This window comes from Dreissena polymorpha, chromosome 6, assembly GCF_020536995.1.
Source record: "Dreissena polymorpha isolate Duluth1 chromosome 6, UMN_Dpol_1.0, whole genome shotgun sequence".
Taxonomy (NCBI): Eukaryota; Metazoa; Mollusca; class Bivalvia; order Myida; family Dreissenidae; genus Dreissena; species Dreissena polymorpha.
In genome coordinates this window covers 51,373,186-51,445,274 of record NC_068360.1, presented here as the reverse complement: position 1 = coordinate 51,445,274, position 72,089 = coordinate 51,373,186, and the positions used below count along the sequence as shown (strand labels likewise).

The following is a 72,089-nucleotide window of genomic DNA, read 5'->3' as shown; positions in this document are numbered from 1 at the left end:
GTTCCTGGATGAGTGATTTAGAAATATAAATAGTGTTTCTTTAATTGGGCGTAGCTCTTTTACATCGCGTTTAACGTAGATGACTTGCGACAATTTATGCAGCAGGAGCATTGAACACTAATTGAATACGGAAAACACGTGGTGATTAGTATTAATATAAGACACGCATAATCGAGCTAGCAGTTACACAGTTTTTGTTTTATACGCGAAAAAAGACTTTAATGCTATTGGGTTGTTGTTGTCGTTTTGCAAAAAGGGTCCTTAAATATGTTTACATGTTAAATGCATCAAGATACTAAAGTGCCTACATTTACATGCTGAAAATGTGTTTGTTAAGTATCAATCATCTAGCAAAACTACTATAGATTTACGTGTTACACAGTTTTACAGTCCTTTTTTGCTAAATATGGGCCATAACTGTGCATACGTAAACATGATCCAAAATATCCATGCTGGTTAATATATGTTTATACAGTTTCATCGCTCAAGCAGCATTACGTATCGTACTACGAGTGACACAAGTTAAAACTGTATTTTAACTGAAAATGTGTCATCTCTGGTTATGTTGAACAAGAAATACATTTGAAAAAAGATATTTTGCGTATATCTTGATTTCACAAATTTATGTTTAAACTGTACGTTTCTAAATAATTAAATTGATGACAAAGATGTAATTTTCGTTTTTTTCAGTTGTAATTTGCATTCATCACATACAAATAAACTGGTATATTTCATTTCGGTTTATAAATGAAAACAATCTAGCCATGATGCTTAAGATTGAAAATTGAAATCAAGCTGTCTTACTAATTGCAAACGGGCAAATGTACGCAATCCTGATATGGATATTGCCTATGAACGGGTTGATCTTAAACGCAATACTCGATATTAGTACGATGCAAACGCGCAATCACGATGATAGTACCTTGATAACGAAAACGCGAAATTTCGTGATATTGCGTTTTCATAATCGAACTGTCGCGTTATCAACATCATTATGACGTGTTATCGCCATCGTACTGTCGCCTTCCGGTGTGGATGGTTACAATAACAGCATCGTCGCACTATCGAGTATTCCGTATAAAACCAATCCATTCATAGGGGATGACAATAAGTTGAATCTGTACAAATGTCGGTTGCCTATGCTGACTTTCAGGGACGATTTCCAGAAAGACTGAAATTGTCTTTACAAATTCAATAAACTCAAATGTACTCATAACGCTTTGATTTGAATTAACGTCTTCAAAGAAGCCATCACTTTATATAGTGCACAAGGCGTTATTACGCCTTTTTAAAGCGTTTGAACGCCTTTGATATTGGCGTTATTACGCCTTTTTGAGCGTTTATACGCTTTTAGTTTGCGTTATTACGCCTTTTTAGCATTTGTACGCCTTTCAGTTTGGCGTTATTACGCCCTTTTAAGCGTTTGTACGCTTTTAGTTTGCGTTATTATGCCTTTTTAGCGTTTGTACGCCTTTTAGGTTGACGTTATGCCTTTTTTAAGCGTTTGTACGCCTTTTTCTTTACCTTATTACGCCCTTTTTAGCGTATGCACGCCTTTAAGTTTGGCGTTATTACGACATTTTTAGCGTTTGTACGCCTTTAAGTTTGCGTTATTACGCCTTTTGTAGATTTTGTACGCATTTATTTCGAACTAGTATGCCTTTATTTCGCGTTATTACACGTTTATTAACGTTATAATGCGTTTGTTTTCGATATTACGTGTTTATTTGCATAGAAACGCCTTTTTTTGCGTTAATACATGTTTGCACTCTTTTATTTAAAGTTTAAGTGGTTTTTATAGGCTTTCGTAGAAAAGAGCAATTGTCAGTGCTAGATAAAGTCCACAAGCATGAACAGCAATTCAGTCAATTCTGATAGTTTCCCGATCAGGAAATTTGGTTTCTAATTCGGGAAACCACTGACATTAACATTTTTACGTAGATCATACAAAGTTCGCAACTTTATTGAAAGAAAACCATGGACTTAAACAAAATGTTCACGGTAAAAAATTACACATGTATTTCCTCTACAGAAAGGCGTTGTTAAAAACAGATTTTTTTGTATCTTAAAGTTTCCCTTAGCCCATTTTCTGAACCCACCATAAAATTGCTGTTTTATTTTCCGATCGGGAATAAAAATGCAAATTTTGTCTATGAGTTTCCCGATCAGGAAACCAATATTGGGATTCCCCTAGTTTCCCGAACGGGAAGTTTCTTCCATTGTATTGGGTATTCGAACTTAAATGAATATCGATCCAAGTAATAATACCAAGCTAGGTATTGGGAATTCGAATATTAAGGTATCCCAGGCCCTGTCCTGTCTGTTCCGACAAAGCCTGTCCAACATATTTTTTCCCTTCCCTTGCGTGACCTTCCATGTCGTTGTCTGTCCCAAGCTTTCCCTTACCTGCTAATCTCGCCCAGCATGCCGTGATATGCTTTGTTCTTATCTAACTGCCGTGCCTTGACCAGCCCAGCCAAGACAAGTATTTCACTGTTTTGCAAAATCAGACAAACTCTCTAAATGAGAACTTTGGACCTTTATCAGATGTAAAAGGTTTAGGAGAATCTACTCTGCTTAAGGTAGCGCACGCGTATTGGGAACCTTTCCAAATATAATATAATGTATAATTTTCTTAATCAGCATCATTTCACTGAACTACATGCAAATGTGTAGGTAGGCTTTGCATGCTTTAAAAAATATACTGATTTTTTTCAAAACCACCCCACGCTCGGCTTTTGTCCTGTTTATTTGAACCGCTGGGGTATATGAACGTTCCATAATTCATCTAGATTTCCAAATATGGGTATGCAGTAGGCGTGCAAAGATGCAGTAAAGGTGTTTAAAGTTTAAACAAGATAAAATAAGTATTCTACGGAGTAACCTACGAAGTAAATTCGCTAAAATTTACTCAACGTATAATGATTTAATATCAAACTATAATGTTTCTTTAAAATGGCATCTAACTAATTGAATTTCCCACCCATCATTTTATGGAGATGTTTTGATGTTCGCAAATTAAAATATCTTTAAGAAAATGTTTATATTAAACTTTTCAATTTAATTAACTCATTTTTATCAAACGGATGTGATGTGAACGTACTTTTAAACACATGCTTGTTGGGTTTTGATTCACTATATATTTCTTCTCTTAAAATTTTGGAATTATTAATGGAATTACCATTTTATATGTTTGATTCTTAAATATTCAATCACCTAAGAGTGTACATTAGTGGGACACATCTGCATTGCAGTAAATATACACTATCTGAATGTAATGTATATTCATGAGTACTATATGCATTCACATAAAAATACGGCGGTACAATACCAATTATTTTGATCACAGTAGAGCATTCAGACGTGTTAATCTATCAGTATGCATTCGTTTGGAATTCATATTTTAACTTGATCTTTTCTATTTGCTAATATGTTAATGCGTTTTTGTTGTTGTCCATTTTAATGAAAGAATAGGCATTCAATATTATATATTGTTGTCTGATACACCAATAGATCCCTTTCACGTACAAATTGGTTGGAAAATGGAACATTTGTAGAGTTGTTTTTTTATGCCTCAACAATAAAGTTACCTGAATTAATGTAGAAAAGAAAAAGTATTTATGTAAAATGTAGAAATCTTTAAAGAGCAATTACTCAAACATAAATCATTTCCCCGGAGCTACATGTAGAAATGCGCATCATATATTGTACTTAAGGCTGTTTATAGTTCCATAAAAACCGTTAAGTTGTTTCTCAGAACTGGCGAGGAATGTTTATGTATATTGCAGAAATATTCAAAGTACATATGTCAGATGGATATAATTGACCCGGAACGATAATACTTAATCCGCATCTCCTCTTGGTAATTCACGATGTTTTATAGTTGAATACAACGGATTCAATAGTTTCTGGAATTGATTAGGGACGGACGAACAGACGAAATGGCGAGGAAACGGATGGTCAAACCAGTGACTTGATGCGTCCTCTTAAAAAGCATAAACTCACACATTTGAAATTATATTTTTAGCATGTATTCGCATTACGAAACTATTATTATTATTATTAACATATTATATCAATATTTGTTTTCAAAGGACATTGTGTAAACAATTCCAGCATAAGGGAGCATTTCATACACCGTTTTAGTTAGCACCATACCTTTTAGCTTATATCTCATGTTTGTTTTCTTCTTTGTTCTGGTGAAGTTGTTGTTGCATCAATGTCACTAGGGTATTAACTTCAAACTATCCGGACGCATTTTATTTTGATCATCATACGCATTTTATTTTTCTCGTAAAATACAATGTATGATATATGGTCTATGACATAAGCATAAACTACATAATGACGCTTTAAAACAAAGATACCGGTAACACTAAAATAGCTCATGAACATTTCGCACATGTAAAACGAATTCAAAAGCTTAAATAGATCTATGTTTTATCGAAACAGTGGCCGTTTAATTTTATTTTGTATAAATTTTTGGCGTTGTGTTTGTTTGTCATTTGTACGCATTTCGGTGAGTTTGGGAAATAACGTCCGTCGTTTTCTGAAGAAAATGTTGACGAATAAGCCACACATCCCAACTTTTTTAACAATGAATAATATGATATTTCTAATGTTTAATATGCACCATCTTTCATATTTGTTGCCACGTTTTAATAAAAATGCCGAACAGTCGAAGTGCTGACAATAGTTGTTATTCGGAACTCTCATGTCTGGGTTTTTCCGATGTTTGAGCACACGCGTTAGGTACAAACAAAAGCTGACTAGCATATTTTAAAAGAGAGTGAATCAATAATTTCTCTTATCGCTGATAGTCAACACCACTTTTCTGCTCAAACGTTCGTTATAGTTGATAAAAAATACCATGATTTAATCATTTTTTCTTTAAATGAACTAATCTCGATCGTGTTTAATTTTATTAGATTTGTTATGTGTAATTATCAATGATAATAATAATATTATATAACAACAAAATACTTGAATTTTGACATTTCCTAAAAGAAACACTACTGTCGTTTAAATACGTATTATCCACTACTGAATGGGAAGCAAATCGGATATCGACGTTACTGGTCATTACTGTATTAATGACAATGTTTGTACCTCCCGTGCGCTCAGAAATCGGAAAAACCCACAGCGTGCGAGTTCCGAATTAAATCTTTTTACATGCAGTAAATACAATGTTTTTATTTGAATACCTTTGTGATTGTAGATCTTTCATTTGGATAACATTGATTGAAATTAGAAGACTGGAATACTAGTTCAGACATTTAGACATAATACTGGTTTGATTACGTGTTTAATGCATATTTGTGAATATCCCGGAGAGAAGCGTAGAAGTCTACTAATAAGGAAAAAACAAACACTTAATACTATGAACAATAAATCATATTATCAATATCCTATTTATATAAAATAATTTACAATAAAACCTAGAAATACCACCTATACAAGGTAAACTGATTGTCTCAATGCTTTATACTCGAGAAAATTCTACCTAATGCTGGAAATTAACACATGCGCAAACTATAATGGAACTAGTTTCGTGAATTGAATATATGCCTACCATGTGTGTTTAAAATCCTTTACAGATTAATAAAGCGTTAGAAATTATTGCCAATTTAAGCATGTTGCAGTATTTTTGTGTCAAATTGTGCATTGTCTTAGAGTGTATATTTGTGGAAAACATGATCATTGAAAGCAATAGTTTGTATTACCTGCTTTGATTTTTTCTTAATTTTAATGTTTATTTATGAATACTATAAATTATGCATTTTGTACAACAATACGGCGATACCATACACATTATTTAGGACACAGTTACACATTTAGACGTTCTAATCTTTAAAAATTCATACGTTTGAAATAACTACAGTACAACCTGTGTTAGTAGCCACCTCTGTTTTCAAACACTTGTCATAAGCAAGCACAATTTTGATTTCCAAAATGACCTTATATAGTGCAAATGCACCTCTATTAAGCAGCCACCTGCACTAATTGGTCAGATCTGCTGCTTCCCATAGATGGCTGCTTAATACAGGTTCAACGGTTTTTGTAATTTTACTTCATTATTTGTTGATATGTCGATATTTATATTGTCTTCTATTTATGAAATGTAAGGGGGTGAAACTCAAGCTGCCTGGCAGTATAGCACTCTAATAATCCAAAACTCATAAGAATGAACATTAAATCGATTACATATGGTTTATAATGAGATTCTTTTTCGGCGGCAAAAGAAAGATGCGTTCTCATATTTCGACATAATGCTATTTCTTTAACAAATAAAAACATCAAATGTAAGAGAAGATGCTTAAACTGTCATAATATTGCCCTTCATATAATAAAGTGACAGTGCAGCATATTCGTTTTAATGAATCCAGAACACAACAATTATGAAATTGCATAAAATAATCAAGGGAGAAACATTCATCATCACTATAAAGTATTAAATAGTACCAATTATATCATTTTCGCGCAATCAATCTGAAATTGGATCAACAATAAGACTAAACCGGTTGTGGTTATTTTATTATGGCGTTGTCGTATTTATATTGTTTAAATTTGAATAAAATAACTTTACCATTGAGAACAGTAATGCATGAATTTTTACTCAAAAGCAACATTAAGGTGCTATGATTGCTAACATTCACTGCGTAGCGGTTTCCGGTTTAGAAAAGAAAACTCTGTGTTTTTGGACAAGTCGAAATTTTGAAATGTATTTCTTAAGCCTAAATCAACTAACCAACGTTATATAAACTGCACTATCAAAGGCGGCGTTCGAAAAACAATCTTTATAGGGTCAAACCCACAACATATATTATTAGTTTTGGAGAATAAATTCCACATATTTTAAATTTCGCCCTAAGCCTGGATTTTATAACCATATACATATTTATTTAAAAAAAAATCATGAAAAATTCATTTAACATTTGAAAACGTCTTCAAATGTATTTAAATATTTGCTAGGTCGAACTGTATCAACGTACAAAGTTTCAAACCGTAATCGTCGACAGATAATTAATAATTAATTACGAGAATTAAGTAGCCTTCGCCATAATGGTCGAGGTCGACTTAACTCTGCAAAACTGGATTTCGGCTTCGCCCAACGGTCGCGATAGTATTTATATATATATATATATATATATATATATATATATATATATATATATATATATATATATATATATATGTATATATATATATATATATATAGGGGCCAATGGGTAAGTGCACAAATGACATCGACGACGTCATTGGCAAATCGTCATTTTCATTACGTCATAATTTCCTGCGAAAAATTGATTTGCATTTGTGAGGGAGATATTTGTGTACATGTGTGTTTGATTTCGTTTGAAAGTTAAAAACTTATGGAATGTATGCCGAACTTGAGGTTAGAGCCTTTACACTATTTAGATTTATTTATATTATGTTTTCGCACAATCGTCACTGACTATACTTCTTTGAACATTATTTATTTAAACCTGATTGAGAAATACGTCATGTATTGTTTTTCACTGGATCAGCGAATGAAAGAAACTTTGGTTGGTCGTAGAAAAGTGTCAGAGAATAACTAGACTATTACGATATTATGAAAACATTATTTATTGTGTAATATGTGTTGTTGTTTGAAAATTGTATACATAAGTTTTTCTCATATTTAAAGCATCTTTTAATGTGTGTTTACAATAATATTAAAATAGCGCATGACTACTCCTAGCCATAATAATTAAAATCTTAAGTTAAAGTAGCAATAATGGACAGATTAATGAGCTGTTAGTTTATGTTTTTTTATTATTTCTGTGTGGCTATTCAAAATGATAGTTTTGCAACATACCGTATGGATATATTTAGATAGTATGTACTACATCATAACTCTACACAGTGTGAATAGCGCAGTCGGTATTGAAGTAGGCTCAATACTTTTTTGATTGATCTAAGCATTGGTTCGAATCGTGGAGTTCTTACATTATTTGTGTTAGTATGTGCATGATATAGAATTCAATTATTATTAAATTGCCACTTCATTGTTGCTTTAAATATATACTGATAAATTTATATATAAATTATCAATTGATTAACGCGTATTTAAATATTTCATAACACTTTTTTATTTTGTAAAAAAAATAATTTAAGACTTATTATTATGTTTTAGGTCACGCGCGTTGTCACGTAGACAGCGGGTTTGCCTGTGTTAAAAAGGCTTACAGACGAAGCGACGTAGAGACAATGGGCGAGTTGGCAGCGGTTGTGGACGGATCGAGTAGCACTAACGCTGCATTTCGTTACCCAGCGTTGTGCTGGCGTAACTGGAAGTTGTTCATAGGCGAACACTTCAATGCGCTACCTGGCATATGGTAAGTAGCAATTATTACCTTATAGAAAATGTAATGGTATATTATACGCAAATAGTTTAGTAACAATCCTACTGATTTGGGCAAAATACAAATAATAAAGTATATTATAAAATGTGTCCTTCCGCTGCAGGAAAAATCAGTTTCGAATGTCGTCTGTCTACCCCGGCTTTGTCATGGCGAACACATGCATCGACGGTGAAGAAACATCTTTGTGTTTATTGAAGAACACAGGTTTCCTCTTCACTAATACCGACCGTCCAGTGCAGCTGCTCGCTCCTGGATTATCTGCAGCAAGGCGCGACTTCTTTCGTGATAACGTGCGACCTCTATTGTCATCTCGGGGTCAGGAAGGCTTCGCGTGCCGTGTTAGACAAAATGTGACATTTTTACTGTTCTAACTGTGCTAGGGGTTTATTTAACCAGTAATTGATAATGTATTATGGATTATGTATGTGTTTTGTATAACAAAAATATATAAACATTCCGATTTCATTTAAATTATCAAACAAACTACGTACGGTATTTATGTTCGTGAAGCAAAAACATAAATTAATATTTACACATTACATGTATATGATAAGACCAAACAGTAATACATTTACGACATCGGTATCATCAAGAACCTTGAAATTTTAAATAATTATGACGTACATTTCCAAATTAAATATGTACAAAGTGAGTTCGAAAATAAAATGACATATATATGACGCGGCGTCAAAATTACGACGTAATGACGCTCACTTAAGCGTCACATGGGTTAACGAAAATGTAAATTAGTTAAGGTTATCGTTAGAAAAGTTTCACATTTAATACATATATGGAATCGAAAAAGAACGTAGATACCGAAAATGAAAAAAAGTAAAAATCGCAAATTTTGTCATTTGTGCTGGTTTTCTCATGGCGCGATACATATATATATATATATTTATATATATATATATATATATATATATATATATATATATATATATATATATATATATATATATATATATATATATATATATATTTGTATATAATTACAAACAAATAGGTAAGCCAACTTCTAGAACTATACGTATACCCTTCTTATCAAAATGTTGTTTGATGTACGTCGTGATGCCGATACGATTGTGAGACTTGTCAAAGGAAACCGGTCCCTAAAACAGTAGAATTCTGATGCTATTTATAGGTGAACCATAAAAACCATTGCTAATTGTTTTTCTGCTTAACTTATCTACTTTACCCACATTGATATGGGACTCGTGAACTGTGTTATGATAATTATTCACCGGAATTGTGTGTTATAGTTGCATTCTGTTTAGTTTAGTACGTTTTGCGCGAGTTTTAAGAGGTAATAACAATATAATTTGTAATATATAAGTTGTGCTTAAATCGATACAAATCGTCGCATTCAATACGGAAACAGATACATTTATCATATAAGTATGTTATGATATTATAAAATGTTTTTTTATGTATTCATGCATAAAGGTCGGCGTCAGCTTATTATTGTTTAGCTATAACGCTACTATGTACTATTACTGCTACCACTTATACTATTTTATTACATTTTATAACAGTTTTTATTATCTTTCAAGAAATGTCGGAATGAAATTAAAGTTCATCATATTTCAAAGTTCATTACACCAAACAAGTTCAGTTAATGTGTATGAAGCCGTCACATCGCCAAGTTCATATCATGGATACGGGTTAGCGAACGAAAAAGCAGCCCATCAAAACGCTTAAACTAATATTTTTAACATGCTTGACATACGAACAAGTATACAAAAGTAACAAGGAAAACCCTGCAAATCGTGTTTCAAAATGTCCGTATCTTCAAAAACGACCATTAACATTTATGTAATAGGACAATTAAATAATTCCGCCAAATTAACACAGAATCCGTCTTTACCGTGACGCCAAGAAACGCGACATCGTCCATTCCTTTCATGATTGCAGCCAGATGTTGTTCACTATAAGAGTAGTTACTCAAGGACATGCCTTGCTAATTAAGGTATTTAATACTGTTGTTGAGACATGAAAATATACTTTCACAATTATTAGGCTTTGTTTGATTATTGAATGTAGATAAAAAATTGTTATTGTCAAATAGCTACTATTAATATTATAACATATGACCTTTAATATCTAGTTCCAATGTTGTGAGCAATTATGGCGTATAATTTAACTCCGGACACGCTAACAGGAGAGCAACTTTATTTATCTTCCACCCGTTTGTCGACATAAATCTAATTATTAACATATTTTGAAAAAAATGCGATTACCGCATAAGAATGGTTGATGTAAAGAACGGATGGTTTCAACCGGTTGAGAGCTTAACGAACCCCACACCTACCCTTAAACTTATCATAAATCAAACGCATGTCTAAAACGATTGCAATCAAATGAACCGATGTGGACCAAAAATGAAAACCAAACGGGAGGCGTGAACCGAACACTTGTGCCGTAAGTAAAGAACATATATAGCAACTGTTAGGGGATAGGTTTAAAAAAGTAATAACTATGCAAATATATGGTATACCTCAAAAATATATTTTACTACATTTGTATATATTTAGCTATGATTCTACAGAAAATTATCAAACGAACTAGTTGCAAGTAAGATGTTAAACATGTTTCATCCACCACAAACAAAAAGCTACTGCTTACAGCTAGTCTCAATATATCGTGTCTAATAAATTGTTGATCCCAGCTTGAATCATTTTAATAATGTTTTATTTTGTTTGATTTTATCGTTCAACATTGTCGACGGTAAACTCAATAGTTACTCGTCTGATGATCTTTCTTGAGTTTCAGTATTCCTATATTCATTTGACTTTTATATGTTAAACATAACCGTTTATTAATTTATTTCTGTTCATAAATATGTTTCGAAATCGCGGCAATGTGTCGATATGAACTCCCCTTTGAATGTGATTTACCTCTAACATTTTAATATTGTTTTGAAAGGGCCATTAATATCAAAGTGTCGGTTTGACAAATATAACAACTAAATAAGATTGTTACTCCTTATAGTCATAATAAAGTCGGGGAAATCACGTGATAGTCATGAGGACCAAGTCCATGCCGGGAAAAGGTATTTTGTCGCCGTTTTATACCCTTTATTACTCTTTTTAAATGCCGCTCAGTTTCCAGTCATATCGGTAAAAAGGATGTAGCGTTTATATCGTAATTATAATCGCTTTTTATCTCGACTTTACTCGTTAAGAAATTTCGTAGCGAACAAAGTCGAGATATACAACGAATGTCGAGATATACAACGATTATATAAACACAAGAAATACACGCTGATCACATTTTTGCTAATATGGCTGTAAAGTGAGCGGCATTTACAAAATTAATAACAGTAAAAAAGGGTATAAAACGGAGAAAAATATCTGCATAGATGTTGCCATCTTGACAATCATGTGAATGCCCGCTTTGTTAAAATAACTTGTATATCCGATAACAGTTGCCGAACTAACCTACCGAGAGCAAGTGCCCATGCTGTATCTAACAACCATGGTTCGAAACCAAGCTTTTCGTCTGTTAAATTGAAAACCCAGGCCAACTCTTCTTCTGAAGTCTGGTGAAAAGAAAAACGTTGAAAGTCACAATTGTTTAAAACATGCATTTAAATTGCATGAATATTTGTCCTGAAACGACTGTCTATTAATATATTTTTATATTCATATGCTAGTTTAAATTTTGTTTTCTGTAGTTTGTTTAAGTGTGTTATCATTTAAACTAGTAAATCATAATTGATTCATTCTTTCTTCCACATTTTGTAACGATATTTCTTTTATGGCGAAAACAAGCGCTTTACACGCGAAATATTGTTTGAAAAAATATTAGTATATATATTGTTAGCCTAAAAGCGTATAAAGAGTTTAAATACATGAAATGACAAGACTAATGGAATATCAAAATGTACATTAAAACGATCACAATTGCATAAGATTGTACACAAATATTACAAGACTTATTTAGTATCACAGTATAAATAAAAAAAAAGATCGCAATATTTATGTAACATTCTTCTCGGAGCTTTGATGATATACATATACCCGTCCGGTTATAGTTAGCTCGGCTGACGAACTCATGTTCTGTCTCATGTTCAAGTACAGTTCAAATTGACCGTTGACAACGATTTGCAGCTGCTCAAGTGTGCAATCCGTTGTGGCCCACATCCTCGTATCTCGTCTAGTCAAGATCCACACGTACCGCTGGCCGTATAAACCTTGTTTGAAAGCCTGGAATAAAATGGGAGTCAAATTCACACGCATCACTCGCTTTATAATGGTTATTTACAGGCCTGAAATAAATACCGGAAGACCCCACACGTATCGCTTAATTTATAAGCCTTGTGTGAATGCCTGAAAAAATGGAGTTCAATTTTAAAGTTCGTTTGCCGTATAACCACAAATTAGTTTAATTCTTTCTATTGATGCAGTTTAATTTCGTTTTTAATTGTGATTTTAATGCGTTTTACAATTATAACGCACACAATTCAACTGGTTGCGAAACTATTTTTAGTTGTTAAATTATTTAAACACCAGTCAACTTACATTGGCTTTAGCTCTGTTATTTAATGTCCATACATAGAATTTTCAATTGCATTGCTTGTGGAGTACATTGTTACTGAGCAATATAAAATCATGGAGCTCTCGCTCCTTTTCTTTTTGTGTTAAATCATACGTTAAGACAAGTTACTTATAGCTGATCTGTTTTTATAATGTTATGAAAGTCATTTTATGTTAGAATTATGTAAAACAGGCAACTTCATTTAATTCAATGTTTTTACCTTACTAGTATGTACATTGATGATACACTTAATTTAGATAACCCGTTCTTTGAACAATATATTCACAAAATCTTCCCGAACGAACTAGTCTTAAATAAATCGTGTCAATCCAATACAGACGCTGTTTATTTAGACTTACACCTTACTATTAATATTAATATGATTAAAACTAGTTTATACGACAAACGGAATGACTTTAACTTTGAAATTGTGAATTTTCCGTTCCTAGATGGCAACATCCCTAAAGGTCCATCCTATGGTATTAACATTTCGCAGTTGGTACGTTATGCCAGAGCATGTTCATGTATTAAAGATGTTTATGATCGTAATCGTATATTAACAAAGAAATTGCTAAAGCAAAATTTTGTATCATAACCTTAGAAGTAAATTCGTTAAATTTCACTCAAAGTATGGTGATTTAATTTCTAAATATAAATTTCTTTAAAATGGCATTTAACTAATGGAATTTCCCACCCCTCATTTTATGGAGATGTTTTGAAGCGTGTTCGCAAATTAAAATATCTTAAAGAAAATGTTTATATTAAACTTTTCAATTTAATAAACTCATTTTTATCCAAAGGGTATGATGTTAACGTACTAAAAAAACACGTGTTTGTTGGTTTTCGATTCACTATATCTTTCTTCTCTTAAAATTTGCAATAATTAATGGAATTACCATTTTATACGTTTGATTCTTAAATATTTAATCACCTAAGCGGGTTTAATTGGTAATTCAATTTTACAGTACCGTCCCTTTAATATTTTTATTTTTATGTTACAGTACTGACCCTGGATTGTGTTCACGTCATCGTGTCTTCGCTTATCAATTACGTCATACGATACTCTTTCTCTGTTCCTGGCTACATTGATTTTTGTGACGTCATCGCTTTTATATTGCTTCATACCACATACTTTAACTGTTTTAATCTACATGCATAGGTCATTGAGTTTAAAGCGTTCAATTTGAATTATATTTTCTCTCTGACAGGCGTTTCTAGTTTGATTTATGTTTTAGAAGTCACATAAGCAACCAAGCTATGTAATATGGATCTTTTACACCCATTATTGCTGCTTCTTCCTGTATTTGCGCGTTGATGATCTGAAATATTAACTTCACGACGCTATATTCTTAAATCTTTTTCTATAAAGAAGGAATGTAGTAGACAATTGTTCGTATTTTCATTTCACCGTTCCTAAAAAAGTGGTAACTCTGTTGCTCTGGTATCATTGAGTAATTAAATGGTAATTAAATTGAATGCGCTTTAATTCCCTTTTATTATTGTTTAATTTGAGTTACAATGCTATGAGGTTAAATTTTATTTACACTTAAATGTATCATGAATATTGCTGGGCCAAGTGTGAGGTTGAGCGCTCTATAACCGGTTTTAACCCCCAATGCTTTGCATTGATCGTTCCAAGGCGGTGACCCCAGCTTTATTCTTATATGTGTTTATGTTGTTTTGTATTGTGCTGTTTTGTGCTGTTTTGTACTGTTTGGGCAATCGGTCACTTGCCTTACATAAAGGACCAACTAATATTGTTTATATGTATTCAATACTGCTCCAGCAGCTAGAGGTTCACTTCTTTATATACTGTTATTAGTGTTTCGTGTATACCTTGTAGTAACACGTATATAAAATAATTGTAATCAAATAATTAAAACTGCATATTATCTTTCTGAATTATTTTATAGTCATACTGGTGTAAAAAAGGGTGAGCCTTTATTACCATTATTATTTATATTGTATGCTAACGATATATATAACTATTTGTATATATATTCAACTAAATATGTAAATGTCGAGAACATAAAATTGTTCACGTTGCTATAAGCTGACGATACAGCTTTATTCTCTTACTCAGCAACGGGACTCCAACGTCTTTTAGATGGGTTGCATGAATATTGTAGCGAATTGGGCATATATGTGAACACCAGTAAGACTGTTAATATAGTTTTAATAAAGACAATATAATTAAAATTATTGATATTAAATATATGGATATTAAGCTCTAGGTAGTAAATAAGTTTACTTATCTCGGTTGTACACGAACGGCACTTTTTTTTCAACCGCAGGACGCATTATGGAAACAAGAATCAAGAGCAATATTTTCTCTGAAATAACTCTTTTCTAAAATTTAATTCAGTATTGTTGATGCAACACGTCTTTTGATAGAACTTTGACAATATCGACCTGTTCTGAGATTTGGTGATTCCATCTCAGCCCCAACAAAGAGAAAGTCCATTTAACATTTCTAAAACAGACACTGTCTTTTACACCACAAACTTAGTCAGCGGCAGTGTATCGCGAGCTGGACAGTTTTCTTTAAAGTGTGTGAGCAGGATGCGAATCATTAAATTTTGGTTCAAAATAAATCAGAATCCAGAATCCTTACTTTAAGGTGTTGTTGCTATATACTAGAGTATTTTATTTACAAACCCACGGCTATTTGTGGAACATATTGTTTGCATTATGTTTCTACTGAAAGTAACTTGTTTATAACGTATTGTGTATTTTGTTATTGATCTTATATAAGGTGATGGTTAATTTGGCATTTATTTAACATTTTAGTAGGGTTCCCTCAAAATGTAAGGCGTTGTTGTGACGGATACTTCATTTTTTCATTACCGCATGGCTATATTGCAAATGTGTATACCCATGCAATTTTGAATAACAAAATAAATGAAATAAAATAATGCAAGTAAAGCAACAGTGAAATGTGTGCACTTTAACTTAAGAACATTTGAAAAATTGACATTTCATGTATAATACTATTGGAATGTAGCATTGCTTTGGATACCAAAACATTTTTTAATAAAATAATAAAAACATTAAAACAGTAACATTTCATTTGTGTAATATTGTTTGCGGTATACTCTAAAATAGTAAGACATGTTTTGTAATTTGACCGAACTCCTACCGGATATCCAGTAATCAGTAATGGTCCTTTTTAGTTAAACTAATAAGCCTTATCAAGCTTTACAAGCCTTATTCTGTCGAAAGTTTGTGTATCCAATTTCAAAGTGTCAAGATTCTAGATTCATGCTTTGTACATGTGCAGTGGATAACTTATTTATAAGGAACTGGGGTAAATATTACTTTTATAAGTTTTATTACATTTTCAGTAAATTTTTGCACTGAAACCCTGCTAGCTTCTGAGATATACAACACAGTAACATTTATAAATATCGAGTGAATTATTGTGAATGTTTAAATAGTATTTTGTATTTTTTGTGTTAATATTGCAGTTATGCGTGTGTACCTTTCATTTGTCTGTGTGTTGATAAATCATTATTGATTGAGTGATTAAATGCTGGCTGACTAAATATAATATGAACAAAACCACGCAAAATCACGTTTAGGGATTATTTTGAATGAATAGATCCCAGTTTCCGGGTGGGTACAGCAAACGGGCATCATCCACCGGGAAGTTTTCGGGTGGGTGCGGCAGAGGCCATCACCCAGCGACGGTTCGGCAGATAGCTGCAATAACTGGGAGGAGGCGGTTTCGGCAACAAGGGCCGACCGTGACGCGCCAGCAACCGGGCATTGGACGCCGCCATAGGACCGAGGGTCAGGCGAGGGTCATCTGTGCCGCGGTGGTCTGGACATATTGGACGCCGCCAGAGGACCGAATGTCAGGCGAGGGTCATCTGTGCCGCGGTGGGCCAGACATATCGGACGCCACCGAAGGGTCGATGACTTAGCGTTAGAGTTGTATGATTTGTTGACAGATGTGACATTTTAGTCGGCCAGTGACTTATGATTGTTTTTTTTACTATTGGTACAATTTTATCTGGTAGTGATTAGAATTAACTAATATGCATGCGGTTTCTACTAACATTAGTGGTGTAGTAAAATGTAGACATTAAGACATCTAATTAATAAAATATTTACAAATTACATCTGTCTCCATCAGCATTTCCATGATCAAGGCTCGAACCGCTTGTCACTCATAAATCACTCCGTGACACAAAGAAAAATCCTAGACATGTCGACCCTCCAATACATCATTGATTGCATTTTGGTTAATGCGCAAACATACTTTTGCATCGTTTTATATATTGATATTTAAATATGAAATAACATTAAATTTTACTTCCTGTTTTTATAATAGCAACCATATGTAAAGAGAATCATAGCAGAACTACTAGAAATGTGTATTGTCAGAGCGCTTAGGACAATAATTTCCCTATTGTTAATAAAAAAGAATGCCTCATATAGCCTGATGGGGAAAAAACATTTCTGTGCTCGGCTCAAATGTGTTTTTGCATTGAACTCATTACGTTCCTACATAAAGTAATACATGAAATAGCACATAAAAGATATACAAATTATCGCCGAAGAATACTTAAAGAGAATTGTTCGATGTTTCATGTCTGGCTTTTATAAAGATCATGCGACAAACAGAACTATTGATCACAGGTAAACATTTATTGAGTATTAAGTTATTTAGAAGACATCATTAATAGAGAATACATGGTTTGTGCCGAGGTGGAGAAAGTTTATCCGCCGGGGTTTAGAAAAAGCAAAATGTATTCGTTACAGCTGATAAAGCTTTGAATCCAATCTGAAACAAAAGTCGAAACCTAGGCTTCAATATTGATGACTTCATTTGCTTGACTGGTACCACATTCGACTAAAGTCAACATCAATGGAACGCTTTGGTATGTGTAGCCACATATATCACAGTAAACATATTTCTCAAAGTTAACAGGAAGTTTTAGTTTTGAAAACCAAGACTTTCTCATACGCGATTACTGTCAAAATGATGTCTTATAAACGATTTCAGAGTGCAGCCGATTCAAAAACGAGCAACGATCTGTTGATGCACCACAATTAAATAACGATTCATCCAAAGATTACAGATATGATGGCACTTCGGTAACATGTATACTTAATTAAAGTTGGGCTTGTGTTAGAAAATTAATTTTGTTTCAAATTGATAATATCATACAGTGCTAATAGTAGTATCTAATTTACCTGATTATGATATCTTGATAGTAGACGTTATTAGAAACTTAAAGGTCAAAAAGTATGAATATTCTTTCAAAGCAATTGTTGTACTTTTCCTTGGTAATGACTATACTGAATAAAATCATTTTATTGTTTTTATTGGTAACTATATTGTCATTTGTAGTCCTTCGATTCATAGTGCGATATAGATACTTCTTAACTTCAATAAACACATAATTGTGCAGCAGTGTGAAAAAAAACAATTCTCTGCCTGAGTTAATAATAATTTGTTAATGTTGGATTTATTTCGAACAAACTACACGTTGAGACTTTTCTATTGCTTCAATAATTTATCCTGGATAATCGCACGCTTTTAAATACATTTTGTGCAATTTCAAGATACAATCATTTATCCTGGACGATCGCACGCTTTTCAAACTGGTGTAGTTAGCCTGAAACATGCCAATGGTCAGTTGGGCTCCGCAAAATGCATGCGAGCAATATTGCTTTTTAAATTAATGTTATGTTTTACTCATGTAAGAACCAATTAGATAATGATGACATTCAAATAAAAATTGAATCATATTACATTTCACCATTTCCTCACGCAAAGTGATGACACCATATTTGTCCCACATGCTAAAGCGTCCGTTGAAATGTACAACCGTAAATCTACATGTTTACTCATAATTGAGATATTCAAGATGGAAAAGTTTGCGTAAGAAAAGACTGTACAGATTTTTCATACGCAATGTATATAAAAAATTATGTGAGTTTTGGATAAAGATCAAGTTTATCATGCGAGGCTTCAAACCGATGTAACACGGTTCGAGCCGAGCATGATAAACTTGATCTTTATCCAAAACTCACATAATATTCTATTTATTATATTATTTCCTCCATTTTTCCATTAATAATTATCAAATATCGCATTTTTTGACGATTTTGTTATCCGTAATTGACAAAAACAGATTCTCCTTTTTTTGGAAAAACCTAATTCTGATCTAAAAATAGCGATAGTATAAAGCTAAAGTTTATGCGATCGTTGTTATACTATCGATTTGTATCTGGTAATAGGATACAAAAAATATCTTGAATTCATGAATCGAATACAACTATGTGAATTGAAAGAGAATTGATTTAATATAAAAATGTAAGATCAATAATAATACAAATAAACTGACACATGAACAAAATGGATGACTGCATAAATGAATTTTACGACAATAAACACCAAAAATAAAATCTAAAATCAGGTGATAAATGATTTGTTTAAAATGAATAATGAAATCAACACGCACTGAAATTAAATAAATGTTGATATAAAATGCAAAGACAAAAGAAAGCCAATAGATCGGACCGACTGCATGTCTGTACAAGTGCATACATAGTAACCGCATACTTTCAATGTGTTTTGCAACATTCAAAAGCAATAAATATACTAAGTTATATATTTCAAAATGATTAACGGCGTTTCATCGCGCCTTATCTATTGTAACGAACCGTTAATTATTCGTTATTCACATATTTAACCAAGATAAGGCAGAAAATAACCTAAGACTTTAAGGAAACATATGCCGTGAATGTTCATCCGGTACTTCCGTATTGAAATCCCTTGTAAAAGGTATGAGTCTTAAACATCAGTTAAACATTCATAAGACATATAATATAGTGCTGTGTTATTGCATGTGTTTTTATTAACATTAAATCCATTCACATTTTCGCAATCAGATCCCCATATTCGTTTACTTAAACACTGTTGCATAATGTCTTTAGGTAAGGTAGATGGTAACAGTTTAGAATACAACCAGGTTTGTCAAGTTCTTTATATGTTTTTCGTACACGAATCAAAAAGCAAATAATCTAAAAGATAATAAACAAAAATATTAGTTATTACATTAGAAGGAGACTCGATATTGTTTCGTTACTCTAACAATACAATTATTCAAGTTTCACTATCCGCGAAAAGGCAAATTAAACGGTAACTGTTTAAATGCTGGCAAAACGAACACAAAGAGTGTGTACGCATTCGCAGAAGAACATTTCCACTTTTAGCCACCCACAACAATACAAAACTGAGAGACACACATCTTCTAAAATAACACAATTGATCTATTTCCAACCGTCTGAAATTAATAGGCTATACAATTAAAACCGTTTGATGTTGGAATAAAATGCAAATCGTACTTTTTTGTAATTCGAACAAAGCCTCAATATACTAACAAACAAAAAGGTGTCCATGATGTTGCGGACGTGCATTTGGATTTCCGAATTTCTGAATTTCCGCAAAAGCATTCGACGACTTTCCAAGCATAAATGTGGAACTGAATAAGCACCAGTTCCCTCATGCATGCAGGGATAAATGCAATCAATATTTCAATCCACTTTTCAAATTATACCATCTGCACTCTTTTGACAACAGTTTTATTTTATTGTCAACGTCAATGAAGTTAAGGTTATTTACTCAACACTTTCAAAAGGCTATGCTGTAAATATAAGTGTTTATGTCCCTTCAACGTTCCTGCTTTATGCTTGAAATACTTCAGTGACAATATGTTGGCAGTATAAATTTCTAGAAAATTTAGTTGGAACGAAATAAGATAGACCTGTACGAAAGAAACATCTATGAAAACAATGACTTATTCTGACGATATATTTATCCGTCACGACCAGTAAATTCCAAAATAATTCCTCATTTCTAAATTTGCGCGGCTGCATTTAAAATTTGCATTAATCCACTGTTTAAACACATTTTAAATCGAAAACTGCCTCGTCATTTCTGAAGATGACCGAGTGAGGCATATGTAAAACACAACCTTGAACTGTATGACGTCATATGAAATAATCGACTTATTTTGTCGATGTCGAATGAACAAAACAATTTTTTTTCAATGTTATTTTTATTTATTTTGGTATGTGTGAATTGTTTATGCAATATTAGCGAAAATACACATTTTTTTCGGACATGATCATCTGCGGGCGCTCACAACATCCGTTCCTGCCGGAACGGATATTGCGAGCGCCCGCAGACGATCATGCCCTCGAAAACGTGTATTATCCGTATATAGTAGAATTATGGATTATGGCACACGCTGCCCTTTGCAGTTAGGATGGCCTCATTTAATGAAACTAGACTGCCGCAGCTGTTGTACGAAAGGGAAAAAACTTCTACCATAGCAAAAATTGCATACCGAAAACAGTATGCTGTGTGCAATGAAGTGCCATCAAAGGGAGGACTGTATGGCATTCATGTATACATCTACAGGTAAGGATATAAGAACATGATATATATTTAATACTTTGTTATTGTTTTATCGTAATTGGAAATTAAACGTGCTTTATTCATGGGCATACGCTTATTGACTGGAATTCTATCAGGAATATAAATCATTGAAAATAAATATGTAAACTTGTAAACGAATATTCATTTAGTATGATTTATACGTTTAAAAATGCATGATATACGGAGAAAAAAAGACAAAAAATTCACATTGTTTAATATTTAAAATGTGCACTAAAACAGCGTGATTATTATTTTTAAAACTTAGTAAATAAAGTGTGTTGTGCGCCGACATTTCATGACAAAAGCACAACTCGACTCGCACAATGAACATCTTACTTCAAGTTATGCTTAGAATTTTCGCTGAGTTGTGACATTCTTAAGCTTAATATATATGATTATAATATGACTTATAGATAGATACAACTTGCTTGAATTAGACAGAAATATGCGAACGCCAATATACTTTATACAATATTATTTGGTTCTACCTCGCCCTATAAATATGTTTAAAATTCTTGGCGTTAGTTCGGTTTTAAAAAGCTGGCGCTGATACTCGGTTCTAGACCTTGTTGTGGAAAAGCAGCAGTGACACAACAGTTGATGTTACGAAAGCTTCAAATGTAATATTGTTCAATTTTTTTTTAGGTTTTCTTTGTTTTAACGAACAATGCGCTTACCAAGTCAGTAAGACAATTATTGCATAGGAAAGTGCAATTAAATATGCTCTGACATCACTGACAGAGTGACAGCTACACCTCGTCTAATGTGCATTTCCGCGAGTACATATCATATATTTTTTATGAACCGTTTGTCAGTCACTGTATACTATCTTTCTTTCAAGACATTTTACGTTGCGTATTAACTTATTTTTAATGTAAAATGATCATCTCTCTTTCAATAGAAAAACCGGATACAAGTTGCTACACTTCTGCAAATTTCACTGAATACAATGGAACCTAGTCACGCACGTATCGCAACCAAGCGTGTCAGCGATGTGACTCCCAAACCCCACATAATCACACTTTCGACAAAATGCCGGACCGTTTCCCAGAAAACAACGTTACCAAGGCCGAGAATTATTGTCGAGATCCGGGCAACTTTAGATACCCATGGTGTTTTACGACCAACAGCAAAGATCGTAAAACGCGTTGTAACCTATATCGATGTTTCAATGGTATTGGTAAGTAATGAATTGAACATGTTTGAGCTTAATATCCAATTTAATCCATTGTCGATATGTCGTCAATGCTATATATCTAGCGACAGCCTTTCAACCAAGTATACTTCGTTATAATGTTTTAATCTGAAGTTTTCTTTATCATGAATTGCCTCTGTTATGTTCTATTCATTGGCTTTAGACAATTACACGATAAACTTTGTTATACAAGTATTGCATTTATATTCATCACGATTGTGGCATACTACGGAGAGTAAATCTTGATTTTTAGTAAAAAATATTATATATTCTATATTCTCATTCAGTGTCAATTTATTTTCTATAGTTTGGTTTCAGCCAACTGCATGCTGTATAACACGAGTGGAGATCCCGTTGAAGATGTCGAATGATACGGCTACTTTAGAAAGACAAAACTGTAATCGTGCCGGCGGTCGATAACATATGAGACGATTTTGTCCGTTCAGTATGTCATTGAAAGACAGCCTATTTTCGTTGAGTTTTGTAGACGTTTTACTATCTTACGTTGGCTTTCTTTGGGTTGTGTTCAATATCTCACATAAAGCATGTGCGATTTAACCCATTTGATCACTCGAATAATTCGCAATGCCATTTATTTGATACCTTTTTACGATGACAAATATCACAAGACACTATCGCATAAAATGGTGTATTATTCCGAAAATGAAAACGACGAGTTTTGGACTACTCGAATATTGACTTGTCATTTTGGTTTCACAATAAGGAGTTCATTATTGACTTCTTTCAAAAATTCACTATTTCCTGCCGTTGGATTCGAAAACGGATTTCGCACTCTGTCTACGAACCTCTTATCCTACTGTTTGTATTTTATAGCGAAACTTCCCCATAATTTGAGTCAGATTATGTACGGGAATTCAAAAATAAGACCGTTAGCTTTAAATAATAGTATTTGCATGATTTGTTCACTTTTAATACGATCTTTTTTTGGATGCGTCGTATTTATCATATATCGTATTTACTGCATTTATTAGTTTGAATGCATGCTCAATTGAAATGATCCATGCTCTTTGAAAAGGGGGTTAAATGCATGTGCCGTAAGTGTCGTCCTATATTAGCCTGTACAGTCCGCATAGGCTAATCAGGGACGACACTTTCCGTCTATACTGGATTTTTGCTAAGACGAGACATTCTTTAAACAGAAAATATCATGATCGCGAAAAGTGTCGATTAGTCTGTGTGAAAACAAAACGGAACATTATTACTGTTTAATATGGAATAAATATAATTGTAGAAGTAATTAGAAACCAAACTTTCTTTAAAGACAGTTAGTAAGTATAATGTTAAAAGTATCACACTGATTCATAATGGGGTTCGGATAAATATCATGACATATTTCAACTATTTCTATAATAATGTTATATCAAAACATCCGCATAAAAGAAACTTTATGCAAAGCTTGCTTGTCTCTATGCACGATGAAATGCAACCTTTTATCACCGTTATCATGTTCAATAAACATTGGATTCATTAGTTGTTTTAACGATTTAAAAGCTTAAAATCTATTTTTTTTATAAACGCCATAATCTAAGGCCATATATCGTATTTATCTTGTTGTTACTTTATGTGTATTAGTGATGCACCGATTATATAGTGTTGTTACTTGTAATTTATATAGTGATACCAAACTTGGACTTAATGGATTGTTTGTTATTATAATAACATAATCGCTGTAAATTACGTTAAAACGCCTGTATAAATATATATTTTTAAAACGTTATGTTTTAATCGTATCTTATGAAGTGTAGTATAGTGAGCTTAAAGACTGTTGACTGTTTCGTTTGGGGAAGAAATTGTAAAATTTATTTTCTCCAATTTCAATTGTTTTCATCGTTACTGCTCTTTTACAGTTAATATTTTTAATATTACTTGTCTGTTCGAGTGTATATCAAGTTTACGTTTATATGCTTTCTATTTGTAAACAATGGTGTAAAGTTGTTTAACACATTACCGGATGAAAACTGAAATCTGATTGCTTGTATTAAAGCACATAATTTTCTCGATTATGCACTCTATACTTATCTCCAATAAAACGCTTGCTTTTTATATTCTCGTCTTGTCGTTTACCCCTTTGGCTCTTATCATTCTGGACATTCTTTCAGAAGAACAACTTATTTATGTGAATATAAGTGACCAAGAAAGGAGTCTACAGGACAACTGGTTTATGTATTTATGTTCTAAACTATAAAGAGAATGTATACGCTTTGCGAACATAAAACACAAGTACTAGGAACGACATAATTTTGGTAAAGTGTCGTTATAATTTGACAACTTTTAGTACATTACCGTTAGCAACTAAATTCAGTAGTTTTGACAAATATTTACAATTGAACATTTTTGAAGTTACAAAATAATTAACATCTTTTAAAAATGTAAACTTTAGCAGGTGAATGTTTTGAAATGAACAGTTTAATTCTGGTTGTACTGATAATCTTAGTTAACCACCGAAGCACTAATCACATCGTATCCATTATTGTATTCGTACTCAATAATTATCAGACAAGAACGCATTATATTTACCGTAGTACACATTTAGAGAGTTATACCAAAAGCTGTTTTTTTGTTAAAACGAAAAATTTAAAATCACCCTTTTTCCAGCACATAACAAGGCGTATTGCAGAATATTACATTTGTCAACCAGGTATATATCTTGTCAGGGAAAGGGGACACTTTATTTATAAACATTTAATAGAGCAAACCAACTCTTTACAAGTTAAAAGCAGACACAAATAATGACCCTTAATCTTTAATGGTGACATTGACCTTTCACTTAGAAACATATAATTGTACATGACATATAATATGGTCAGCATGTTCAAAAACTATTAAATTTCCACTAGGCATACAATGTCACATGACAAAAATTAAACTAAATACCGTTTCAGCTTGACTTTTCCAGTGTAAGGTTATGCAACGGATTATCAAATCAATACATATTTAGCCTTTCCCCACTAAAAGCAAAGTGAAAATCGCTTTTCAACCAGCATACAACCAGAAAAGCCTGCGAGTAACTCGCAGTCTGTTCAGTTTTATGCTGTTTGCTGCTGATCATTAACTAAGGGTTGGAAATGAAGCCTTTAAAACTTGAATCTAGTAAGAAAGGTTTTTAATTAAATTTAACTCTCTGTGGGACTATAAATGCGTGTAAAAATACGTATCTAAGTGGTAAAGGGTTAAGCAGTCACTACCCGCCGTTTTGCTTATAACAGTGATGTCAGTTCTGGTAAATCATATATGATAATAACTATCGGTATAATCTTATAATCGGTACCATATATCATGGGTTACAATCAAGAACAAGGCCTGACCTTAAGTTATATTAATTGAATTCAAGTGCACAAAGTTGAGACTTGACATGATGATCATTTGTGCAAATTAATTTCAAAATCACATTATACAGAATAAAGTGATTGGTCCGATGCGGATATCTTATTTTACGATATCCATATTCAAAAAGTGTTTAATTTATTAAACTAACGAAGATTACATAGAGTTTTATGCATACATGTGCCTCATGGTTGCGTTATGTTTTTTAATATATGCGAACTGGCATTTAGTCAGTAAATATTAGCCAAGACAGCTTCCCCTCCATGCCGAAGCGTAGTTACGACAATATGTACATGCTGACTTTAATTTATCCTCTTTGAGTAAAAATGATGTTATCAATACTCTGACTAACTTTAATAATTAAATGTATTTCATAATATATTTCGTACAAATTACTGTACAAATCTATTCTATATCATTATTATAGTATATCAACTACGGTAAGTCGTTGGAATACATAAAGATTTTATAATAACCTTGCAGATGATTTTGTAATAAAAACCTGATTAAAAACCACATATATTTGTCAAAAATAAAATTATTTTGAAGTCTAAAAATGGCTTCAAAAACAATCTGATTGAGTGAGGACATAAGGCAAAGCAAAAACAAATGTTTCGAAATTTGGAATATTTAACAAGGTCATGCCGACCTACCTTCTTATTTGTTTTGGCTTTATCTCACTATTAGCCTCATATAAAATTATTAGTACGGATGGGGTTTGAACCCATGCGGACATTCGTCCATTGGAACTTAAGTCCAACTTTTATGTGAATAATTACTGTATAAGACATCAATAGTTGTATACGCCTTCATTTTATCATCAAATAATCAGTGCATGTACGAGGGTTGGTACTCACTGGGTATAACCTGCCCCTGACATTAAGCTGATGGGTCAGACACAGACAAAAATCCCGAACAACAACCTTTGGCGTGGGTATGTTAGTCTATGTAAATAAATTAAACTCACAAAGCAGCCATTCTATATTTACCAGATATATTTGAGTAGACACTTAATCTTATGATGGGTGTTAGTGTATGCTTATCTCTGTGTGTATTGAGTTAATTGAATTTAAAAAGTTCAATGTACCGATTCGCCTCGCTAAAGAATCGTACCATGTTGTATAACGTTAAAACCCATAAATGGTAGTATTACGACCCCTTTTTTGTGTTATATTTTTTTGAGAGTATACGATGTAATAAGCGATATGGTGTAATAAGTGTAATAAGTAGATCGCGGTGGTGTAGTGGATGTAGTGTAGCAGAGCCTAGCGATCGGGAGTTCGTGGGTTCGCTCCCTACTCGGGGAGCGTTCTCATAATCTCCTCCATAGACACCAAGTACTGGTTCTTCCCAGGAAAACGGACTCGATAATGTCCATCTGCCTATAATTCACGAAGGGCGCTTGGCCGTACAAATAGATAGATAAAATAATGTATAAACATGATATTAAACCAATCATCTCACAGTGAGTGGAATGTATACATAAAATTGTTATTTATTAAATTCTCAAAAGATAAGGATTTAGCCAGACTGGGGGCGGGGCTGAAACTCGTTAATTTTGTGTATTGTTAGTGACTTAATTCTTCTTGTTTTCTTATTAAGTATCGTATTCGATCATTCAGTCAGATACATTGCATTTACCGTTCGAATGCGGTTGCCCAAGCTTCAATAATTTATTTATTTGTTTACTACTGCGTCGTTTGCAGTGTAATGTATGCCATTTATAAGCAGTCTGTAACTTGCAATAATTTTCTCTCATATAAATGTCTGGGTATTTCATTTCTCTACATTGTATGCGTATATGCTATACTCTCTCAAATTGGCCAATTGGTCGGTGTATGCTGTTGTTGTTTTTGGCCTGGGGCGAAGCCCTAAGGCCATAGTTATGATACAAATTTCTGAGACAGTCAGAATTGGCTGGCTGCCAAAACAACCACGATTGAATGAATTCCTTAAAGTCCGATTTACCACTTGGCGGTCATTCATGCCCCATCAAAGAAGAGGGACCTATTCAAACAAATAGGTCCCTGCCCAACCCAAACAAAATATTTTTTTCTTTGAAACATGGTTAAAAAAATAAAAATATTTATTTACTTTATTTTTGAAGGACCATCCAAACATCCCACCCAAGCTATTGCTATCAAACTTAAAAAATCTTATTCGTTTGTTTTATGTCTTTACAAATGTTCAATAGATTGTTGAAAATATACCTGAACTATTACCTTGACCTAATTGAATAATTTGAACAATTTCCCCATGATGGCTTATGTTATACTCTCAAGCACTCGAATAGTCGAGTGCGCTGTCCTCTGACCGCTCTTGTTTTCTTTATTTTCCATTCAAGCATACATTGTACATGATTTCTATATTTGAATATTCTAATTTCCTTTTGCCATGTTTTGTTTATATAGTGATCGGACTGTCCGTCTGTCCGTCTTTCCGTCACACTTTGCGTTTAGGTTTCGAAAAATGCTCATAACTTCTATGTCCATTGAAATAAAGCCTTCATATTTGGTATGCATGTGTATATGGACAAGGTCTTTCCATTCGTACAAACATTTTGACCCCTGTGACCTTGACCTTGAACTTAGAGTCTGCGTTTAGGTTTCAAAATCTGCGTTTAGGTTTCGAAAAATGCTCATAACTTCTATGTCCCTTGAGATATAACCTACATATTTGGTATGCATGTTTATATGGACAAGGCCTTTCCATAAGCACAAACATTTCGACCCCTGTGACCTTTACCTTGAACTTAGTGTCCGCGTTTAGGTTTCGAAATCTGCGTTTAGGTTTCGAAAAATGCTATAACTTCTATCGAAGCGTTTATATGGGACATATGTCATCCTATGGTGACAGCTCTTGTTTGACAATTTATTTAAAAAAAGACTCGTGACTAGAGATTGCAATTTTTCTCGTGTTCGAAGGATGATGACATCACTTGTTTGTTAATTTTTAAGAAGAAGAGGGGGTATATTGTTTTGCACATGTCGGTCGATCCGTCGGTCGGTCCGTCCACCAGATGGTTTCCGGATGATAACTCAAGAACGCTTATAGTTAATAGGTTATAGGAAAAAGATGTTCAACGTTGTGAAATAAGCATGAAACTGTGTATATATCCATCAAAAGGTATGCTGAATTCAATAAGTTGTGAGGACACGCGATTGGATAACTTTAAATGCCCTAAAATGAGGCTCCAAAAGGGGGCCCATTTTAATTTTTTTATTTTTAAGTAACATGATAGAAAATAAAAAAATATATTTTGTTTTCATTTACTATTATTTCTTTATCTAAAAATGTGTCAATATTTAATATATAAAACTTAATATATTTTACTAAGAACATAGTAAAATTACAAAAATGAGGCCCTAACAGGGGGAAAATTTTAAAATAATGGTTAACATAGACATTTAATGCTTAAAAATGTCCACTAATTGAGCTTACATAGAATATTTAACTTAATTGATCTTAATAAATGTCCTACAACTTTTTAAATGCAAAACTAAGCAATTCCTCCCCCAAAATAATGAGGCCCCTAATGGGGAACACTAAAGTAATACCTCTCCTGTAATGCAAATAATACAAATAATGTTGAATCTCTGGACCAATAAAAAATCTTAAAATAATTAATCATTTTTGCATTAAATATATATCATAACAAGTATTACATATTAAATCATTAAGGTTAAAGCCATATATGAGGCCCTACATGGGGACATACTAATAATTGTTTCGTGAATATTAGCTTCAATACTGAGTATCAGCTTCAATACTGAGTATGAGTAAAATGAGAACATAATAAAGCCAAACAATACCTAATCTTTTTATTCATAACTATTCATAAACTTCAGTTCATATCAAATGCATGATATATCATATAATAATTATATTTCAATTACAAACAAACTAACTAACAAAAGAACTTGATCAAGTCTAAACAACTTCGGTGTTGAATATATTATCGTAATTCTGTTAGGTTCTTGTAAGATTCGATAGTAGTAATTGTCTCCTAAACAATGATTACTCAATAGTCTGTTCATGTATGGCTATTGCATAATTATACACAACAAAAATAATCAGTAGATCAAAACTCGGAATGAGGCCCTATTCTTGGTTTTTCATGTATACCGGTATTATCTAAACATATCATGAAATGTATTACAGATATTTCAATTAGTTCTATACAGCAGTAATTCGTACTGAAGTCATGTTTTCATATCATATAAAGCTATTTATAATAGGGTGTATACTTAAATGTATCTAATACTTGTGGTATATACTCGTATTATGCAAGTATCTTATTCTCTTACACAAAGGCCTTCACAATGGCACAACTGTGTACAGAGTAAATTTGCCTTAATGCATTTACATCTACCAGAGCAAGTGTGTTTACAGTTGCATTTGATAAGTTCTCTACAACTCTTAGCAGCTTCCGGAAGAGAACTCCAAAATGTGACCCAAGTGTCATTGTTCTTGATCCATCCCAGTCACTAGGATTAGGCAACTCAGGATTCCAATCATGGCTTGACCCCAAACGTGACCTGCTTGATACACAGCCCTATTAACATGCTGGACAAGTGCGCATCTGGTAGGTGGAATGTTTTCAATCTGTATATTTCCTTGAGAAAAGAGATGCTTCCTAGCTTGAATTACAGACGCATGGGATGAGGTTTTGCTGTACAATAAGATAATGTATCGTTCCACAACTTTGAAATCCTCATCTGTCACTGAAAGTAAGGGACTTGACAACCGTTTAAATACTGTCAAAAGATGAGGGAGCGTAATGAATAGCGTGAATGCTGTCTTTTTGCCTATGCCTGCAAATGCAGAGACGGTATCGCATCCTGACAATGCATGAAGAAATAAAAGGCCAAACGAAACATCTTTGCCGAGACAAGTGGCTATCAAATGAGCTGGTATGTACCTGAAATGTTTGGCGTGTCCAAATGCTAGTCACAGTTCACAATTTTCAAACTGACTGATGGTGTAAATCGTTAGCACTAAGACATCTGTGTCAGTTGCATAAAGCATTACCCGCTTGTTGCCTTGTTTATACGCACCCACAGCATGCACAATCATACGAGAATCAGCTTCTTCATAGTTGCAAGGCTGGATATTGCTTATATCTGGTTCCACTGGCTCAGTGCTGGTGTTAGCAACTAAAACATTCTCTCTATCAGTGGTCAGAACAACCTTCCCTTGTGGTGTTTTCAAAAGACTAATTTGTGTTGCCAGAAACGTCTTGTTTTCATCAACCCTTAAGAATGATTACCTAGTTCGCAGGAATCCGAGTCAATCCGTTTACTCTGATTTTATCGCCTGTCCCTCGACTCTGTCTAGTATGTGCTTTGAGGCTGTCGGTTCTGTATGTATACCATACTACAACAATCCTGTCCACTGACATTAGCTGCTTAGATATATAAAAGGTAATACAAGCTTCAATGCATAATCACTGAACGTTAGAACTCAATTGTCTGACATGTTGGGATCCAAGGATTGAACAATGGCAGCACCATCTAGTATGCTAACCTTTACAAAAGGACTCATCTCTGGCGATTCCTCTTCTCTTTCTAGACACTTCAGTAGGTCTAGACACTTCAGATGGGGGCCATGCATGGTTTTCGTGTTCAAAAAAGGTGTCTAAATCACCGTCTCTCACCTAACATGAAATATACATTCTAGAAAATAATTGAATGTCACTGTTCATACTCTTAACTGTTGATGCCTTTACCTCTTTCTTTCTGGACCCAGTTCAAAAAAGGGGAAGCGAGTTTTTCTTTATTGTCTCGTAAAACCATATTGTTGCTTAGACGTTCAACAATCATAGATTCGTACTGAGCGTTTCCAATTGATTATGCTGCCTTGACTGACATGATTACCTCAGGAGAAATAACAACTTTTGTGTCAAGTGTATAGAGGTCTGATGTGTCTTCTTCAAAGGGATTTCCCATATCATCTATTGTTTCGACCAGCTGGCGTACCTGAGTCTGAAACTGTTTTTGTTTAGTTTGCTTCTTCTCATGGTGTTCTTATCATCTGGATTGTCTGTATTATCACTCGCTTCCATAAGAATGCGTGATGTTTCTGGTGCAGACACCATCCATCTTCGAAGTGCATCTGGATTTTCGGTTAGACCAACGAGTCCACCATCACCCTTTACTATAGCATTCTGCTGCTAATGAATGTGGTCGTGAACAAGTGCTGAAAATCTGTGTTTAGTTTTATTTGTGACAAAGTGTCCTCTTGTGAACTCTTCGTGGACATCGATACTTCTTTCTTGAAATGAAATTAAATATTGTGTATGGACAGTCGGCCAACGAGCATAATGAACATGGTCCATTGCAAACATCCATGGCACCATCTTACCCAGGCATTCTACATACATCTTATAATTAGCCTCCCTTTAAGTTTTCATAAACTGATAAAACAGTATTTCAAGCTCCATTGTTTTATTCCATTACGAAAATTGAGTGTGGATATTATCTATCATATCTGACCACTGCTGATAATCTAACTTTTCAGCACTATCTGTGACTATTTCGGTATACTCTTTATAAGCTTTACACTTCAATATATAAAGAGCAGCTACCATCACTTGGTGGGCCCACTGACCACGTGAAGTACTAGCACCTTTCTGTATGCTGTCAGCTCTACCAGCCGTGGCTACTCCAGCTGTGGTTATTGCTGTAATCCAACCACTATCATATAACCGCTCACCAAGGACTATCTCGATGTGAAGTCCACCCATCATTATAACATACGTTCGCTCACCATATTCCTCTGGCCATAACCACTGGATCTGTTTTGCAATAGCATACAGTGGCTGATATATTTTTCTATCAGTGTCATTAATTATGTTAGTGTTAGGATTAAACAATATTCTAATCCTTCACTAAACAAAACAATAGAAAGAAATATTATTACCTGATCAATGGAAAACAGTCAGTGAAGTTTGCAGTGACACATGTTTACAAATGGGGTTTTGGATACTTAGGGAAGTAAACAATATAAGTCTTGTAAAAGGTGAAGTACCAAGTGCAATATCAAATATTGACAAAATAAGGTTTAATATAATGATTTACCTATATATTTTAAATGAAGATAAATAATATATGATACGGGTATTAAATATATTTACTTCCAATGTTATATAAGTTTGTATATGTACTAAAGGTAAAGTACTTATTATCTCCCCTTTCAAGTACGAATTTGGAGGATTATCATGCAATGTATCAATGAATATCCATACAATTTCAACAGTTAACACACCTTTCATTCATAAAATTGCATTATTTTAACATTAAAACACAATACTTGTGACATATAGCAATTTCAGGAAAATCTCTATCTCAGAAATTATTTCCCTTTCAAAATTGGTTTAAAAGTAGGTTCCAGGACAGATAGAGCGTGTCCTCGCGTCTTATTTTATTAAGGGTATATTATAAGCTTCATACAAATTTTGGTGCTTTCTTCAGAAAGTTGAACATCTTTGGTATTTTATGTGCCGTAACTTATTCACTATTAGGCCTAGGATTATAAAACTTCATAGGTACATTGATCATGACTGGAAGATGACCCCTATTGATTTCAGGTCACTAGGTCAAAGGTCAAGGTCACATTGACTCGAAATAGTAAAATGGTTTCCGGATGATAACTCAAGAATGCTTAGGCCTATGATCATGAAACTTCATAGGAACATTGATCATGACTGGCAGATGACCCCTATTGATTTCAGGTCACTAGGTCAAAGGTCAAGGTCACGATGACTCAAAACAGTAAAATAGTTTCAGGATGATAACTCAATAATGCTTACGCTTAGGATCATGAAACTTCATAGGAACATTGATCATGACTGGCAGATGATCCCTATTGAAGTTCTGGTCACTAGGTCAAAGGTCAAGGTCACAGTGACTCGAAACAGTAAAATGGTTTCCAGATGATAACTCAAGAATGCTTAGGCCTAGAATCATTAAACTTCATAGGAACATTGATAATGACTGGCAGATGACCCCTATTAATTTTCAGGTCACTAGGTTAAAGGTCAAGGTCACAGTGACATAAAACATATTCACACAATGGCTGCCACTACAACTGACAGCCCGTATGGGGGGCATGCATGTTTTACAAACAGCCCTTGTTTCTTTATTCCTTTTGTTACATGTCATGTTGTATATATTATGCATATATCTATTAATACATACTAAAAAAGTGTTGTTTGTTCAACATTTGGATGAATGAGTGTGAATTTTGTAAATAAATGGTTCACAAAAAATGGAGGAAAAAAATTTGGGGGGTCCAAAACTGAAAATGTCATTAACAAAAATATTGTACGGTGAATTGTATTTAAACTTTAATGATCAATGCAGAATACCACAATACTTAGAAATATGCGAAGAAAGAAGAGAAAGTCAACATGTCAACACCCTCAATCTTCGCAGAAAGCGTTAACTTTTTCATACAATTTTATTTTCTTTCATTTTAATGAATGCCGTTAGACTCCCGGTATAGCTACGGTACATAAGAAAACCGGCGCTCTGCCGGAATGCCACCGGCATTCACCGGAGCTCCGCCGGGGCATTACCGGCGACGACCGGGTCGAAACCGGGGCGTTGTCGTAGCTCTGCCGGGGTCTGATGCCGGTATAGACACGGTGAGTTCCTGCGGTGTTACGGTATACCGGGGCTCTGCCGGTACGCTGCCGGCTTTCACCGGGGCACTACCGGCGACAACCGGGGCTATGCCGGGACGCTGCCGGCTTTCACCGGGGCACTACCGGCGACAACCGGGGCTTGACAGGGATAAACCGTAGCCAGTCCGGGTTGACCGGGACTCTTCCGGGCTGTTGACCGGCTTCAACCGGGCAGCACCTGGAAATAGTGACTGCGTAAAAAAATGTCTACGCCATAATCATCCCGGTCCTCGCCGGTCGACCGGCGTTAGCAAACCGGGATGGACCGGGGCTCTACCGGCAAAAGTGAGACTTGCGCTTAATTAGATGTTCTTTTGTATACACATTACAAAGGAAGTATGAGTGTTTTCCTGATCTGTTAATTATGTAATAGAAAACTATTTTAGGCTATTGAAAGATATTTATTTGACGTCAACAATAACAGTTTTTTTGCGGCCATGTTGTTGTTGTATATCTTCACCGCCTATGTAGACGAACCTCTACCAGATCTGTAGAGTTGAACGAAAGATTATCGTTCCCACAACCAGTATCGTGTTTTCCTCCACCGTCTATGTACACTGTAGTATATACACAACTATTGTCTTTTCTTGCAGTCTCTGAGCTTCTGCACTCAACCGCTAGGGTCAATCCGTATAAATTCGGACAAAGGGAGAAATTCGGACAAAACATCCTAAATGCAATTTACGTCACACTTAACCTAGCCCCAGGCCTTCAGCGCCTACAGCGCTTTGATTTAAGTTGTTATTGTTAGCCTACGTTGTCTTTTGTTATAACGTTTTGTGTACGTGTTCGTGAGTTCGCGAGCAAATAACTTTATATTTTCGATTAAGGACACTTTGTCAAAATATAAAAATGTTAATAATGTTAGTTTTATACGCATATAACAAATCGATACTATTTTGAACGATCAAATTGATGCTAAAGTAAAGGACTGCCTAGTGAATTACAAAGTGTATCACTGAGCAGTTCATTTGATAAAGTATTTGGCTTTAAGATATTTCCTTTTTTGACTAGATGACTGGACCGTATCCGGAGTCGCTAGCCTGGTACCCAGCTTGTACTTTGAAATTGCGACATGCACAAACAAAAATAATATCGGACGAGATGGTTTATTTGCTGTAAGGGATTTCGACAAACATGCGTTCAAATTGCACGAGAAATATCAAAGGCTTATTAAAGCTAATATACGTTAAATGCAATCAAAGTAGCTTATGTCAATGTGCGACCGGCTAATGCTTACAATTTGGGGACCGGAAGTGAAGTGTTTGCTGGACATGAACATGCAGTTGGGCTTTCAGATTGATTACAGTTTCGACATATATATATATTTGTTTTTGCATAAATAATGTCTGCTCAACTGTGAAAGACAGTATCAATGGAACAAAATGATATAAACAGAGAATACTATGTTAGTGTGATTGTGTACTTAAATTTATCCCACGAGTGAAGAAAGGTTTACATGGCGAGGCTTGCCGAGCCTTGTAAGCCTTTCTGAGACGAGTTGGATAAATTTAAGTACACAATCACACTAACATAGTATTCTATTTATCCTACAAAATATTTTTTTTTAATGTTACGAATCTATAAGAAAAAATAATGTAACAAAAATCGGGGCTGTACCTTTAAGTTTCCTATTTTTACTTGCGTATTAATATACAAACATGTCGATCTTCTTGCGCATGAACGCGAAATAGTTCGAAAGTTAAACGTACGATTGCTAAAAAATAAAGTGATTAAACATAATATACATCGGTTCAAATTTATTGCAATACACATTTTTATTATTAAATATAAAGTATTAAATGAGAATTAACAAATAATTTTCCGTCAAAAAAGGTGAAGGTCGCATTTGCAATCATAAATGAATCATGTACAGCACATGTGGCAGTGTTACTACACAACGAATGGAACTGGAACAAAAAAATTAACAAATATCACGCGAATTACACAGAGCGTTGGATTTACTTGGTGTAGAAGTTGAAATTGTTCACATTGAAGACTGCCCCATAAAAGTGAGAGTGTGTCTGAAGGAGATTCATCGAAGATGAGACGGACACGTGATTCTGTTCCGGGTGGGTGGGGAAAGAATGAACAGCAATATTCGGAATATTGACGGGCATGGGTTCGGGTGTTGGTTTCTTGAAAGACGTGAGAGATGGTGCTGCATCGCGATCATCGTGCTTTTCAATCCTTGATGGTGATGGTGGGGAAGTTACAGTTGCAGTGACTGGATACCGTCGTTTCCCAGACAGGATGTGTGATCCGGCCTTATGTGTGGATTCAGAAATCGCACTGTAATTCAATACAGATTGGATATTTTTGTGGCCTGTGAAATGCATAATGTCAGTAGGTGCGACGTTTTCGTCCCTGAGCATTTGGACCATTTGCTTGCGCACAGAGTGGTTAGTCAGGCGCTGTCGGTCCAGCCCGCACTGCTCAGCCATCCTTTGAACCATGTGTCCAAGTTTATTGTGGTCGACCCGCTGCATAATAAACCACTGGTCATCTGTTCCTGTCAAAGCCCGGGTCCTAGGCGCAATGTAGAAGGGACTTTCTGGTTGACAATATCCACTGGGTCGCTTAGAGGCAAACAACTTGTAGGCTGCGATGGGGCATCTTTCGTCTTGTGTGGCATACATCCTAGGTGGCACTTTCCTGATGTTTGAAATGTCACCCCCTGTCCTTGTTTTGGTCTGGCGCTCTTTCAGTTCAAGGAACTCCGTGCCATCTGCTGCCGTTCTGAGGTTAACGTCTTCCCAGCTAAAAAGAAGAGATGAATATTGGAAACCTTGAAAAGTGAGACAATTTAGTTTTTTTAAGAAATAAAAACAAATATTAGTTGAATATCGCCTCATTGGTGCAAAAAAGTACCATGTGCCACTGAAATGGCAGATGGTACCTTTTTGCACCTATGGGGCAAATTATCATTTGGAAAATTCTTGTTAAAATAATAAATTAAAAAACGTTGTGCTCTACCGTGTGCAATAAAAAAAAGTACTTTGCCGACTTATTTGGTGTATTATTCTTTACTATTTGTTTAGAATAATATCTCAATGTTGCTTTAATGTTTTTTTATTTCAGGCAATATAGAAAACTCAAAGGAAATGGCTAAACGATTATAAATCACTCAAACCAGAGATTATACTGCTCCGTGGTTCCCCGAAGGCCAAAGTGGACACAGTTGTTATACCACATGGTATTAAGCAAGGCACTGGGAGTCTGACAACCAAGAATCTGTTTCTGGTATAAAGCCTCAATCTCGTCGTCAGTCAACGGAAAAGCATCTTTTGGTTTGTTACCTTTGCCTTGTCTCTTTATACTCTTGGACCTTATTGCGAAGGCATCCCTTGATAGACTGAACTCGGGGCCATTGTTCGACATGATCAGATATGGATATTTGTGGTGTTTTAGTTCCCTATCTATGCTTGACATGATGTTTCTAATACTAGAGGGTTCGTAATCTGTACCCGACTTAGTCTTGCATGAAAAAATGAAATTTGCAACATATTCATCTAAAATATCAACATCAAGTACATGCAGTTCTCTGCTCTCGCCTTTTAATTTCAGGAATCGTTTACATTTTTCAACATCATTTTTTTGTTTTTTTTTTCAATGTTGCTTTGTTTTCTTGTTCTAAAATACGTTTTTTAACTGTGCGAATGTCAATGTCCTCAAATTCTTCATTTAGTTCAGGAATCTGAATGCTGGCTACTTCACTGGAAGATAAGTTTTCAAATGTATCGTCCAGAACCCTTGCATCGAATCCGTACAATTTAATAAAATCTTCAAATGATACCTCTTGAACAATTTGATCTGCACTTTGTGATTCTACCGTTCCGTTTTCTTCATTTTTCACGTTCGCTGTTTTGTTTGTAGTTTTAAGTGAGTCATCTTCCATGTCATTTTCCATAATATCATCCCATAATATGTTAAATGTTATATTATCAATATCATCTGACATTTTTATTCTTCTGTATAGAATTTTCACTTGTTCAATATTTATTTGAAGCAGACGACAGTACTACAGTGTGTAATAGTGATTTATTTATTAATTAATTTTATTCTTATGATTATTGTCATTGATAACAATTTAATAAAATAAAAACAAAATCTACATTTTTCTCTTTTTTATTTGGTCAATATAATGGCAATTAAATATGAAACATTTTAACCAGTTAAATCGTATACAAGTCTTAACTGCATTTGACCTTCAACCAGGGGTGAAAGGCCAAAAAAGTAGTCCCTATGTACATGTTCTAAAAATATCTGTGGGATAAACCTGATCTAAAAATATCCGTGGAGAAAATCTTTTCTGTATGAGTCCTATTATGTTCTATAAAATCATTTAGCTGTAGGATAAATACAAGTTTTAAACGAGTATGACCAATGTGGTATGTTTTATTCAGTTGGTTAGACTTCAATATTTAATAATCCCCTTTAAAGGCGTGTTTCTTCGAAAATGTTAATATAATATACTAATAATTAGGTCCGCCAAAGTAACTAATTATAATATTTGAACGCTTCTTAAATCATTTATATCAATCCTAATTGCTGTGAAAGTCTTAAAGATAGATTGCTATGTGTAAAAAACAATGAATGTTTATATAATTCAATATTTATGACATAAAATGTGCAGTCATTATACAGTAAAAAACTTTTGGAATCAAATCATTTCGCATAGAGTTTAAGACACAGGAAATTTGGATACGATTTCCAACAGTGTTATCCTGCTAGTCCTACAGAGTGTGGTATTTCGTTATCATGTTGCAGAGTTGAAGATATATCGTTAACACACAAATCAATTCCTGTTGCTACAAACGAGAAGAATATAACTAAGCCGCAATCTCTATTTGCCAAAACGTTATTAGCTCTTAATATGATGAGCTAATGTATTTTTCGAGATGAACATAACCACACATAAAAAAGGCTTAAAAAAACACAAACATCCCTTCAACAATATCTATTCTTTTCAGACAGGTATTTTTATAATTAAATATAAATGAGTGTTAACAAAGAAATGCCATAAGTATTTAAGTATCTTAGATTTCCAATGACAATTGGTTTGTGTATTGCCCACACGCAATATTGCACAATATTTGCATTTTATACCCATGGACTCCTCGTTTCTTTATACAACTACTGTGGAATAAAACATGAATGAACTATTATTATGTGCAACCAAAATGTATGTATGCGCCCAAAACGTACACCTTTTTGAATGTCTACTGCTGTAAACGCTTTCTATAATGTAAGGGAAGTTATTCAGAACTGGGTCTCATTTAAAGGAAGTCCTGACTTTTCTCCCTTTCATTTGTTGGGGAGGCCGAAAGTTGTCCTGCATGGGTTTGCCGTCTGAATCAATGGGACTCCGAAGAGCGTTCAGCTATAAGGCAGATTAAAGTGTGTAATTTCTACATAAAACAAAGCAAATTGAACGAATCGCTTAAATGTTGCGAAACCAACGCACATGCGTCTGCTGATACCATTTGTTAATTATACAGCAATGTGCCGTACAAGTTGCAGATAACAGCTGTTATTGTTTCTTTATCTTGTGGTGCTTAGATATTATATTAGAAACGCAATGTTGAATGTTCAGTACATGGGAGTTTATTTAAAGAAAACTGACTACCCCAGTCAGATTTTATAATAATATGTATACACGTGTAAATGGATCAAAACATTAGATGACAGTTTGCGATATACTATGGAACTGGATACCGTATTTGAAAGCGATCTTTAAGCCATATTTGTGCACTGAGCTCAAATCCTTCAAGAAATGTGTTTGTCAGAAACACTATGTCCCCTTCTGCGCCGCTTTGATTTAGTTTTTTTTATCTTTGACCTTGAAGGATGACCTTGACCTTTTACCACTCAAAATGTGCAGCTCTATGAGATACACATGCATGCCAAATATGAAGTTGCTATCTTCAATATAGCAAAAGTTATTGCAAAATGTTAAAGTTGGCGCAAACAAACCAACAGACAGACAGGGCAAAAACAATATGTCCCCCACTATAGTGTAAATTTTATTTACACTTAAATGTATCATGCATATTGCTGGGCCAAGTGTGAGGTTGAGCGCTCTAAAACCGGTTTAAACCCCTAATGCTTTGCATTGTCCGTTCCAAGACGGTCACCCCAGCTTTAGTCATTTATGTGTTATGTATGTTGTTTTGTATTGTGCTGTTTTGGCAATTGGTCACTTGCCTTGCCACAAATAAAGGACCAACTAACTGTATATAATGAGAATTCAATATAGCAGCTGGAGTTTCACTTCTTTATATTAATACTTTAATATTATCTGGAGTATATAATAAGTAGGTTGATCGCAATAAAGATCAGCGCAGTGCATAAAAACCATAAATACTTATTCTAAAAAATAAACAGTTATTTCTCCTGGTAGGTATCAAGATGAAACTTCACAAAACGCACAAAAGCACAATGGTGTACCTTAAATACTTTTTTCTTTTACTTTAAAAACCATTTTAAGTTTTTACCGTAAGGTTGAGGTCAAGAATATATATGACATTGGCAGTCGCGTTAGTTTTCTAACACCCAAACAGTGAATTCAGTACGAAGTCCTGTCTTTGAATAAGTATTTATTTGTAAAGTTTGATTAAGAATAGTCAGATATTTTTGTTTTTGTTGAAAGCCAATGCTTGAAGTGTACACTGAAAAACTTACATGAATGTCGATCATATTCGATTATTGAGCCCATGGTCATTGCTATTGTTGCTTTTGGAGAAGTCAACGTTATATGTCCGCACATGTGTTTACAGTATACATGTGTGTCTTAGTAAAGGAATAATGTAACGTGAATAACAAACCGGGGAAGATTTTTTTGCATATTAATTAGTGTATGACGTGCCGACCGATGGTTTGCGTTTTATTTGATAGTAAATACTCGACGCAGTTTATTCGGCTAAATATAAGAATAACTATTACTGTACTTGAATGCTTGCCACTTAACACTTGTTAATTTGCTTGAAACAAAAACAACACACTTTATGATATTAATTTCCCTATAAATAGTTGACATTGCACATTGACGTCGTTTCTTTTAGATATAATTTTCAAATGCGCCCTTTACCAGCATACAACTAGAATACTTAAACAGGTGCAGTCTATTATCACATTAAAGTCGTTGCGATGTAAGTGGTAACAAATCAACTACACTTCAAAGGCAACCATCGTCATGGCCAATTAGAGAAATGATTTTGTAAAATGAAATATGTGAGACGCTGTAATATGCAAATCAAATACAAAATATTTAAATAGGGGTTATTGAAGCACATACGGCGACAGCCAATTATGTTATCTTTGTAAATCAAATATGAATGGATGTTCCCACGTTTAAATGCAATTCAGGCACACCAAATGGTCCGCGAATAAGGTGTCTGTTTGTGCTTCGTTTTGAATTCGAAAAAAAACGACGCGAAAATCAAGACATAGTCGTAATCTATTTTTCGTTTTACTATTAAAAGCACGAACATCAATGTTTGACAATTAAAATGAAGTTTGTATTCCCGTTTACCGTGTATGCGTAAATAAACGGTGAACGAAAAACGAATGGCGCTACGGTTTAGGGAAATAACTTGTGCATGGGTTTCTCCTTTCTTAGATACGAAAATACCACTGAAAATATGTCAGCTGGGCATAGTTAAAGTAAAGTAATTGACTTCCTTAACTATCGTGTAGAAACGTATGTTCGTAGGGGAGGGACGGTACATCAGTGTTCGTGTATTATTTTTTTTTTTTGAGCTTGAAAGATCTAAACGAGCTCACGCTTTCATTCCGGAGCTAATGTTTAAACAAGGTTGCTTCAAATGTCATATTATGGCGTCAACATTGTACAAATCTTCAACGATAATTAAGTTGAGTTTAGGGGACTTGTCTACAGATTAGCAAAATTATAATTAAAATGACATACGCTCAAAGAAGAATCTTTTTCAAACAGGTGAACATTAATGTTTAAATATGTGATTGTTTATTCTTATTCATTTATACAAATCGTAAAAAATAGCGGTTGTAACGCTTTCTCTTAATAAATAAACAAACATGCGTATTACCTACATAAAACGTACACTATCCTCCAGATTTGAATGCCTGCGTGGCAGCTGGCTAGCTTTTGCTTCTAAATGGCCCGTGTTAGAACTCAATTCAAGTATATTTTTAATTGTATGTTGTTTCCTTATTGCAATAATTATTTGAAACTATTTAATGAAAGTTTTATTTACTTAGTGCAATCTGTTGACAAGTCCCTTAATTGCCACAAACTATACCGGTATAAAACGTGCTGTACGGAAATAAGCGACCACCAGAAGGTAGAGTGTTGCTATGTTTGCAAAACATATATGCATAAAACATACATCTTAATAATACAAACGAATCAGATGTGTAGCGACACACACACACACACACACACACACACACACACACACACACACACACACACACACACACACACACACACACACACACACACACACACACACACACACACACACACACACACCACACACACACACACACACACACACACACACACACACACACACACACACACACACACACACACACACACACACACACACACACACACACACACACACACCACACACACACACACACACACACACACACACACACACACACACACACACACACACACACACACACACACACATACATACATACATACATACATACATACATACATACATACATACATACATACATACATACATATAGGATCTGGCACGAGTTGACATATCATACCATATTTTACACATACATACATACATGCATGCATGCATGCATGCATGCCTGCATGCATGCATGCATACATACATACATACATACATACATACATACATACATACATACATACATACATACATACATACATACATACATACATACATACATACATACATACATACATACATACATACATACATACATACATACATACATACATACATACATACATACATACATACATACATACATACATACATACATACATACATACATACATACATACATACATACATACATACATACATACATACATACATACATACATACATACATACATACATACATACATACATACATACATACATACATACATACATACATACATACATACATACGTACACAAATAAATAAATAAATAATAAAAAATAAAAATAAAAACCGTGATATTTAAGTCAATTCAAGCTTTTACCCTATAGCGGTGTAGGTTTTTACTTTAGGTGCTTAATGCAAACAAGTATTGTAGAGGACGACTTTACCATGTTACTGACTAAATATTTAACCAGTGAACACTATAGGGGTAATACACGTTTTCGAGGGCATGATCATCTGCGGGCGCTCTCAAAATCCTGATTTCGAGAGCGCCCGCAGGTGATAATGTCCGAAAAATGTGTATTTTCGCTATAATTGCATAAACAAATCACACATACCAAAATAAATAAAAATAAAATTGAAAACAATAAGTCCTGTCCATTCGACATCGACAAAATAATTCGATTATTTCATATGACGTAATACAGTTCAAGGTTGTTTTTTACACATGCCTCACTCGTTCATCATCAGAAATGACGAGGCTTTACCTTCGGATAGGCAGGTATCGATTTACAATGTGTTTAAAAAGTGGATTAATGCAAATTTAAAATGCAGCCGCGCAAAGTAAGAAATGATGAAATATTTTGGAATTTACTGGTCGTGACGGATAAATATAACGTCAGAGTAAGTCATTGTTTTCAGTAGATGTTTCTTTTGTACAGGTCTATCTTATTTCATTCCAACTTAATTTTCTAAAAATTAATACTGCCAACATATTGTCACTGAAGTATTTAAAGCATACAGCAGGAACATTGAAGGTACATTAACACTTACTTAAACAGCATAGTCCTTTGAAAGTGTTGAGTAAATAACCTTAACTTCATTGACGTTCAACTTGCCAATAAAATAAAGCTGTTGTCAAGAGAGTGCAGATAGTATAATTTGCAAAGTGGATTGAAATATTAATTGTCTTTATCCCTGCATGCATGAGGAAACTTGTGTTAATTTAATTCAGTTCCCCATTTATGCTTGGAAAGTCGTCGAAGGCTGAAGTTAATAACCACGGTGCCTATACCACGTGACTTCCGGATCTGAGTTGGGAGAATAAAGCGCGACCTAGTGAACATTTTTAAGGATCTCTTTTTAAATATTTCCCCATTTTTAATGGGATAAAGTGGAGAGCCCGCTCATTCGTAAGAGTTTTCTATAGGTATCATGATCTTTTGAAACAAATAAGTATTTTTTGTGTAAAGTGCAACCGCGCGTTTGAACGGTTAGAAAAATGTCGGATCAGTGTGGGGACTTCATATCACAAATGCGCGGTTGCACTTTACTGAAAAAAATACTTATTTGTTTAAAAAGATCATGATACCTATAGATAACTTCAACGAATGAACGGGCTCTCCCCTTTATTCCAATAAAAATGGTGAAATATTTATTTTTTTAAAAAGAGATCCTTAAAAATGATAACTGGGTCGCGCTTTATTATCCCAACAGAGATCCGGAAGTCACGTGGCATAGGCACCGTGTGAACGTAGGCACTGAAGCGGTCAGTCGATGTCTGTTACAATATGGATATTACTTTTTTTAGTTATTACAACCCTATTCCAGTGTGATGTGAATATATCTGTTCTAGGAGGCGATCGGAAACAAATCTATCTCTCATATAGCGACAGACAAAACGAATTATGCCAAGATTCAGAGACTTTATAAAATTATTTAGCCTACAGTGGAAATTTGACAGGAAATCTTAGTTCGCATTAAGCTTGACATTATTATAATAATAATGATGATAATAATAATAATAATAATAATAATAATAATAATAATAATTAATCACATTAATCACATTACAAACGATAAAGCGATAAGACCTTTAATACGGATGGTGCCAAATGGATGTATTTTTATTTATATTCTAGAAAATATGTCATTTACACTAATCAAATAACGACAATGCAATGAAGTTCCTAGTATGTGTAACTAGCGATGTAAAGAAGCACAAAGGCGCACGGAAGTTGCAGTATGTTGGTAACGAATAGTACAATGCCAAAAAGCATGTGTCATATACCGACATGTAATTCAGCAACTTGAATGGACTTGCGGACATTCCCTTCCATATGAAAGTATGGATTATTCCAGCGTTTGAGTAAACGGGATTTTCGTGACCTTAAGTACAGCTGTTTTTCACCATCACTCTTAGTTGTCGTATCATCGAGTCCACTAATATTTTATGTTATTTTGAATTTTTTGTTTTTTTGTGACAATTGTTGTGCAACATTGTGCAAAAGTATTTTGACAACAACAGTCTGAGTATCAAATGCATGTGCACATTTAATCTTAATTTACCATACCCTGCATTCAGTTGTGAAAGTTGTTAAGTAAGTATTTTAATAGTTCTATGTAACAGTGTTGTGCTCTTAAGGCATATAAATTTATTTTTGAATTTATTGAGATCACACACAAACAGAATGGATTGTTTAAGTTTTTTTACAACAACTTAATCCACTAAGACTTCGTGAATGCAAATATACTGAATGATAAATAGGCCTACAGCTGTAGCATTGCATTCTTTGGAATGTGAGAGACCGTCGTTACGCACAGCTATACGGGAAGAACAATATTACGATAAATAAAAGCAACCAAAACAAAGAAATGGCCATCGATTTATTAAATCAGGATAGTTCTGATAAACATAGTGACTTCCGTCATGTAAATTGCTTGTATGCGGAATTGCGCGCAGAGTAAAATCTGCAGCAGACAACAATCATAATCCAGAGCATAATGACGCAAGCAAGTCCGGCAAGCCCGAGCAAAATTAGCATTAGGTTCGTCGTGATACCATGGCAATCGATTTCGTCGGACCCGTCGTAACACTGATCACGGTCATCGCAGACGCCATTTTTGTTGATGCATTGTCCATTCATGCACGTCAACATGTCGAAGCATGTGAGGTTGTGCATCTTGCAGTTGCTCTCGTCTGATTTGTCTTGGCATACGGCTTTTCCGTCGCAGATGAGATTTTTGTCCACGCATTCGCCGCTCGTTTTGCACTTGAACTGGCCCGAGCAGTCCGCACGGTGGAAAAATTCTGATACAATTAGACATATTTGGGTTTGATAAGTGATGATTTTGATTTTGTAGATAAAACAAATTTATGCTATTTAAACAAAAAACCAGAGCATACATTACTGTAGCGTGTCCTGTAAAACATGTAAAATCAAGAAAACGTTGTTTGATACCATATCAAATGTGCTCAATATAAATGACTTAAAAAGACCCAGTCTTACGTGCAAATTATGCGGAATATTTACCAATTTTGATCAAAAAAAATATTGTTATCAACTCATATAATAACTTCTCAGAATGATTTATTAAGCTGTAACACGGGAGATCACTTAAACAAGACGTTGTTAAACATGTCTCTCGATAATCATTCAATTCTGATATTGGTTAACGATGACCATGCACATTCCGAAGAGTTCCATGCTACAGCTGTTTGCTGTGTTTCAACCGTTACGACAAAATTTAGTGTTTTAGGCAACGCAATACGAAAACTTGAATGTTAGGGTTTCAATCAAAGCTATTTAACATGCACTTTTCTGTCTTTGTGTCTTAATAGAAAATAAAAGCTTTTAATTTATCAGGAGATATGCGCGCACATCGGTGATTTTCTAATACGTACCATTTTTCACAGACGTCAAGACCAGTTCCAACTCTCCGTGTGTAGTCCGGTCGCGTGTCGTCTGCAGACGAACCGTGATGGCGTTACCGGACGACGTGAAAACAGTTTTGGCGGGAAGTTTGCAGCCGCAGATGCCCCCTTTGTCTAAAATGTATTTTTTCGTTTGCTATTCATATGCAACAAGGCTTAACAAAACGTAGTTTATTAAAACATAGTGATAGAATAACCGCGCCAATAGAATGCTACCTTAGCAGATGTTACGTCTTTCATGCACAATGGATAGTCTCTGAACAAATAGTATTAAGAAATAATACCAAACTTAGATAAATATCAAATCCATCTCAATACATATATATTCAACCTGCCAAAACACATATCAAAGACAAATATTTTTTTAAATATACCCGACCTGATAACATCTTCGAAATGTCCGACGAATTCCCGTCAAATATATCCAGTCTGTTGAGATAGCATGCAGCGGACGACAAATTTGAAATCTCCGTCCCGAGTTTGAAGAGAGTGGCGACCAAAAGACAGTCGTCTGCGGTTACTATGGTAACGGAGCAGTTCTGGCATTTCGGTATGATCTTGTGCTGATGGCTTGAAACGGAAATAACCATAGACCCGTTTAACGATTTCGTCTGCGAGCAGTGTTTCGTGATGTCAACTTAAATGAATATTGACGAGGGTGAGTTAAGTATCATTTCCTTATTACAATAATGATGATGATGATATAAAAACAATATATGCAGCATGAACAAGAATATTAAAAATCAATTAAATGTAAGTATATAAATTCGCGAAATACAGTGTACATGCATATATATATATATTCTTTTTAATCCACTTACAGCCTTCAAGAATCGCTAGGCATGTCGGATCATCCTGGGAAAATACTCGTCCACTCTGCAGACACATGCTCAAAGTAAATATCAAAATAAGCGACCAAACAGAAAGCTCCATTAAAATAATATGTTTTAACAATATATAAAATCCTAGGTCTAAATGGTTCTCAGCACACGCCTGAACTGGCAATACAGTTTTGGCATACTAATAAGAGTGTAAACATGTAAATGCGGCAAAATCTGAATTTGACGAGATTATTTACATATATTTGCATATTATTTTAAAGATATTTTCTGACGATTACCAACAATCAGTTCCGAAATAACAATCTCTTGTTTCAGTTTGCTTTGTTGGCGCACCGGAACGTTGTAATTGTTATACGCATTTATCTGCGAGCCGTTGTGAAACACATTGGTTAATAACGAATAATTACCGACAATTCAGTTGTTAACGCAATAAATGTGTGCTAAATGTATGGTATGCCAAATCTAAATGTGTTCGTGATTTGATATTGAGATGTAACCGTATGTTATAACGTGTTATGTCTGAGAAAGTGCTACTATCAAACCAAACGTCACATAGTGGTTTATATAAATTAAATTTATATCTCGTTCTTAGCAAAAGTCTAAAGCGCAGATAAAATCATGTTTTACCGATTATAAAACTATCAATAAAACATATCTCGTTCGTTTCTACAATACGTATTCTTTTATTTGGCATGCACATGTTTTTATAAATATTTTGAAGTAATTGAAATTTAGTGTTATGCAATTTATTAACACCACACAGAATTTTTAATAGTTGAACATTTCATATATTGCCTTCAATATCATTGTAAACATATGCATGAGCCGCATATTGCACAGGCTTTCCAATCGTGGCAAATGAATTTAAGCTATTTTGTCATATTTTAAAATTAATAAAACTTGTTAAATCCCATTCTGGTGATTGCTGATACATTTATACGGTAAGTTGTTGTTTCAATTTGTGTTACCTTTAACCTCAGCCTCATCAAAAATATAAAGAGTAACAGTTTGTTTTCCATTTTATTTTCACGAACATCTTTTTTGGTAAACATTTATACTATAATTATAGTTCATTGTAACACGTGTTGTTCCTTCCCTTAGACGAATTGGTAGAAACGTGTGTTCATAGTAGTTCCATTAATTAAAAGGTTACTTCGATTGCGATTTATAGCATCTTATGCCCCAAAATATCTATGCTTAACCCCTAGGTTAATGATACATTATATACAAATTTTATACGTATAACGACATTCGACATTGTGAGAATATCCTTCGACCCCATTGCGACAGGCACTAGTTATGTCTTAAAGTATGTGTAGTGGAATAGATATACGATGAGTAAATCGCTCTCATTTCAAACTTATACATGTATTTATACTGGGCACATTGACATTGCTGTCGTTTCCACGTGTATGGAATAAGTCGAAGTTGCCGCACATTACAGTGTGTTTGTTGTTTTTCACACAAATACAAAACATGAAAAGTTTTTTTATATATTATAGATAGCACAAAAAGTAATGCGTATAATCGATTTACAGTCATCTTTGTAAATACCAGTCGATATGCCTTTTAGAATTCATGTAATATACTAATCTACGTTGGTGATATATGTGTTTTTCTGACTTAATACTTTTATACAATATATCCATCTTGAATACCGGTAACAAATCATGTTTATCGGCCGACAATCATCGTCTACCAGTTATTTGTTTGTTCTTGACCATAAATGCCATCACGGCGTGTATAGGTGAAGAGATTGCACGTACGTAATTGTCATAAACAAGTCAATAAACAGCCGAATGGTTAACGTACTCATGTGGAAGTTTGCATGTTTGAATTAATCCGAGAAATCATTTTAAAACAGCTTTTTTGTTATAAAGATAGAGTAGAGAACATCCATGGTGGGAGTACGGCAATCGGTATTCGTATTTCAGAAAATATACCCTTCCGTCATTTTAGTGTTTTTTAGATGATTTGTATGGTATGGAAAGAGGTGTTGTTTACTTTTGTATTTGTTTTAGACATAATTTTATGTTGAAAGCAAGACATTTGTGACAGTGGATTCGGCCTTGATATACCTAAATCCAATGCCTTGCTAAAGTGGTTTAAGAAATAGAACATGACGTCGGTGAGGCGATGTACGGCATACACATAAGTCAACCGGTCGACGAAATCATCCTGCTCTATGCTTGTATTGTGGTTTGAGAGTTTGATTTATTAGATATATATTTTGTGTATCTTTGTTTGATTGTGCTATACTATTGTGGTCGTTTTATAATTGGAGCATAAAGTCGGCGAGTCGCCGTACGACATACACCTAAGACAACCGGTCACCGTCGGCAATATGAGATAATATGTAACATTTGTGGTTTGCTAAAATGTGGGAATCGTTTAGTTTAAACAAAATCCATTTTTTTAATAATGATTCAGTAATTTATGTGCCTGCGATTAAATGCACATTTGATTTTCATACAGAAATTTCACTTTAATGTTGACGTTCGTGTACATTAGTGTGTGTGTGGGGGTGGGGGGATATATCCTCTCAAGAATATTTAATGTAGAAATCAGCATGTTTAAATGGTTTGTTGAGAACGCGATTAGGGCCGGATGTATGTCTAGTATATTGACATGGAAAGTAGCATGATTCGTAATAAGTTGGAGAGGAAAAGTCTCGATAATGTTTGAGCAAATGGGATTAACGCGAATTTAATTACACCTGTTTTCCGCCATATATTATTAGTTGTCCTTCATTAGTTGTCCATCAAGTCCACAATTATGTTAAGTTATTTTGAACTTGTTTTTGTGACAATGATTTCAACACAATATGCAATAATTAATTGACAATAACAGTCTGTAATTTTACTGGATTTGCTAATTTAATCGTCAACCTACGATACGCCGCTTGTAGCGAAAGTTGTAAAGCAAGTATTTTAATAGTTATCTTTAACAGTGTTTTGTTCTTGAGACAATTTAATAAAAAAATTCTTGAGTTTTATGAGATCACAAAAGATGACAAACAAACATAATATATTATTTAAATTAGAACTAAATCCACGAAGTCCCCGTGAATGCCGTCATACTGAATAATAAATAGGCCTGCCGCTGTTGCATCGAACTCTTCGAAATGTACATAATCATCGTTTCGTATAACGGTTCGGGAAGATACATTATATAAAAGTTATATAATAAATAAAAGTGACTTATATAATGAATTGTTATCGATTTATTAAATCTGGATATTCACTGACTTCAAAGAAGTTCGCATAAACATAGTAACTTTGGCTATGTAAATTGCTTGTACTCGGATTTGCGCGCAGTGTAGAACTTGCAACCGACAGCAATCGTTATGAAGAGCATGATCAGGCAAATAATTGCAGCGACCCCGAGCAAAATGATCGCCAGATTCGCCTTGATTCTATGGCAACCGATTTCGTCGGATCCGTCGTGACACTGATCATTGCCGTCGCATACGCCATTTTTGTTTATGCACTGGCCGCTCTTGCACGTGAACATGTCGAGGCACGTGATGTTTTTCATCTTGCAGTCGTTCTCGTCTGATTCGTCGCGGCAGCCGGCTTTTCCGTCGCAGACGAGATATTTGTCCACGCATTCGCCGCTCGTTTTGCACTTGAACTGGCCCGCGCAGTCCGTGTGGTTGAACAGTTCTGAGACAATAAGAGACATATTTTGGTTTGAAAATGATGGATTTGATTTCTTAGTTTTAACAATCCTATTTGAACAACAGAACAGCACTAACGTAAGCGTGTACAGGAAAACATGTTACATCCAGAAAACGTCGTTTGATTCTATAGTAAAGGCGCTTTACTTTAATGACTTAAAATACCAAGTTACAAAAGCGAAGTGTTCGGAATATGAATCAATTTTAATCAAAGGAAACGTTGTAATACACTCATATAACTCTCAGAATGATCTAATCACTTATTAACTTGTAAACGGGAGATCCGTGATAGCAAAATTTAATGTTTTACTGTACGCAATATGAAAACGCCAAATACTCCGTTTGAAGCAATGATGTGATAGTGTATGTACGTTATTAATTGTAATTTCTTCGGAGATATGCGCGCACATCAGTGATTGTCCAATACGTACCGCTTTTTACTGACGTAACTACCAGTTCCAGCTCGCCGTGTGTCGTCTGGTCGCATGTCGTCTGCAGACGGACCGTGATGGCGTTACCAGACGACTTGAAAACAGTATTGTCGGGAAGTTTACAGCCGCAGATGCCAACTTCATCTAAAATGAACTTTTTAATCGTTTGCGAATCCCATTCGACTTAGCTTCTGGATATAAAAAGTAGTTTCTGTAAAGTATTCTTATTGAATAACAACTCCGTTAGAATGTCGCAGTGCTTTTTTACCAGATGTCACGTGTTTCACGCAAAAATACTTTCTGTATTAATAATATGAAGTAACAATACAAACTTAAATGAATATTAAATCCTGTTTCAGTATATATGTCTTCAACCTGCCAAGACACATACGAAATGCAAAAATTTATATAAAAATATACCAGACCTGATAAAATCTTTGAAATTTCCGAAGAATTCCCGTCAAATATATCCAGTCTGTTTATATCGCATTCAGCAGCAGAGGAGTTTGAAATCTCCGTCCCAAGTTTGTAGAGCGTGGCGACCAAATTATTGTCGTCTGCGGTAACAATGGTAACGGAGCAGTTCTGGCATTTCGGTATGACCTTGTACTGATGGCTTGAAACGGAAATGACCAAAGACCCGTTGATCGATTTCGTCTGCGAGCAGTGCTTCGTCATGTCAACTTAAATAAATGTAAATTCAGTGACTTAAGTATCACATCTAACGAAAGAAAATAATAATAATAATAATAATAATAATAATAATAATAATAATAATAATATTAATGATAATAATGATGATAATGATAATAATGATGATAATGATAATGATGATGATGATGATGATGATGATGATGATGGTGCTACTGCTGCTGCTGCTGCTGCTGCTGCTGCTGCTGATGATGATGATGATGATGATGATGATGATGATGATGATGATGATGATGATGATGATGATGATGATGATGATGATGATGATGATGATGAACATACGTTACGACCGTTATCAAAGTTTTGAACGGTGTTGTATGTTATTTCCATAGCTGCAGCACACACAAGAATATAAAAATAAGATTCAAGTATATAATTGTGTCTGAAGTTCAGTGTGCATGTATATATGTTAATGAAAATCCACTTACTGCCTCCGAGCATCGCTAGGCATGTTGAATCATCCTGGGCAAAAACTCCTCCACTCTGCAGACGTATGCTCAAAGTCAAAATTAAAATCAGCGACCAGACACAAAGCTCCATTGAAATAATATTTGTATTAGTTTACACTGTATGAAACCCACGACCTAACTGGTTCAGAGCGAACACCGGAATAATCAATACAGATTCAAATTAGAGAATATGCATCATGAAACGCGGAAAATTATTGATTGTCGCGGACATGCATATATATCTCGCAACATTAATTTAAATATCTTTGCTGTTGATTACCAACTGTTACAATCGATTTCAAAATGACAGTAATTTGCTTGCGTTTACTGCGTTTGCGGAGCGGAACTATATAAATGATATACGTATCCTTCTGTTTCTATATTCACTAACGTTTAAATACATTAATAAGAATCGATTCTTGTTTTCATATTCTGTTCCTACGTTAACAAAATTACTGACTTTTTTTAAGGTATATATTCTATATTTTTCATATTGATAACGTAAAACGTCAAATACGATTATCGTTTAAGACACTTAATTGCTTTTATTTTTCAAATCTCGCTTTGCAGAATCAAAATAAGTATCTAACTAAATCAGCATTCAAAGCGCTGGAATAGGAGAGCGAAGAAAGATTGTTTTTAGGAAATGGAATGAAGACGGAATCTAGAGATGGGTAGTATAATAATAATAACATAAATATCAGCCATGCTCTGTTAAAAGGGGGTTTAATGTATGTGCGTAAAGTGTCGTCACAGATTAGCCTGTGCAGTCCGCAAAGGCTAATCAGGGATGACACTTTCCGCCCTTCATTACAATAAAGAGGTTTCAAATAAGCATTTGTCCGTAAATTAAATAGCACCTTCTAACATATTATTTAACAATGATGTGTGATTGAAACAGTTACATAACTTGTTTATTGAGTTTATTGAGTAAACTAAACAAACACAGTGAATTTCATAAGTTAGCTTTTCATAAGAAATAAATCCACGAAGATAAACTAAATAGTAAATTTTCCCACAGCTGTACGAGAAGATAAATAATATAATAAATAGGTGTGACTAATATAGTTTCGCGAACTTCAAAAAGGTCGCTAAAAATTGCTACTTCGGTTAAGCTAGTGGCTTGTAACCGGAATTGCGTGAATTGTAGAACCTGCAACAGACGGCAATTATAATACATAGCATTATGATGCAAACAAGTCCGGCGACCACGAGCAAAATGATCGCCAGTTTAGCCTTGATACCATGGCAACCGATTTCGTCGGATCCGTCGTTACACTGTTTCAGGCCGTCGCAGACACCATTTTTGTTGATGCACTGTCCGTTCCTACACGTTAACATGTCGAAGCACGTGATGCAGTCGCTTTCGTCTGATTTGTAGCGGCAGACGGCTTTTCCGTCGCAGACAAGATTTTTGTCCACGCATTCTTTGCTCGTTTTGCACTTGAACTGGCAATAACTCGTGTTATTGACAAATGAAAACCAGACACATAAATTGTTTATCAGAATTACGTTATGGTCATGAGCTAGGTTAGAAATCATTAAGCTAAAAAATAAATGCTTATCGAAACCCTATATATTTTCCAGTAATATGTTGAGTTTTCTAAGAAATTGGGATTAGTGCAGAACACATTCAAATGTGATGAGCCCAGCTTGCTTATTCCAATCGAAAACATTGCATGAAAAGCGTTTTCCTTTGAAAAATGTTTCATTTACAAAATGAGTATTTTTATACAATATGGCTACATTTACTTATTAAGACTCAATATTCTAATGAAAGAAACAATATTCGTAGCAGTATTTGCGTAGACTGGATATGATTTCGGTTAATTACCGTTTGTTCTTACTTAAATTATGAACTTATTAATATTTATATGTATATTATCTTGTAAATGATAAATAGCAAAGGAATTAATAACTGTAATGAAACGATTAATTTTCAAATACAATTATCATGATTTTTCTGTAAACAATGGTTAGTCCAGTAACTGGCTCAATAGCGTGCGTAGTTCTCATCGAATATTTTAATTAACCCCGTGTATTTATAAAAATATGTAACAATCTAATTATGTTATCTTTAAAGCACTTGTTTAATCTGCGATTATCTTTTCTTCAGGATAATGTATGATCAGGCGATAAGTGACCGCTTTAAATAGCTGAAGCCACAAAAGAAGCGCAACTTAAAACCTTTTGTTCCACTTATAAACTGTAAACACATCGCACCAAAATGCGGTCATGTCAAATTAAACAGCCTGTAAGCTTACATTGGAAGAAAAGCTATGATAACAAACATATTCAATATATCGTTTCTTTATAGCGGACATATTTAACAATGATTTATGGCAAAAATATAATAGTTAATTGGCGAAGTATGTTGTGCCGATATAACCAGCTCATTTAGTGTTTGATTCAAAATCACCATTTGGAATTTCGGAATTTCGCAAATGGATGGATTTACAGGTGTGGATTTCAAGAAAGGGCTCTCGCGATTTGTGCAGACGCTGCTCGATTCCTCGTCGAAGGTTTGTTACATTACCTTATCAATTTCGTGCCAATAATATCACATGTGCACATCATCATCATCATCATCATCATCATCATCATCATCATCATCATCATCATCATCATCATCATCATCATCATCATCACCACCACCACCACCACCACCATTATCATCATTAGTATCATTATTATTATACAAATGATCGTTATTATTATTATACAAACTATCGTCGTCATCATCGTCGTCGTAATCGTTTCGCCGTCGTCGTCATAATTGTCATCATCGTCATCGTCGTCATCGAAATCGTCCTTATCATCGGTATCATCGGCATCATCATCGGCATCATCGGCTTCATCATTGGCATCATCATTATCATCATGAGCACAAGCAACGCCATCAGCACTAGCACAAGCATAATATTCCTTTACGTCCTTTGAACGAGATTCGAACAGTCGTTTCTCACATATATGCAGCGATTCCTTTGTGCCCAGGGAGTCACCGCATGAACTTCATCGTTCACTTAACGCATTGAAATACGACCCATAAACTTATTCACTTGCTCTCGTTTTCAGAATTTCGCGCATTTGCGACGTTAACTTATTAGTTTATTTTCTCGTATTTCTTAAATTGTTTTGCATCTTTCACATCGTTAGCGAAAGTATTAAGGGGTGTTGCAGCAGTTTATTTAACCGAGGATATATTTATAGCAACACCGATGATGCTATTATCACAACTCAATATTTTTGTTATAAGTATCATCAGAAATGACCGAGTTGGTTCATAATATAATTGTCAGTGGTTCGATCCCAGGTGGGGTTAACTTTTTTTTACTTTTTTTCTTTAATTTCATTTTTGTTTTATACTGGAGCTCTTTAGTCCTGTTGTTTACATTTATCAATTTAAAGCATTTAAACACAAATTTCAAAACATGAAGAAATCTGTGAACATGTAAGTTATTAATGATTAAGGTCGAGTTTGATACTGTATGGTATTATGTTCGTGATTAAATTGTTTTTTATTAATGTCTTTTGGTAAGCTGTTGTGATCCCAGTTAAGATTGTAAACAATTTCTAATGTTTATGCATATTTCTAACAATCTATGTACCAGTACTTGGATTATGCCTTATTGCTGTATTTTATGAAATATGACGTCTAGACGGTAGGGATAATTAAAACTAAAAATCTCTGTTAAAAGTGCGGTGACCCCCTATTTTTATTTGTGTTTTATGAATTCTATTTGACAGAAAAAAATTAAATTTCATTTATGTGGCTACAATAGTAAAAAAAATGAAGTTTTTTTGGTTGACATATAAATTATAAAAAATAAATTTCTTAATATGTAACTTGTGTACTCCATTTTATTGGTAGTGTGTGGTTTAATTAAATGGTTTATGATGTATCTTAGCTTATATAATATCTACATGTTGCCAATTTCATAGGTTATTAATTATTTTAACGCAATTAGAGATTTTTCAGTTTTATTGAAAAAGTACGTGTCATATAATGTTGAATAAAATCAAAACAATGCCGGTGACCCTATGTTTTTATTTCATTTTTCATATAGTATTTGTATATATCTGAAATATAAATTTCGGACAAAATCTATTTGATGGAAAAACATCAGCAAAACTGCAACAACACCCCTTTACAGTATCAAAATATATTTAAATCAACGTATAACAGTTATTCCACCGAGCATTATTAAGCAATATGGTATCGATTATTGAATTATTACCAAAACGTGATCAGCTAAATTAGTTAACTTTAGACAATACCGATTAAAAATCACTCTTAAGCTGTTTAAGTAATCCGCTATAATTATCTTGACCTTTAGTCCTTTAAATATGTTACATTAAGTTGTTTAATTTAATTGCATTAAATTACTCATCATTGTGTACAACGTAATGAAGGAATTATAAATGATGTGTTATTATTTTAGTTACATATGAGGGTGCAATAATCGATGTGCATATGAAAGTTAGTATAAGTACTCACGATAACACAATAAATAAAAAAACGTATCTGTATGTATAACTGTTTAGGAATATTACTTTACATTCAGAAAAAAGTGCGTAACACATCGAATAGAAATTATGCATAGTCTTGCTTCTCATACTTCTAAGACGTGCAATTTTTCAAGTACGCATTCAAAATAATGTATTGCCAATTTTTATTCTCAACCTTGCAGTTAGTAGAAGTGGAACCAGTTTTTGAACCAAAACCAGCTCCCGATGTAGGTCAGTTTACGTTAGAAGACGTCAGCTTTCACTCCGATGCGTCATCATGTTGGATTGTGATTGCCGATAAAGTATATGACGTCACGGACTTTTTGCATACGGTACACTATAAATGCTAGTTTATTTATTTTACATACGATACAATATATATGCTAGTTTATTCATTTACTCAATTGATTCTGGCAGACGAATTAAGTGCAATTCGTTTTGCAGTACATATGTTAACAAGAAATGGTTTTCGCTTATGTCATAAATGGTAGATTTGAATGTTGATTATTGTTTATGGCAATTAACGAGCGAAACCGCTCTTAATTGCTCAGTATATCCACACAATGTTAGTTTTGGACCCGTGGTGTTTTTCTGCTTACTATCTTAATATTTTAAATGCATGATCGTAAAAATGAGTTTTGTGTGAGCGATTTATTTATTACAGACGCCATATTTTCCATTCTACTCAACAAAATATTATTGTAAAATTATTTCGCTTATTTCTTAACTTTCCCAGCATCCAGGAGGCGAGGAAATAATTCTGGAGAACGCAGGATCGGACGCGACCATTTCATTCCAGTCAAAGGGCCACTCCGCGTCTGCGGTCGACACGATGGCGAAATACTGCATAGGCGAGTTGGTTCAGGCAAGTACGCGTGCAATAAATCATAATGGAAACGGCTTATTGGTTCTATGCGGGCTTTCACGCCAATGACGAGTTAGTTAAAGTAAAAACGCGTTCTTTATCGACCATGGCGAGTTGGTGCAGGCAAGTAATCGGTTAAAATGTCGACTTGGTTATGGAAAGTAAGCGTGTTATTATGTCACAGGCGAGTTGGTTAATGCACATATGCGTGCTATTATGTCATCGATTATGTGGTTAAGCTAGTTTGAGTTCTATAACGGCACTGGCTAGTTAGTTCAAGCAAGTATACATTCTGTACTGAGACTGTCGAGTTTGTTAAGGCAAATATGTAAGCTTTAATGGCACCGGCGAGTTGATGCACGCAAGTGTGTGCGATGAATGGAGCACCAGCTATGGCGACTAAGTTTAGGCAAATACATGAAGAGCACACAAATACGTGCCATTATGGCACTTGCTAGTTTTTTCAGTCAAGTATGCATTCTAAAATTGAATTGGCGAGTTTGTTCAAGAATATATGAGAGCGATAATGGTTTGTCGAATGTGTCTAGGCAAGTGCACGGTGAATAGCTATAATAAATACTCGTGTAATACTAGAATCGGCGAGTTGTTTCAAGCAAATATGATAGCGATAATGGCTTGGCGACGAATGCGTTCAGGTTACAATACACTAAATGATCGCTTCATGTAGGGCTGTACTCTCTAAAAAAATATCATAGTTGACAGGAAGGCATGTTTTACACTTTTTACCATTATTCAGGTGTTATCTTGCGGAGATAATGGTAGGGCATGAATAGGTGTTCACTACTGAATCCCTGAAATATGATACACTTGAAGACTATAGTAAACCATTGCACTAGAAAAGGTTACATTCCACTAAGAAACGGCCGAAAAAAAAAGTTGCAAAAACAGTCGATTTTGATTTGTGTCAAGTTCTTTCTTGCATTGTACATGACATATCTTTTTTATTGCATAAATCGATTCCGCTTAGAATGGCCTTTAAGAAAAGGTATGGTTATGGGGGTCTCTATGTGCAAAATGTTGCATTTATTTTCGCTCAAAGTTGTCGCTTTTACATTGAATAATATAGGGAAACTATTTGGTGTATTATGACCTAAAGGCAAGTGCGCGGTGAATAGCTCAACAAATACTCGTGTAATAATAGCATTGGCGAGTTTGGTGAAGCATATATAATTGCGATAATGGGTTGGCGAATGTGTTCAGGCAAGTGCGCGGTGAATTGTTCTAATACATTCTCGTGGTATAATAGCATTGGCGGGTTAGTTCGGTGCGGATGCATTTTATTATGACATCGACGAAATGGATCTAATAAGCGTGTTAGTTCAGTTACATTATAGTATGTGTGTTATAGAATGGGCGAGTAACTTGGAAGGGTTTTTATCGCATTGGCGACTTGATTATTGCTGTCACGAGCACGAAAAACCTTGCATACGTTCATTAATTATCCGCTTGAATCAGTTATACCAATGTTTATGTTAAAGAGATAATACTTGCTTGATCGCGTTTATCCGCCGCATTTTACTAGATATATATAATTTCTTTAATTGTCGGAACTTCTTTCACAGTTAAATGCTTCTTTTTGTAAAATATTCCGCACTGATTTGTCTTCTTTGCCTGCAGAAAAACAACTCGCAAGTCGTAGTAGAATAAGTTAACGGTTACATGTTAGTGGTGTTTTGTTTCTCTTTTAGGTCGGAAAGATGTAACAAAATAACGATCGATTGTTTTCTTTCAGCAAGATCGCAGGTACAAAACGACACGTCCACCGTTTGAGATGACACCAGATACGATAAATGTGTTACCTGTGTGCTAATTTTTATAATTTATTATTGTTATTTTTAATTATTATTTTAATTATTATTATCATTATTATTGTACAATTACCGGTAATATCTTACAAAAAACGTATTTTATCTGTTTAACTATTGTTGATATCGCGTTTATTAACAGAACAATTCATATTTGCAGCTACGTTGTTCCCTGAAAAGTATGTTATTTGCCTGAGTTAATATACATGCACACGTGCATATGTACAGTATTGTTCTATTCACTGCAAATAATTCAAACATATATGCAATCGTTGTGTGTTCAACTTTGTATTGTAATATATCTTGAAGTTCTTATTCAGTGTTATTTTATCATATAACGATAGTTTCGTTTAACATACAAACATTAACCTGCATCTTTTAGGATGATAACGTTTGCGATGTAAATAAAAACGGTTTACTGGGGGGGGGGGGGGCCCAACCAGGGAGGGCCCCCCCCCTCCCTATATATATATATTTATTTATTTTTTGGAATTTGGCACTTTGTAAGGTGAATTTTAATGCTTATAAATCCTTATTTTGTGATAAAAATTCATTGAATATAACAAGTAAATTAGCACCTTTCGGAATTCTTAAGCTTTAAACATTGGTGTGAATTCACAATAATATTAAAGGTTTAAGATTTCTGAAACTTACAGGTTTAAACTAATGACGATTATCCTTATCACCTCTCTTATTGCTTCCACCATTTTTTTCACAAATTAATAACGTCACAGCTTTTTTTATCTGATTTTGGGAAAGACCTTGCCTTTTTAGGGGAAAAAATGTGCGAAACGCCTATTTTTTGGGTGAAATAATGAAAGTCTTAAATAATCAATTTAACATATTTTACTGTTTTCAAACAAATTCAAGGCAAAAAATAATTTAATTATACAATATTTTTATACACTTGATCAGGTTAACTTATATAATGAGATCGATTTGTTGTTTCAATTTTACTTATTTTTTTTACCAATTAACCATTAATTTAGAAGTTGACATTACTCAATTCTCGGTACTCAATTATTTTAAATACTGAATTCTGCTAAATTCTTATCTGTTGCTCGGCAAATTTATGAATCTGTTTTTCTTTTCAACAAACATGTTAACTATCTCTTCGTAGCCTTTTTCAGTGATTTCCTTTCAAAACTTATAAATACTAAGTTTTAATAGCTTTGTCAGTAATTTTGTACCCGTTCAAATCCAGGGCCCCATTCCCAAAGTACAAAAAGTACCGTAATTACTCTATGTTTTCGGACACTCTAAGTTTTCGGACTCCCCCTTTTTTAGCAAAAATAATTATTTTTCGTGACTCTTTATTTTCGGACACACGAGTTTTCGTTCGTTATTTATGTCTCAAAATTTTGTTAATATTTTTCTTATCTAAGTGTTCGGACACGAATTTTCTTTATTATTTTTAAGTGTCCGAAAACATAGAGTAATTACGGTATATATTATTCCCAATTGGGACCTGAAAATGCCCAATTAAAGGTTTCAAAAAAATCAAACTTTTAGAGGGGAAAAATATGTCTAGGGGTAAGGGCCTTCTCAAAGAAGGAGAAAAAACTTGCGTCAGCAATTATCAGGCCATAGTCTACGACCTCCTGTAGCAGTTGCTTCCATTCGCTGCTATTCTTTCCTTGACTAGTCAAAATACATATAACATCAACCATCAATAGATGAAGCATTCAGGATCACAATGGGGGACTGATCGCGGATGTGTGTACAAGGCGATAAGAAAACATTGCCTAGGGGCTTATCTCCAATGACGAGCGCTAATCCCCTTGTTTATCAGGGACAATAAAACATAGCTGCTCTTTTGTATTGAGTGAAAGTGTACCGTGGGCCCTTTCACGAGAGAAAAAATTGCAGTGGACCAATTATTAAAAAAAAATCATAATTCGACAGCCGTCTGGGGGGGGGGGCCGGGTTCCTGGGCCCATGGCCTGGTAACGGGCCTGCATGTTGTTTATATAATTAAGGCTATGAGCTTGTTTAAGCTTTACTGCTGAATAAATATTGTTGTTGTTGTTTATAAACTCACTACATGGACAGTGTAGTATATTTTATATGAATATGATGTTATTCGCATGTTCGCTCATTATAAATGTATAAACTACCCATTATTTCACGCATGTATAGAAATTTGTAATCATATAAACTTGTTATCACAATGAACTACAATATGCTTAACTGAATAAAATATTTGTTCTGTTCTTGTTCTGTTGTTCGGTAATAGACAACGGCTTCAATCGATAATTATTTCATTAGTATCAATCCACTATTCAATTATCGACAGCTTTATGCTCCTGCTTACCGGCAAGTGTTACAAATTGAAACACATCATGTGCCACCGTTTGTGTGGGTGCCAATTAAAAACTTCTTAATATAGTGTACCAAATGCGTATCAACGTACTATGTTGTACAAAAAAAACAACTTATAAAGCTGCATTATGACCCTGCTCCCCCAGGGTGAATTTTAAAGGTTATGTTTTTCTTAAACCTCTATGTAGTTGGCATTCCATGGCAAAAGTTTGCAAAATTCTGTTGGGGCTTTACAGAGTTATGGGACTTTGAAAGGCATACACCTTATTTTGCCTTTTTACTCTTTTCAATTTGCAATACTGCTGCTATTTATTCTTTTAAAGCAATATTGTTGCTAAATAACTGCTGCACAAACATATTCTATCGATTTTAGACATTGTGAATGACAAATCTACCTTCGTAGTGTATCTTTGATACTCACAAATTGTAAATATCAACTATTTTTATACAAGAGTAACGTTCCTTTGTTTGGATCATTTCATTTGATTGAATATCTACAGGCGAAACCAAAGTTTTGACTCTAAAAATGTCAGGAAATAGTAAATGGAGTTTATTTCTTAATCATTTGATCAGTTTTGGTAAATCAGAAATACATCTTAATGTATTTTTCAAAAATGAGTTATAATTTAGCCGAAATATGATGCTCTATCAACTGTTATGTTTTCATACTGCAAGGGTCGTACTGCAAGGAATGCAAGATAATTTATCACACCTAAGGCCCTGTTGATAAATGTGCTCAATTGGCTCTATATATTTGTTTCAATGGTTATTTTTATATTCACATTTATATATCTCTTTCTGTTTATTATATATCCAAGAAAATGTCATAGCTGTGTCTCCTTGAAATAATACGGACACAATATCCCGGACAATCGCTCCTACGGACAAACGCTCCTACGCTAAATTTAACAGGGCGGACAGTCGCTCCTACGATGTTTTGACAGGGCGGACAGTCGCTCCTACGATGTTTTGACAGAGCGGACAGTCGCTCCTACATTATTTTTCCAACTCGGACAATCGCTCCTACATTCTTTTGTCAACCCGGACAGTCGCTCCTACATTATTTTGACTCCACGGCAAAGCTTAGTATAGGCCGATCAAAGGCTAACACCTATAATTAACCGACAATTAAAATTACCGACTTGTTAAGTAAGCCGATTCAACATGGAACATTCGTTCCTACATTACATTTATTGGAATAAATGCCATTTTGCGAATGGAATAAACATGAAAACCGCATAGATGAAATGTTGTTCTTTATTTCATTTGTATTAATGATATGACATTTATATGGCATTTATAATCATATATACCCACAAAATACGCAAACGAAAGCGCATACAAACGAAAGAAAACACATGTGTACATTTATACACACAGCTCGATTTATTTCACATATTTACATTAATAAACATATTTCATATCGTAATTTGTTCGCCTCAATCATGTGATGATCTGCTTCGTGCGAATGAGGATCTGTACCGTTAACTTGTGTTACCTGAAATCAGAAGTTATATTTATATAATAGCAAAGAAATAGTATTTATATAACAATGAAATTTAATTTAAATCATGTGGTTCTGGCAAATTAGGTTGCAACAATAAAAAAGTCTTAATAATACGCAAACATCCTTTTAAAGTACAATCTTTCAATAAATATCATAACTTCAATAATTGCTATATCAACAATGGTAGTATCATGACCACTTTGACACCTATGATGTGCGAACCGTGCATAAAGATTACAGACTTGCGTTACATTTAAGTTAATTAATGTAAGTAAACACTTGGTTAGGTCATTGTTATCACATTTGACCCATTGATATATGACACGTACTGAACGATTTCTTAATCGGCATTTCTATTATTATTAGTGTGTTCAAGTGTTACTGCACGATTTTTATATGTGTTAAATTGTAATATATTTATAAAATGTGATATGTATAAATTATAAAATTATTTTTATATGTCGACTTACACTGAGATCTGTTATGAATGAACCCGTGCAGGAATCGGAACGACTTTTACTGCATACCCATCGTATTGTAGACTTTGACGTGTGCTTCATTGAATACGAGTGACCGTCTAAGCATAGCACAGACTGACCGCGTTTGTTCGTTAGTTCCATGTTGGAAGTGAATTTGAAGGTGTGGGACATTACAATATAAACATATTGTTTTAACAGTGTGCTTAATTACATTTAAACAATAGACAAACTCTAACATAGTTTCTAAATAAGTAAATTAATTCATTAAAATCACATTGATCGGCTCATGTTAAATCTGCTTACTTTTAACAAGTCGGTAATTTTAATTGTCGGTTAATTATAGGTGATAGCCTTTGATCGGCGCATACTAAATTTTGCCGTGGAGTCAAAATAATGTTGGAGCGACTGTCCGGGTTGACAAAAGAATGTTGGGGCGATTGTCCGGGTTGGCAAAATAATGTAGGAGCGACTGTCTGCCCTGTCAAAACATCGTAGGAGCGACTGTCCGCCCTGTCAAAACATCGTAGGAGCGACTGTCCGCCCTGTCAAATTTAGCGTAGGAGCGATTGTCTGTAGGAGCGATTGTCCGGACACCGCAGCTCTCTAAGATTCACATGCATGCCAAATATCAAGTTGCTATCTTCAATATTGCAAAACTGATCGCAAAACGTTAACCATGGTTAAAGTTTTGGGTTAGAAGGACAGACAGTCAGGCCAAAAACAATATACCCCCGATCATTCGATCCGGGGCATAAAAAGTTGTTTTCTATATATAATTATTCTTGCGAGTAAATTATATACAGTCAGAAGAGTAATTCTACTAGAACTAGTGAAATCCTTGCTACATGAACTTTTTTTATTGTTTATACGGCGTTCAATTAAGAAAATGTTCAATGAAATAAAACAAGGTTTCTATGAATATTGTTCTTTTTAAAAATGAAGTGTAATAGTATTCAAATAGTACTAGTGCCTTTAAAGTGGCAGAAAATCTCTAAATTGTCTCTTTTCATAAACGTATTATGGAAAAGCCTATTAACCTAAAACTATCACATAACTTGAAATCTAGCCATAAGGGGGAACAATGTATTATTCATTTTGAAAGTACACTAAAGTAAGAGGTGCATTTACTAACAGATTATAGTTTACAAAATAATAAAGATGTAGCAGAAACAAGGTCGACAAACAACTCCTCAAAACATAGACCAGAATACTTTTCTAGTAATCTGCCCGCACAATTGGATTTTGAAAAACATGGAATACACAGGTGAAGTTACCAGTTGTTCACCAATCCACGTCATGTTCTAAAGCGGGAACATTCATTACCTGATGATGATGACAATCAGCCCTCTACATAAAAGTACATGCGCACATCCTTAGATGCTACCCAAAGCTCTGTTCTGTTTCCAGTCGATAGTTGCATTTGTTTGTGACAGAAGTATTATCAAAGTTAAGAGCGTCAAGCAAAATTTAAGTAAATCTGTTACAAAATGTGCTGAAGAATCAGGTAAGCTATCAGCGATTCAAAAAATTGATAAACGGATGCTTTGTGAAGTTCAGGATCAAAACGTTATTTCGATTGAAGCAATGTACCAAAATGCTTGCAGAACAAATTATACGAGATCTTGGACTCGCCATGCAAGTCATGAAGGCTCTGAAGCAAGCATTAACCAATCATCGGACACTGAAGCTTTCAAGTACATATGCAATTATACTGAAGAGCATATTGTACTCTGACATCATGTGGAACGGCTCACAATGATAAAGGAAATATACCTTATCTACATTCTCAAACACCAACCTTCTTGATACAATGAAAAAAATAAAACCTATAAACTTACAGATTAGCTGTCAAACATTTTCCAAACCCATTTGATGTGGAGGATCGAATGGATGAGTTGTATTGTCTATCATCTGGTGTTCCTGCTGAACCTCAAGCAGCTGCCAACATTCTTAAGGCAGTATATATTGGTTGTGCTGCTATTGAAGCCTTTATCATTGGTTGTCTCATTGAAAAGAATGTATTGTTACATGATCCTGTAAAGCGAAACAAACTTAAGACATTTGCTACATCCTAAGTGAGTAAGACAATTAGAAGTTCTAGTAACAAAATTGCACAAGTTAAAGCTGAACGCAACATATGGGGCACAATTGATCCTTCTTTCAATTCAGAATGCTATAAATCTTAAACGGAAACTTTCTTATTCACTTTCTCCAGTACCTTGGTCTTTGGAAACAGCTGGTGCAAGTGAAACCGGATAAAGCAAAGCTTTCACATTATATGGAGACAAATTGAACCAATACCAAATGGTGTTGTTACCGGTATCATTGATGGCAACGCAGTAATACACAGCCTGGTATCAGTGCCTGATACCTTTGAAGAAGTAGCCAAGATGGTTTTTGGTCACCTTCCAAAGTGTAATCGTGATTTTGTAACAGATACATATCATGAAACTGCAGCCAAATCATCAGCATCATTTCTATTGTCAGGTGCAAAAACCAAAACGCACAAGGAGTTGAAAAGTTTTCTTTAACACTATTGTAACAAAACACAGCTTCCAAAATTATTATTTGGACAATGGAGCACTGACAAATAAGCAGAACAACTTTACGATCGCCAAACAATCTCGGGTTTCGTCTCAAGAGGAAGCAGATACAAGAATTATTTTGCACTCCATGCACATTAAAGAATTTAAACCTGACACAAAAACCATAATTGTGAGATCACCCGATACAGATGTATAAGTGCTTCTTATTGGGTATTGGAGACAAATTGGGTGTTCAATCTTAATTGACATGGAAACTGGAAATAAACAAAGAAAATAATGTAAAAGCAAAGAGAAATTACTTTTATTTCCTGTTACACGCAATTCACAGCTTTACTGGTTGCGATACTGTGAGCGCATTTGTGAGAAGGGGGAAAGTAAGTCCAGTAAAGCTTCTCAAGAAAAATACAGACTTAATGCGTACCTATGCCAAGTTTGGTGAAAGACAGGAGTGTAGTGATGACTTGTTAGTGGAAATAGAGTATTTTGTATGTTATATATATGGAGAGCAAAATTACTCAGATGTAAATAAGCTCCGGTCTGAAACTTTCTGTAAGAGAAGTGAGATCAAAGTTAATACTCTGAACTCATGCGGCACTATTGACTTAAGTTTGCTACCTCAATGTAAAGCAGCACTTATCATGAAAACCAGACGTGCAAATAACCAAACATATATTTGGTTACACGCCCATGAAAGATATCCCTGCATGCCTGATGTTCAAAATAGTGACTGGAAACTTGGTGAAAACGGAATCAAAATTATTCATATGTGGACTGATAGTGACATTTTCCCCCAGTGAGCTAGTGGACATATTCTGTACAAAGTTGCAAGAGGATAAAACCAATTAGGATGAGGATGAAAATGATGAAAATGATGATAGTATTGATATTGACAATTTGCATGATGAAGTGTTTGATGATCAGTGATATAACTCCTGTGACCTAACTATGAAAATGAAAAAAATGGCAAATCGTTAGTTACACTTTGATTTGAAAGTATAAAATAATTATAATTATTATTTTTATTATTATAATGGTTATTGTTATTATTATAACAACAAGAGCACCGCATAGCGGGTGCCAACGCTCGACTGTGGGTGCGATTTGTAAGTGGAAGCACTTTGATTTAAGAGCCTATGTTAAAGTTTTATATTAGAGGTCACAGTGACCTTGACCTAGTGACCCAAGAAGGGCTGTTGCGTGTCGAACTCATCAAGGTGCATCTACATATGAAGTTTCAAAGTTGTAGGTGGAAGCACTTTGATTTTAGAGCAATTTTAAGGTTTTAGAGCCAATTTTAAGGTTTTAGCACGATGTGGACGACCGACGCCGGACGGCGGACGACGAACTGGCTATGACAATACCTCGCGTTTTCTCCATAAATAGCGGAGCTAATAATAATTATCATCATAATAATAATAGTAACTTTATTTAAGATGATACCATTATCAGGTTTTATCCCACTTTTGCAGCGAATTCGGTTGATTAAAGCCCTGTTGATTAAATATCATCTATAATCAACGGCAGAAAATGACGTCAATATTTCGACGAAATGACGTCATAAATCCAGCGAAATTATCCAGTCAAACTAATTTTGTTTAAACAATAAGATTAACAAAATTAAAAGTGGGATAAATAGAATAATAGATTAGTGTTGATTATAGATCAGGTTTATCATGCTCGGCACGAAAACGAAAAAGCACTCGCCAAGGCTCGTGCTTTTTGTTTTCTAAGCCTCGCATGATAAACCTGATCTATAATCAACACTAACCTATTATTCTCTATATAATACTTATTCTAAATTGTGTATTTAAAGGTCTATTATGCCTGAGAGATGAATTGCTATGTATGCTATCTCTTTATCATCATTATTATTATCATCACTATTATTGGTATTATTATAATCATGATTAATAAGTGTTACATTGATTATTGTCATTATTTTACCAAGCTTGTTCGCATATTGTTTGATAGAATAATGTGATTATGATCTGAAATAATATGTTTGACACAAAATATGTTAAAGGAATATGTATGTGAATCATATATGACAAATATGTGTAAAATATAAATGTGTCACATATATTGTAATAGAAAATATTATTATTATATAAATAAACATAAGAGGAAGGCTTTGAATGATTGCAATCTTTTTTTATTAAAGAATGTTAAAATAAGTTGTTTTCTTACAAACTTTGCCTTTTTTATTTAAGGTAATCTAACACAAAAAAAATAAAAAAAGTTTTACACTCATATATGTTAAAGTTAAATCGCTCCGTAACGCCCCGCTAGCCAATTGCAAACAATGTGTCATGAGACTCAGAGGATATAGAGGATTTAAAAAATAGGGTCTACAAAATTCCCCCAGGGGGGGGGCAAAAATGTTCTTGGCTCACGGCCAATTAGCAATATCTTTCAGCAAACACAATGCAATCTTTTCAAAACATATCCTTCAGTAATTAATACTAAAGGGTTTGGTATATAAAAGCACATGATATTACTCGCATATGACGTAATGCACGTGAATATACAGACAGACAGACAGACACTTAATTCAAACTTTCAAAAAAGTACATCGTCTTAAATCACAAATATACACATTATTCTCTGTCACGTGACTACGAATAAAAATACAGCATGATATAACATAAACAGTAAATTTAAATTTAAATATAAATGAACACAATCGATTGTGAGAACAATAGATTTCTATCTAGGGGGTGATGAAAACTATTAAACGATATTATTAAGGATGGCATTTCTTACAACCAAAGCTTCCTTTATATATTTACATAAATAAGAAATAACTAATCTATTACACGAAACCAGTAACTTGTGGAATTTAAATACCGATGGCTTAACATAAAATGTACGGCTGGTGTATTTTTTTCTAAAATCAGTGTAACAGCGGTATATACATATAAACTGATATTCATCTTCTATATCTAATTCGTTACAACATAAGCAATAACGTTCATTTCGTGGGATGTTGTTATTCGCATATCTGCCAGTTTGGATGCTCAACGGGTGTGCAGAAACTCTTAATCTTACGAAATATAAACGCAGACGTCTAGGTAGTAAGTCCAAGTATGCTTCATATTCCAAAGAGGTTTTACATTGTTTATACGTATCTAATACGGGACTGTTATTTATTTTACCGAACCACTCTTGTTTAAAATTGTCTACAAGTCTACATTTGAATTCACTTACAAAACTATTTATTTGCACACTGTTTGGATTTTCAAATACATAACCAAATCCATAATTATTTAACATATTCTAGACATTTGTGAGCCAATTTTTATAACCTTTATTACAATCGTTTAAGGCTTGTTCGTATACAGTTTGCATAATAATATTGCTATTGTTTATAACTTTAAACCAATATTTTATAATTTTAACAAACCTATTTATATACAATGGGTATTTTCCTCGTTCACCATAAACAGCAACATTACGTGTATTCATTTTAACCTGAAGCAATCGTTTGCAAAATTTTAAATGTTTGCGTTCAATATCATCTGACTTCGTGAAACCCCATAATTCTGAAGCATAATTTAATATAGAACCCACAAAGGAGTCACACAACTGGCAGAAAATTTTTGGTTTTATATCATAGTCGTGGCATTTTGTCGATAATGTATTCATGGCTTAAAGGGCTTTACTAACCAAATGTTCTTGATTTGGGTTAAAACTACCAGTATAATTAAGCACTCTACCTAAATAGTTAAAATTATTAACAACTTCAATAACATTACCATTGTATGTCCATTTTTCATTTTCTTGTAATCCTCATCTCTTCCTTAATACCATTATTTTCGTTTTTGTAGTGTTAACACTAAAACCCCAAGAGTAACAGTATACATATAAAATATCTAGGTGGGATTGGACTTTAGCAGGTGACTTGCCTAAAATAGCTATGTCGTCAGCAAATAATTGTAAAATCAACACAATATCATCTATACTCAAGTTAATATTATCTTGTAAGTAAAGCTCAAGGTCTTCGTCAAATAAAGAAAACAAAATCGGTGACATTACCTCCCATTGCCTCAGTCCAACCGCATAACTAAAATAATCTGAGTAAGATGAACATGATTTAACACGTGACTTAACATTGGCATACATATCCTTCACAATTCTAAGCAATTTCCCTTGAATACCAGACTTAAACAATTTCAACCATAATGCATTGCGGTATATGCTATCAAAACATGTCAACATATCGACGTATATAACATATAGACGTTTATCTTCATTTTAATAATTTTGTACAATCGACATCAATATATAAATAGCATCAACAGTTTAATAACCTTTCCTAACTCCGACCTGCGCATCCAAAATAATGGTATTCTCATTGCAAAAAGATTCAATACGTTTGTTTAAAATCGTGGTAAATAATGTGGAAAAGCAACTCACTAAAGTAATCCCTCTATAGTTATTAACATTATTTACATCAACTTTTTTATGCAAAGGGATTATAATTCCTTCTTACCATTTATCGGGAAAAAACGATACAAAAATACCGT

At 34.2% G+C, this 72,089-nt stretch overlaps 3 protein-coding genes across 3 annotated transcripts; 1 reads left to right on the top strand and 2 right to left on the bottom strand.

The window, feature by feature from the left end:
* Nucleotides 1-46,335: 46,335 nt before the first annotated feature.
* Nucleotides 46,336-48,390, bottom strand: LOC127836451 (uncharacterized). The gene is made up of 4 exons (XM_052363095.1): nt 48,219-48,390; nt 47,777-48,034; nt 47,368-47,511; nt 46,336-46,773 (listed from the first exon to the last, which is right to left on the bottom strand). The coding sequence occupies exons 1-4, from the start codon at nt 48,328-48,330 to the stop codon at nt 46,391-46,393; spliced, it is 897 nt and encodes a 298-aa protein (XP_052219055.1). The 5' UTR covers nt 48,331-48,390; the 3' UTR covers nt 46,336-46,390.
* A 3,131-nt stretch (nt 48,391-51,521) lies between these two features.
* On the bottom strand, nt 51,522-53,668 carry LOC127835674 (sortilin-related receptor-like). The gene is made up of 4 exons (XM_052362112.1): nt 53,489-53,668; nt 52,775-53,032; nt 52,350-52,493; nt 51,522-51,904 (listed from the first exon to the last, which is right to left on the bottom strand). Exons 1-4 carry the CDS (start codon nt 53,598-53,600, stop codon nt 51,522-51,524), a joined length of 897 nt encoding a protein of 298 aa, XP_052218072.1. The 5' UTR covers nt 53,601-53,668.
* A 2,124-nt stretch (nt 53,669-55,792) lies between these two features.
* LOC127833358 (cytochrome b5-like) lies at nt 55,793-59,199 on the top strand. Its single transcript, XM_052358554.1, has 3 exons — nt 55,793-56,031; nt 58,201-58,350; nt 58,755-59,199. Exons 1-3 carry the CDS (start codon nt 55,954-55,956, stop codon nt 58,950-58,952), a joined length of 426 nt encoding a protein of 141 aa, XP_052214514.1. The 5' UTR covers nt 55,793-55,953; the 3' UTR covers nt 58,953-59,199.
* Nucleotides 59,200-72,089: the final 12,890 nt, after the last annotated feature.

Excerpts from the sequence above, each read along its gene's own strand:
- LOC127836451 (XM_052363095.1), bottom strand. The coding sequence starts at position 48,330 with ATGGAGCTTTCTGTTTGGTCGCTTATTTTGATATTTACTTTGAGCATG. Across the intron at positions 48,035-48,218 it reads CCTAGCGATTCTTGAAGGCT|TTGACATCACGAAACACTGC; the intron begins GTAAGTGGATTA and ends TATTCATTTAAG. Across the intron at positions 47,512-47,776 it reads CATTTCGAAGATGTTATCAG|ACAAAGGGGGCATCTGCGGC; the intron begins GTCGGGTATATT and ends AATACATTTTAG.
- LOC127835674 (XM_052362112.1), bottom strand. The coding sequence starts at position 53,600 with ATGGAGCTTTGTGTCTGGTCGCTGATTTTAATTTTGACTTTGAGCATA. Across the intron at positions 52,494-52,774 it reads AATTTCAAAGATTTTATCAG|ATGAAGTTGGCATCTGCGGC; the intron begins GTCTGGTATATT and ends AGTTCATTTTAG. Across the intron at positions 51,905-52,349 it reads AGTTACGTCAGTAAAAAGCG|AACTGTTCAACCACACGGAC; the intron begins GTACGTATTGGA and ends TTATTGTCTCAG.
- LOC127833358 (XM_052358554.1), top strand. The coding sequence starts at position 55,954 with ATGGATGGATTTACAGGTGTGGATTTCAAGAAAGGGCTCTCGCGATTT. Across the intron at positions 56,032-58,200 it reads TGCTCGATTCCTCGTCGAAG|TTAGTAGAAGTGGAACCAGT; the intron begins GTTTGTTACATT and ends TCAACCTTGCAG. Across the intron at positions 58,351-58,754 it reads TCACGGACTTTTTGCATACG|CATCCAGGAGGCGAGGAAAT; the intron begins GTACACTATAAA and ends TAACTTTCCCAG.